The 70,664-nt window shown below is 54.2% G+C and overlaps 1 protein-coding gene across 1 annotated transcript; it reads right to left on the bottom strand.

Moving 5' to 3' along the window:
* Positions 1–44,927: 44,927 nt before the first annotated feature.
* Positions 44,928–65,526, bottom strand: LOC134509127 (uncharacterized). The gene is given in 8 exon segments (XM_063321607.1): positions 44,928–45,001; positions 52,363–52,525; positions 52,527–52,727; positions 53,929–53,976; positions 56,429–56,605; positions 61,706–61,758; positions 61,761–61,797; positions 65,521–65,526. Coding segments are annotated over 8 exon segments (759 nt in total).
* Positions 65,527–70,664: the final 5,138 nt, after the last annotated feature.

Below are 70,664 nucleotides of genomic sequence, written 5' to 3'. Positions count from 1 at the left end.
GATATTGGCAGCATATGAAGGGGTTCGAGCTGCTTCGGAAGTAGTTGGTACAGAAGCACAGCTCCTCTTAGCACCTCGACTGCCGGTGCTGGGTTGGATGTTCAAAGAAAGGGTCCCCACCACACATCATGCAACCGATGCTACATGGAGTAAGTGGATTGCACTGATCACGCAGCGAACTCGAATGGGAAACCCCAGTCGCCCAGGAATTCTGGAAGTGATCATGGACTGGCCAGAAGGCAAGGATTTCGGAATGTCACCAGAGGAGGAGGTGACGCGTGCAGAAGAGGCCATATAATAAACCATATAATAAACTGCCAGAAAATGAGAAGAAATATGCCCTCTTCACTGATAGGTCCTGCCGTATTGTGGGAAAGCATCGAAAGTGGAAGGCTGCTGTGTGGAGTCCTACACGACGTGTTGCAGAAGCCAGTGAGGGACAGGGTGAATCGAGCCAGTTTGCAGAGGTGAAGGCTATTCAGCTGGCTTTGGACATTGCTGAGCGAGAAAAATGGCCAGTACTTTATCTCTACACTGACTCATGGATGGTGGCAAATGCTCTGTGGGGGTGGTTACAGCAGTGGAAGCAGGGCAACTGGCAGCGCAGAGGCAAACCCATCTGGGCTGCTGAACTATGGAAAGATATTGCTGCCCGGATAGAGAATCTGGTTGTGAAAGTACGCCATGTAGATGCCCACGTACCGAAGAGTCGGGCCACGGAGGAACATCAGAACAACCAGCAGGTGGATCGGGCCGCTAGGATTGAAGTGGCTCAGGTGGATCTGGACTGGCAACATAAGGGTGAACTATTCATAGCTCGGTGGGCCCATGACTCCTCAGGCCATCAAGGAAGAGATGCGACATATAGATGGGCTCGTGACCGAGGGGTGGACTTGACCATGGACACTATTGCACAGGTCATCCATGAACGTGAGACATGCGCTGCGATCAAACAAGCCAAGCGTTTGAAGCCTCTTTGGTATGGAGGGCGATGGCTGAAATACAAATATGGGGAGGCCTGGCAGATTGATTATATCACACTGCCACAAACCCGTCAAGGCAAGCGCTATGTGCTCACAATGGTGGAAGCAACCACCGGATGGCTGGAAACATACCCTGTGCCCCATGCCACTGCCCGGAACACTATCCTGGGCCTTGAAAAGCAAGTCCTGTGGCGACATGGTACCCCAGAGAGAATTGAGTCGGACAACGGGACTCATTTCCGAAACAGCCTCATAGACACCTGGGCCAAAGAGCATGGTATCGAGTGGGTGTATCACATCCCCTATCACGCACCAGCCTCTGGGAAGATAGAACGATACAATGGACTGTTAAAAACTACACTGAGAGCAATGGGTGGTGGGACTTTAAAACACTGGGATACTCATTTAGCAAACGCTACCTGGCTAGTTAACACCAGGGGATCTAACAATCGGGCTGGCCCTGCCCAATCAAAACTTCCACGTACTGTAGAAGGGGATAAAGTCCCCGTAGTGCACATGAAGAATATGCTAGGGAAGACAGTCTGGGTTAGTCCTGCCTCAGGCAAAGGCAAACCCATCCGTGGGATTGCTTTTGCCCAAGGACCTGGGTGCACTTGGTGGGTGATGCGGCAGGATGGGGAAGTCCGATGTGTACCTCATGGGGATCTGATTTTGGGCGAGAATAGCCAATGAATCAGATTGTGTGCTGTTAATTGCTAAGTAACACTGTCACTGTATGTCCTCATTGCTATAATTGCTATCAGTTGTACTACAAGTAAGGCACAGGGATGATGGGATAAGAACTGATCTCAGCAGCTGGCGCCCAGCAGTTTCCTCAAGATCTACATCTTCAGCCCACGGACTGCATGCATGAGCCACACCAGGTGCACCAGTCACAAGCTCCGAAAAATACAGCATGCAACAGACCAGCACCACCCAGCATCTCACCTGCCCTGAGAGACTGTTCTAACAGATGGAGCCCAAAGCCGTGGATTAAAAGAACTCAACGGACACTTTGGAGGGATGGCCCATAAACTAAGGGCATTATATGTGTGTATATACATATATATATATATAACAGGGGAAAGTGGTGGCAATTCATTGGAACCTGCTGGGCATGGCATAGATGGTATGGAATAAGGGGTGGATAATGTCCTGGTTCCGGTGGGGATAGGGTTAATTTTTCCTGGTATTCCATGCCATGTGAGCCACGCCCACCCTGAGCTGCCGGGGGAGGGGGCAGGAAGTTGCTGCTTAAAAGCGGGCTGGGGCGTCCCGGGTCCGGCCGGCGAGCGGCAGGGAGCGGCGGTTCCGTAATCGCGTTTGTATATTCCCCTATCCGTGTTGTTGTTGTTGTTGTTGTTGTTGTTGTTGTTGTTTGCCTGTTCCCTTTGCTGTCCTGTTAAACTGCCTTTGTCTCAACCCAAGAGTCTTGCCTTTTCTTACGATTCTTCCTGTATTAGGAAGGCGCGAGCGAGCGGCACGTGGTTCTTTGTTGCCGTCTGAGGCTAAACCACGACACACGGTTTGAAGGAGACCACATTAGTGAGGACTCCCACTCTGACATTTCATCAGAGAAAGGTGATAGAAGTTTAGAAATTACTGCTAGAAAACATTGGGAAAACCCTTTCCTAGAAGGGGAAAAGGGTACTAGGCTAAGAGTTAACAAAGCTCATGGACAGAGCTCTAAGCCGAAAGTTAAGGGGGAAGGGGATAAAACCAGGCCCGCTGGTAATGAACCTGAGTGTCAAGGGCCAAAGATGGGGGTGAAATCAGTAGCCCAGGTTAAGTGCATCTACGCTAATGCACGTAGCATGGGCAACAAACAGGATGAGCTAGAAGCCATTGTGCGGCAGGACAACTACGACATAGTCGCCATCACGGAAACGTGGTGGGATGATGGTCATGACTGGAATGCTGCAATGAGTGGCTATAAGCTCTTCAGAAGGAATAGGCAAGGAAGGAAGGGGGGGGGGGTGCGGCTCTGTAGGTTAGGGAGCTGTTTGACTCTATAGAGATAGACTCCAGTGATGAAGAAGTTGAGTGTTTATGGGTAAGGGTGAAAGGGAAGGCTAACAGAGGTGATTTTGTGCTGGGAGTCTGCTATAGACCACCCAACCAGGATGAGCAGGTTGATGAGGTATTCTGTAAGCGGCTGGCTGCAGTCTCGCAAATGCCAGCCCTTGTTCTAGTTGGGGACTTCAACTTACCAGACATCTGCTGGAAATATAACACAGCAGAGAGCAGGCAGGCTAGGAGGTTCCTCGAGTGTATGGAGGATAACTTCCTGACACAAATGGTAGGTGAGCCTACCAGGGGAGGTGCCTTGCTAGACCTACTGTTCACAAACAAAGAAGGGCTAGTGGGGGACGTGGAGGTCGGAGGCCGTCTTGGGCTTAGTGACCATGAAATGGTTAAGTTTTCCATCCATAGTGAGGTAAGGAAGGGGGTTAACAAAACCTCCATCTTGGACTTCCGGTGCGCAGACTTTAGCCTGTTCAGAACCCTGGTTGGGAGAGTCCCGTGGGAGGTAGTCCTGAGAGACAAAGGAGCCCAGGAAGGCTGGACGCTCTTCAAGAGGGAAATCCTAAAGGCCCAGGAGCAGGCTGTCCCCATGAGGCGCAAAATCAAAGGGCGGGGAAAATGGCCGGCCTGGATGAACAAAGAGCTCTTGATGGGACTTAAGGAAAAAAGGAAGGTTTACCACCTTTGGAAGAGGGGACAGGCAACACAGGAGGAGTACAGAGATCGTGTTAGGTCATACAGAGAAAAAATCAGGAAGGCAAAAGCCCAGCTGGAACTCAACCTGGCAATTAACATAAGGGACAACAAAAAAATTTTCTATAAATACATCATCAAAAAGAGAGTGACAGAGAATGTCCATCCCTTACTGGATGCGGGGGGAAACCTTGCAACCAAGGACGAGGAGAAGGCTGAGATACTTAATGCCTTCTTTGCCTCTGTCTTTAATAGTCAGACCAGCTACCCCCAGGGTGTTCAGCTTCTTGGGCTGGAAGATAAGAATGGAGAACAGGACAACCCCCCTGTAATCCAGGAGGAAGTAGTTAATGATTTGCTTATGCACCTGGACACGCATAAGTCTATGGGGCCGGATGGGATTCACCCAAAGGTTCTCAGGGAGCTGGCAGGAGAGCTCACCAAGCCTCTCTCCATTATCTGTCAACAATCCTGGTCAACAGGAGAGGTGCCGGATGACTGGAGGGTGGCCAATGTGACGCCCATCTACAAGAAGGGCCGGAAGGAGGATCCCGGAAACTACAGGCCTGTCAGCCTGACCTCTGTACCGGGAAAGATCATGGAGAGGATCATCCTGAGTGAGCTCTCAAGGCAAGTGCAGGGCAGCCAAGGGATCAGGGCCAGCCAGCATGGGTTTAGGAAAGGGAGGTCCTGCCTGACCAACTTGATCTCTTTCTATGACCATGTGACCCGCTTTCTCGATGAGGGGAAGGCTGTGGATGTTGTCTACCTGGACTTTGGTAAGGCCTTCGACACCGTCCCCCACGGCATTCTCCTGGAGAAACTGGAGAATCATGGCATAGACAAGTGTACCCTCCGCTGGATAAAAAACTGGCTGGACGGCCGTGCCCAGCGAGTTGTGATTAATGGAGCAAAATCTGGTTGGCGGCCAGTCACCAGTGGTGTCCCCCAGGGATCAGTTTTGGGGCCAGTCTTGTTCAATATCTTTATTGATGATCTAGACAAAGGGGATTGAATGCACCCTCAGTAAGTTTGCGGATGACACCAAACTAGGTGGGAGTGTTGATCTGCTCGAGGGTAGGAAGGCTCTACAGAGGGACCTGGACAGGTTGGATCAATGGGCCAAGGCCAATGGGATGAGATTTAATAAGGCCAAGTGCCGGGTCCTTCATTTTGGTCACAACAACCCCGGGCAACGCTACAGGCTTGGGGAAGAGTGGCTCGAAAGCTGCCCGGCAGAAAAGGACCTGGGGGTGCTGGTGGACAGCCGGCTTAACATGAGCCAGCAGTGTGCCCAGGTGGCCAAGAGGGCCAATGGCATCCTGGCTTGTATCAGGAATAGCGTGGCCAGCAGGAGTAGGGAAGTCATTGTGCCTCTGTACTCGGCACTGGTGAGGCCTCACCTCGAGTACTGTGTTCAGTTTTGGGCCCCTCACTACAGGAAAGACATTGAAGTGCTGGAGCGTGTCCAGAGGAGAGCCACCAAGCTGGTGAGGGGTATGGAGAACAAGTCCTATGAGGAGAGGCTGAGGGAGCTGGGCATGTTTAGTTTGGAGAAGAGGAGGCTGAGGGGAGACCTCATTGCCCTCTACAACTCCCTGAAAGGAAACTGTAGAGAGGCAGGGGTTGGCCTCTTCTCCCAAGGGAATAACGACAGGACCAGAGGAAATGGTATGAAGCTGCGGCAAGGGAGATTTAGATTAGATATTAGGAAGAATTACTTTACTGAAAGAGTGGTCAGGCACTGGAACGGCCTGCCCAGGGAGGTGGTGGAGTCACCATCCCTGGAGGTATTTAAGAAACGTGTAGACATGGCTCTTCAGGGCATGCTCTAGTGCCCAAGATTATTGTTTGTGGTGGGGTGTTGTGTGTGGGGTTGTGGGTGTGGAGTTTAGTAGGTGGGTGTTGGTGTTTGGTTTTGGTTTTTTTTGTTTGTTTGGGTTTTTTTTGTGGTTGGACTCGATGATCTCAGAGGTCCCTTCCAACCACTAAGATTCTGTGATTCTGTGATTCTGTGAAATAAGCAAGAGGAGTTAGAGATGTGCGCGCGCCTTCAGGGCTACGATCTCGTTGGCATCACAGAGACGTGGTGGGATGGCTCTTACGATTGGAGCGTTGGAATGGATGGATACTGACTTGTGGGAATAGAGAGCAGCATAGGAGGTCTGTTCGACCTTGATGAGATAAAGCTGCGTCCTTGAGAGAGGGCTTGAGAGAACAGAAAAACAAGTATCGGGGAGTATCATCAAGGAACAGGACGTGAGAGTGAAGTTGCTGTGGGAGAGTGAAGTTGCTGCTCCTCGTGAACAGACAGCAGAAACCAATCGGAAGAAGTAGACAAGCGCCCGGCAGTCGACCCCCAACCTATCAGCAGGACACAACTTGGGCGTGGAGAGCGTGTATAGCTATAAAGCCTGTCAGATTGTTGCAATAAAGGTCTTTGGTCTGTACCCCGCCAGAGTCCGTGAATCCATGCTCCACAAATGGCGCCCGAACAGGGACAAAAATCGTAGGAACGTACGAGAACTTGAATCGTAGGAATGTACGACCGGTGGAGCAGCCCGGCTGAACGAAAAAAGGCAGCGGTATCGGAGAGCTGCAGTCCGGACAAATAGTCACCAGGAAAAGGCGAGCAGCCGGGGACGTGTGAGGATGGGATCGAAAGTGTCCTCAGAGGAAAAGGCGATTGTATGTATTTTAGAAAAGTTTTTAAGTAAAAGGGGTGTTAAATACGATGAAGGAACTCCTCAGCTTTTACTGGCATGGCTAAAAAGCAAAGGTCTTCCCGCTGATTCTACAACGGCTTTCCAATTATCAAGTTGGGAGCAAGCGGGCGAAACTTTACTTGAGGCTGCCACAAAAGGGGATGCGACTGCCACAAAGGTTTTGACAACTTGGAGGTTGATTAAAGGTACTTTACAGCAGGTAAAATCCAAACGAAATGCCACAGCAGCCGCCGTTGCAGCTATGGCACCGGACAGCCCGATTACCACTCAGACGGAGGGGGGGAAACCTGAACCCCCGAGCTGTCCGGCTGCGCCGTTAGCACCCCCGCTAGATGTGACGTTGATACCGCCGCGGTCTCCTGTGTTACCGGGTTGGGGCGATTCCTTGCCAAGTCCAGCTCCAAGTCCGGCAGTCACTGCAACTTATGATCCTGCTCAACACTGGCAGAACTTACGTAAACAGGCATTACAGGACGGCGATATGGAAGCCGCTACTGCCATCGCCTGTCCGGTACTGCTTAATCAAAACGGGACGAATACCTGGGAACCGATAAGGTGGGAGCTGGTTAGAGAAATGCGGAAAACGATTATGCGGCATGGACTAACCTCCCCTTATGCACAAGGACTATTAAATAACATTAGGAAAGGACACACACTAACTCCATTCGATATCAAGCAGCTGGCCAAAGTTATTTCTACCCCAACACAGCGAGTTCTTTTTATGGCTCACTGGAGAGATGCGTGCAGCGCCGCCGCAGTAGATAATTTGTCAAGAGGGGACGGCGATCCATTACGGGGAGCGGGCATCCCTCAGTTGTTAGGGGAAGCGCCTGTTGATACCCCACAGCTGCAGGCGAGATTAATTCCAGAGATACTAAGACAGTCAGCAGACTTTGCTTTACAAGCTATCGTAAAAGTTCCTGACATGGGAAAGGCAACTCAGTCTTTCACAACTGTCAAGCGGGGTCCTAATGAACCCTACGTGGCATTTATTGACCGCCTGCAGGAAGCTATTCATAAACAAGTGGAGAACGTAGAAGCCAAGGAAGCACTGATGTTAAAGCTTGCGGTGGAGAATGCTCATGTCGATTGTAGGCGTATCTTACAAGCCTTAGAGAATCCAGGCTTAATAGATATGATAGAAGCTTGCAACCGAGTGGGATCTATCTCTTATCAAACCGATTGGTGGCAAAATCCAGAGATAATACGGAAACAGGAGGGTATCAGACAAGCTGCGAGCAATAACGATGCTGCCCCGTCTGGGGCAACCGCCGCACCTCCTAATTTTAAAGCAGACGATTGCCCCCCGGTCTTGCCAAGATCAGAACATGCCGAAGGGAAAGGAGGCACTCCAGTTCACTCTACCCTATTCTGTAATAGCCCTGAGGATGATCCTGGGAACCCCCTTTGATCCTGGTCCAATACATCCAGAGACTGAACCTGATTTATGTCCACCTTTAACCCCAATTAAAGCTATGCCTGCATCTGCTCCAACTGTGGGGATTTTACAGCAACAGCAACGAAAGTTGTTATCGCGCTCCTCCATTTTTAACCCTTCTCCATTTGCGCCAGGTACTGCATCTCTTCCTCCTTATCAACCGTTTGTACGTGCGCAGCCGGAATCGGGGTATTGCGGTACATTGTCAGCATGTCAGCAGAGAAGGAGGGAGCCAGAGCTGTTTAGCTCCTGCCACCGCCCACCTCAGCCCCTCCCCTCCCCAGCCGTCTCCCTGAGATAGAAGTGCTGGTTTTGTATGTCTGCTGTGTAAGTGTGTGCGGGCGCCAGCTTCTGCCTGCTGATCAGCATCTGTGCTACTGTTTGTTTTTTGTTGTGTGCAGTGTCGTTCGGTGACTGCCCTGGAGCAGGTGTTCTGCCCGGTGTGGTCCTGTTCTCGTACGCGACTAGGGCCGACACTCCATCAAGTGAAGAAGTTTGTATATACACAACGTTTAGACGTAAGGCGAGCGCGCCCCAGGTAGACAGACCAGGATGGGCCGTAGAACCGATGGAAGTCCTGAAATCTTGGGGGAGTTTTCACCAGCCGACATGCTTACGCTCTCAGGAACGGCTCGCCCGTGCAGGGCGTATGGCTAGTTGTTTGTTGTTTGCCTATAAGATCGTGGTCGATCGGGAAAAGGAGTTGAGCCAAAATCTATAGGGTGCTCTGTAGGAAATGAGAAACTTAAGGAAAATGAGAAACTGAGCTCTGGTTGCAAAGGCAGACTTTTATGTCAGTCGTAAGTGATGGGGGAAAAAAAAAGAAAAAAAAAGAGGAAAAAAAGAGAGAGGAAAAAAAAAAGAAACCCAAACAAGAAGAATTAGATGGGAAATGTGCCACGTTAGCACCGAAGTATGCCACACGCGCTACGAGAAAGCGGCAGAAAAAGAGAAATAGGACACCCAATTCAAAGCAGTACCATAGAGATATGTTTTGGGTTTTTTCCTATATGTGTCTATGTTATTGCATGCCTTAGTAAATTACTCTGTGTTACACCCTGCGAGACTAAAATGAACCCCAGCAGAAGCGGTCTCTTAAGCAAGGGGGTAGAATATGGGAAAACAACGGAAGATCGGCGAGGAGGATTGTAAATACACTCAAGGGACTCGCACCCGGGTGCTGGAAAACACATATATCACACCGATTGTTATTCAGCCTCGGGTGCTGGCAAGAAAAACATTTGGATGACATAAGTCTGTAACGGACTCACAGACACCTTATCGAGCTGCTCAAGAATCTTGGCCTGTTGTTGAAGAAGATCAAAGCACAGTACCAGCAAGAACAGGGAGTCCGCATGCGCTCTTGCTAACAAGGACTCTCTTGCTGCCAAGGGTTCTTGCTAACAAGGACTCTCTTGCTGCCAAGGATAAGTTTAGTAATGCTACTAGTACAGCTATTTCTGAGTTATTGCTAGATGTAGGTAGTATTCGACATGCGATGCTGCAAAACAGAGCTGCTTTCAGACATGGTTGTCAAGACACGGTTTTGCTTTCCGCTCACAGACATGGCCGTCAAGATTTTAAAGGACTGTGTTCTATGAATCTAAGTGACCACTCCAAATCCATCCATGCCCAGGTGCAAGAACTGCGCCGACCGAACCAGCAACTTGTGGAGACCACTGGGTGAAAGCTCTTTGCTGGATGGACTTGGGGGTGGGGTTGGTTGGAGCAAATTATTGCCTGTGTGGAAGGAATTTGTCTGTTATGTTTAGTATGCTGTTTGCTGTGTTTAATAAGCATTATACCATCGGTTGTAGGTGCCGCTTTGCATCGTACCCGTGTACGAGTTGTAGAATATGTTGCTGCAAAAACTATGTGCATACCCATGAGAACCCGACCTTCACAGAAGAAGATAACAAGAAGGGATTGCAACAATGTAGTCACGTATCAGACAGCCGCTGTTGGCAAAGCTGGATCATGAGTCTGGTGAGACCCGCCCCATGTGCTGGCCACGCGTGCGGCGACTCTAGCCTGTACTTTTCTACTCAATCCAGTGCAGGATATAAGGGGGCTGTCTCGGGTCAGAGAGGGGGAGAGAGACATGGGCGTACTTTGAAGATACAGGGGACGCCCTGAAGCGCTGTGTCTGCCCCCCCCTCCCCCCTCCCCATTAGGTTCCACATTCATTAACCCCAACAGCTCAGAAGGCATTACAGCACGCACGTTGCAGATAAGATATAGTCTACTACTGCTGCAGGACGCATTGAACACCTTCCTACAGGAATTTCAACCTTACGCCCTGATAGGACAGTGGGATGATGCACTCGCAAAGAGCCTGACTGCATTAGAGTGGGTATTTTTGCCACATACCTTTTCAAAACCAGTAACTATGATGATTGAAATGTTACCACGATTGTTTTCCCAGGGTCGTTTGGGCTGTCAGCAGCTTTCTGGAATGGATCCAAGCCACATACACGTCCCCGTCAAAAAGGACGACCTTGACCCGTGGTTATCACAAAGTCTTAACCTGCAAATTGCCTTAGGACACTATATTGGGCAAATAAATTATTCTTTCCCCTGGCACAGACTATTACAGTCACTTTCACAAATTCCTTTACAGCCGTGCATCCTGCTAGCACCAAAGCCTCTTGCTGGCACCCGTACGGTGTTTGGAGATGGTTCAGGGACACAGTAAAGGCTTTTGACTTATATCAACAGGAACCGTTAAACGTAGTGGCAGACTCTCAATATGGTCCTGGTATTGTTCAAAGACTGGAAGGAGCATTTATAAAACAAGTAGAGAACCAATTGTTATTTAATCTTTTACTGCAATTAATGGTGCTTTTATGAAAAAGACAGTTTCCTTATTTTATTGTCCACATACGCTCTCATGTTTTAAATTTTCTAAACATGTCTTCTTTGTCATCCACAGCAGTAGAGCGACATTTCGTAAGAACTGTTGAATGGCCTGAACAACCGAAGGTGTATTATAAGCACCTTAAATCGGGGTGCATGCTAACCACAGATAATACTACAACAAATAGAAGTTGTGAGCAAGACAATTCTGTAATGATTTGTACTTCTCATCCGTATGTTTGCTTCGGCTCAAAATGCAAGTATACAAGAACGTAATCAATCTTATTGTGTAAATTTAACGCGAGTAGGGTATAAAACAGCAGTAATATGGATAGGGGATCAGCAAAATGCGTTAAAAACACGTCTTTCTCTGTATTGTGGTTGGGAGTACAACTCTCGAAGACTTTGTGTTACATCTCTCCCCTGGAATACGTTGCTACATGGCTGGGAAATGGTTAAACACCATCTCCAAGGTGCTTTTGACATGTCGTTGCAACAAAATATTCGTCCTTTCCATGATCAGCTAAAAGCTCAAATACTAAAGATTCAAGACTTAATGAACCGCAATGTATTTGAAATATTACAAAAGGATTTCTCGTGGGTAAATCCAACGAAATTGGCTTTCTGGGCTAAATTTAGGAATCTGGGTATTTATTGCCTTAGCAGGGTTCTTTTTGATTCTGTTTTTAATTGTGTTCAGTACATAACCTGCTAAGAGCGTCACGACGAGTAGAAGCACCAGTCATGGCGACCTTGTTAATAAATGGTCTGGTGTTAAACAAAAAAGGGGGAGATGGGGCAGATCTACGAGCAGAGGCCTGCGTGCGGCCAAAGACACAGTGAGCAGAGCACACAGTAACCACAGCGCCAAGAGAACAGTTCATACCTTTACTCCATCCTGTGACGACCGTATAACATTCCCGAAGCTCGGACAAAGAATAGGGCTAAGTATTCTCCCTTCGCTAGGAACAGCAACGGCACTAAATACGCTGAATAAAATAGGGTGTTGGCTGGCTAAACAGACCAATGCCACGTCGTGAGCGTTAAGTGGGTTATTAGCAGATGTAGATTCTATTCGGCATGCTACGCTGCAAAATAGAGCTGCCGTTGATTTTTTGCTTTTAGCGCAAGGCCACGGGTGTGAAGATTTTGAAGGTATGTGTTGTATGAATCTTTCTGACCACTCTGAGTCTATCCATAAAAGTATCCAGCACTTGAACAAAGGGTTTAATCAGCTATAGATCGATAATGAATGGGACTGGCTAAACAACCTGCTGCGCAGTTGGGGTATTTCTGGACACGTTTTTTCTTCCTCAAATGGTAGAGGAGCCAACAAGGAGAGGAACTACGCTGGACCTTGTCCTTACCAACAAGGAGGAGGTGGTGGCGAGTGTCAAGCTCAAGGGTAGCCTCGGCTGCAGTGATCATGAAATGGTAGAATTCAAGATCCTCGGGGCAGCGAGGAGAGCACGCAGCAAGCTCACTACCCTGGACTCCAAGAGAGCAGACTTTGGCCTCTTGAGGCACCTGCTTGGCAGGGTAGCATGGGAAAAGGTACTGGAGGGAAGAGGGGCCCAAGAGAGCTGGTTACTATTCAAGGATCACCTCCTCCAAGCTCAGCTCAGGAACGGTGCATCCCAAGAATGAGGAAGTCAGGCAAAAATGCCAGGAGGCCTGCGCGGATTAACAAAGAGCTCCTGGACAAGCTCAAAAGCAAAAAGGAGGCCTACAGAGGGTGGAAGTAAGGACGGGTTGACTGGGTGGAATACAGAGAAACTGTCCGAGTGACCGGGAACCAGATTAGGCAAGCTAAAGCCCAGAGAGAATTAAATCTGGCTAGGGGCACCAAGGACAGCAAGAAAAAACTTCTCTAAGTACGTCAGGGGTAAAGGCAAGACTAGGGAAGACGTGGGCCCTGTCAGGAAGGAGGCAGGAGACCTGGTCACGCAGGGTATGGAGAAGGCTGAGGTGCTGAATGACTTTTTCGCCTCGGTCTTCACCGGCAAGGGCTCCAACTACAGCACCCAAGTTGCAGAATGCAAAGGCAGGGTCCCAATTTCAAAAAGGGAAAAAAGGATGACCCAGCGAACGACAGACCGGTCAGTCTTACCTCTGTGCCCGGCAGGGTCATGGAGCAGATCCTCCTGGAATCTCTGCTAAGGCACATGGAAAATAAGAAGGTGATTGGTGATAGCCAACATGGCTTCACCAAAGGCAGATCGTGCCTGACAAATTTGGTGGCCTTCTATGATGTTGCCACCACATTGGTAGATACAGCATCTACCTGGACTTACGCAAAGCGTTTGACGCTGTCCCGCACGACGTCCTGGTCTCTAAATCGGAACAGCATGGATTTGATGGATGGACCACTCGGTGGATAAGGAACTGGCTAGATGGCCACACTCAAAGGCTTGCAGTCAATGGCTCAATGTCCACATGGAAACCAGTGACGAGTGCTGTTCCTCAGGGGTCAGTACGGGGACCAGTGCTGTTTAACGTCTTTGTCAGTGACATGGACAGTGGGATTGAGTGCACCCTCAGCAAGTTTGCTGACGACACCAGGCTGTGTGGCACGGTCGACACACTGGAGAGAAGGGACGCCATCCAGAGGGACCTGGACAGGCTCGAGAGGTGGGCCTGTGTGAACGTCATGAAGTTCAGCCAGGCCAAGTGCAAGAGCCTGCACCTGGGTCATGGCAATGCCAGGCACACCTACAGGTTGGGCGGAGAATGGCTTGAGAGCAGCCCTGAGGAGAGGGACTTGGGGGTGCTGGTGGACGAGAAGCTCAACATGAGCAGGCAATGCGCGCTTGCAACCCCGAAAGCCAACGCATCCTGGGCTGCATCGAAAGAAGCGTGGCCAGCAGGTCGAGGGAGGTGATTCTGCCCCTCTGCTCCGCTCTGGTGAGACCCCACCTGGAGTACTGCGTCCAGCTCTGGAGTCCTCAGCACAAGAAGGACGTGGACTTGTTGGAAGGGGTCCAGCGGAGGGCCACGAAGATGATCAGAGGGCTGGAGCGCCTATGCTATGAGGACAGGCTGGGAGAGTTGGGGATGTTCATCCTGGAGAAGAGAAGGCTCCGGGGCGACCTTAGAGCAGCCTTCCAGTCCCTAAAGGGGGCCTAGAGGAAGGATGGGGAGGGACTCTTTATCAGGGAGTGTAATGATAGGGCACGGGGTAACGGCTTCAAACTGAAAGAGGGCAGATTTAGATTGGATATCAGGAAGAATTTCTGTATTGTAAGGGTGGTGAGGCGCTGGAACAGGTTGCCCAGGGAAGCTGTCAATGCCTCATCCCTGGAGGTGTTCAAGGCCAGGCTGGATGAGGCTTTGAGCAGCCTGGTCTAGTGGGAGGTGTCCCTGCCGAGAGCCTGGGTGCTTTGGGCCAGGTTGCGCTGGATGACAGCCATAGCACTGACCACAGCCTTTGTCACCATGCACAGGGCCATGTCCTGCAGAGCCTCCTAGGCTGTGGTCCTGCAATTGTGTCACAACAACCCCATGCAGCACTACAGGCCTGGGGAAGAGTGGCTGGCGAGCTGCCTGGTGGAAAAGGACCTGGGGTTGTTGGTCAATAGCTGTCTTTCTCCTGCAACGGACCAGGTACAGACGAGCACTGGGGTAAAATCATCATCTTTTATTGACCTCAGAAAACAGCCACAGCCGAGCAGAGGCTGGCAGCACGCTGTCCTCAGGGCAGCTGAATGCCTGGGGTGCCGTCCATGCACCCATCCCTTGCTTGCCTGCCCGTGCCACTCCCTCTGGACGCTGCGCAGGCTCAAGGCCAGGCGCCATCTCCGGGGACCCGCCTGGCACTGGCAGCAGGGCACTACTGCTCCTTCTCTCCCGTGATGCAGGAGCAGCAGAAGGCCTTGCGCGGAGCCTTGAGCGCCCTCCTGAAGAGGGAGGGCTGTTGCCATCGAGCTGGGGCATGCTGGAGGGTGGCGATGCCTGTGGGGGAAGGAGAGCTGTAGGCGAGGGGCTGGGTGGGCAAGGGGCCAGCTCCTGCCAGCCCCTCGCCACCGAGGGCTGTTGGGGTGAGAGGGGCCGTGTTGCCCTCTCCCTGAGGCTCTCCAGCCAAGGCAGACTCGGTGTCCCAAGGTTCTGCAGGTGTTGCTGCTGCCACGGTGTCCATGCGTTGTGCCCGGTCGTGCTGGGTGACAAGCACAGCCTTGCCCACGACCTCCGTCACGATATACAGGGCTGTGTCGTGCAGAGCCTCGTCGGAGGCTGTGGGTCCGTGTGGGGCAGGTGCCTGGCTCTCGGTGTCCTGAGCTGCTGCTGGTGGTGTTGCTGCTGTTGCTGCAGCCTTGCGTTTTGCCAGTTTTTCCTGGCTCACAAGGACAGAATTTATCAGAGCCTCTCTCACCATGCTCAGGATTGTGTCCTGTAAAGCCTCGTCCTTATAGTCTGGGGGGGTGTATGGGGCAGGTGCCTGCCCCTCTGCCTCTGCTGCAGCCGAGGCAGACTCCCTGTCCTGTGGCGCTGCAAGTGGTGTTGCTGCTGTTGCCGCATCCACATTTTGTGCCTGCATGTGCTGGCTCACAAGCACAGAATTGATGAGAGCCTCTCTCACCATGCTCAGCGCTGTGTCCTCCAGAGCCTCGTACTCGTACTCTGGGGGGGTGTATGGGGCAGGTGCCTGCAAGCGCTGGCTCACAAGCAGAGAATTGATGAGAGCCTCTCTCACCATGCTCAGCGCTGTGTCCTGCAGAGCCTCGTACTCGTACTCTGGGGGGGTGTATGGGGCAGGTGCCTGCAAGCACTGGTTCACAAGCACAGAATTGATGAGAGCCTCTCTCACCATGCTCAGCGCTGTGTCCTGCAGAGCCTCGTACTCGTACTCTGGGGGGGTGTATGGGGCAGGTGCCCAGCTCTCTACTTCTGCTGCAGGGGCCTGCTCGCTGAGGATGGGAGAAGCGGTTGCCTTTGCGTCCTCTTCTGCCGTGGGAGCCAGAGGCGTGCGGTGCCCCTCTTGCTCAGGAGTTCCGGCCAGGGCACAAGCTGCCGGCTCAGCATCCGTGGGACCAGCCAGGGCAGGAGACGCGCTCTGCAGGTGTCCAGCTATGTCTCCTGCCACCCCTGTGCCCAGGCGGCTGGGCCGGCCGGACTCCTCCTGGGGACCAGCGTGGGTGTCCTGGAAGAGCTCCGGGACGGAGGCGTTGACCCAGATGGTGTGGATGCTGGTGTCTTCCCCTTGGGATAGCTCCTTGTCACTGCTGTCTTTGCACTTCTGCTCCTCGGCCAAGGCCCCTGGCTTTCCCTCCGGGCTGTCCTGCTGCCACTGCAGGGTGGCATTCCTGAGTTGGGCCAGGCTGCGCCTGGTGCGGGCCAGGCAGCTCCTCTCCAGCTCCTCCAGGGACTCTGTCTTGATGGACAGGATCTTGTCCTTGTCTGATGTTGGTGTCATGGCCTCAGCCCTTCCCCGTGGTGCTGCTGGCTGCTGGCTGGGTCCCCCGCTTCCAAGGAAAACCTTGGCCAGGACCTCACTCGTGAGGCACCGGGCCGTGTCCTTTATAGCTCCTCTGTAGGCTGGAGGGAGCTGCTGGGCAGGCCTGAACGTCCTCACCCTCGCAGGTCTGCCCCGCTCACCGTTGATGCCCCGAGCAGGTGGGACCGGCCGTAGGCAGCCGCTGGCTGCAGTGCTGCTGGCTGGTTCCCAGCCCGCGGCAGAAGGAGTCGAGGGTGCTGGTGGCAGAGGCGGCAGCTTGCAGCAGCTGCTGGCGCGTCTTGCTGGCCGAGCGGCGGTGGCGTGCCCGGCTGTCCCTGCCTGCCTGGGCTGCGTGTCTTCCTGCAGCACCACCCTGCTGCAGGGCAGTGCCTTGCTGCGCACCACGCTGTCCGACTGCAAGAGAAGCCGAGGAGAGAGGCTGTGTGACTCTGGCCCTGGTCCCCACGGCCCAGCTGGAAGAGCTCCTGCGGCCGGGCTGGGCTCCCCCGCCAGCCCCCCGGGCAGCGCTCGTCCCCGCAGGCGGCTGCTGCCAGTCCCAGAGACAGCTGGGAGAGGACTGGGCCCCTCGCAGCCCACGGTGACTCGCGGGAGCCCTGGCATGCCCGGGCATCCTGCTGGGCATGGCTCGGTGGACCCAGCTTGTGACGGGGGCCGAGCCCGCCTGTCCCCTCCTGCATGTCCCGCCTGCCCATCGGCAGCTCCCGGCGTTGGGAGGACGTTTGGCCCCGTCTCCCGCGGGCTCCCTACCTGTGCGCGGCGCCTCCCAGCGGCCTGCAAACTCTCTGGGCAGGGGAGCCGTGGCAGCCTGTCCCCATGGAGGGACGAGGCCGGGCTCTGCCTGCCCTGCGGCGCTACCTCTGGTTGCCTGTGGGCCACCTGTGGGCAGGAGGAGGAGAAGGCCTGGGGTGGAGGTGGCTGCCTTGGCACAGCGGCCCCCACAGAATCACAGAATGATAGGGGCTGGAAGGGACCTCTGGAGATCAGCTAGTCCAACCCCCTGCCAGAGCAGCGTCACCCAGAGCAGGTTGCACAGGAACGCGTCCAGGCGGGTTTCGAATGTCTCTAGAGACGGAGACTCCACCACCTCTCTGGGCAGCCCATTCCAGTGCTCTGTCACCCTCAAAGTCAAGAAGTTCCTCCTCATGTTTAGATGGAACTTCCTATCTTCAAGTTGCTGCCCGTTTGTGCCCAGCCTGAAAAGAGCCTGGCCCCGTCCTCCTGACACCTACCCTTTGAGTATTTCTAAGCATTGATAAGGTCCCCCCTCAGTCTTCTTTTTTCCAGACTGAAAAGACCCGAGTCCCTCAGCCTTTCTTCCTAAGAGAGCTGTTCCAGTCCCCTCATCATCTTGGTAGCCCTTTGCTGTACCCTCTCCAGCAGTTCCCTGTCCTTCTTGAACCGGGGAGCCCAGAACTGGACACAGTACTGCAGATGCGGCCTCAGCAGGGCAGAGTGGAGGGGGAGGAGGACCTCCCTCGACCTGCTTGCCACGCTCTTCTTGGTGCACCCCAGGATGCCGTTGACCTTCTTGGCCACAAAGGCACATTGGCCGGCCCACGGTCATCCTGTTGCCCACCAGGACTCCCAGGTCTCTCTCTGCAGAGCTGCTCTCCAGCAGGTCAGCCCCCAACCTGGACGGGTGCATGGGGTTACTCCTCCCCAGGTGCAGCACCCTACACTTCCCCTCATTGACTTTCATAAGGTTTCTCTCTGCCCAACTCTCCAGCCCGTCTAGGTCTCGCTGTGCGGCGGCACAGCCTTCCGGTGTGTCGGCCACCCCTCCCAGCTTTGTAGTGTCAGCAAACCTGCTGAGGGTGCAAGTCCCTTCATCCAGGTCATTGATGAATATATTGAACAGGACTGGACCCAGTACTGACCCCTGGGGAACACCACTCGTCACTGACCTCCAACTAGACTCTGTGCCCCTGATCACAGCCCTCTGAGCTCTACCTTTCAACCACTTTTCAAGCCCTCCCACTCTCCATTCCTCTAAGCCACACTTCCTAAGCTTCCCTGTGAGGATGCTGTGGGAGAGCGTATCGAAAGCCTTGCTGAAGCCAAGGTAGACAAAATCCACTGCCCTCCCCTCATCTCTCCATCCAGTCATGCCATCCTACAAGTCAGTCATGCCAGTCATGCCAGCAAGCCCGGCCCCGGCAGCAAGGCAGCTCCGAGCGGCCCCGTCCCACCACCGGCCTCTCCCTCCTGCCCCGTCCCTCACCTGGCGCCTCTTCTGCAGGCTCGGCAGCCCCTTGTCGGGCTGGGAGTGGGCGTTCGCCTCCTCTTCCATCGGCATCTTCGGCGTCCTCAGCCGTCGATCTGCCATGGTCACCCAGGGGAGATGCTCCCTCCCGAGGGAGCTGCTCTCCTGGGAGTGGGTACCCCCGGGCTCTCGCTCCTTAAATACCCCCGCGGTCACCGGCGTCACAATGGCCTCCGTATGATGCGGCGACCGCATCACAGAGCCCTGGTGGTGGCCATGGAGATGCCCACGCCTGGGACCGGCTGGGACCAGCTGTGCCGTGGCTCTGAACCAGCTGGGACCGGCCGGGACCGGCCGGGACCGGCGTGGGGCAGCCCCTGCTCTGCCCTGGCGGGGGCCCTGCCAGGCCCGAGCCAACAGCTCCCACCCAGCCCGGCGGCAGCGGCCTCTGCAGAGCTCCGTCCTGGGGGCGCTCAGCAGCTCGGGGTGCCCCCGCCCTGGGCCTTGTCCCCAGGCATTGCTCCTGTCTGGCTCCTCCGGGTGTGCCAGGGTTGCTGTGTGACACGCAGGTGTCCCCAGGTGCGCCCGTGGCCGCTCTCTCCCTGCCCTTCTCCAGGGGTGCTCCTCAAGGAGCCCAAGCGCAAGGCCTTCACCACGGCACCTGGTGCCAGCTCTCGTCGCACCCGTCTCGCCGTCCTCAGCAACGTCAGCCTGCGGGGACACCAGGCGGGGGGATCTCTCCTGCTGTTGGGGGCTGCTGGCTGAAGCAAAGAGGCCTTGGTGTCCTCTGCAGGCAGCTGCCTTCCCACACAGTGACGCTCCAGTGCCGGCATCAGTTCTGGCTCCGCTGCCTGCGGTTCTGCCTGCTCTGGGCTGGCCCCTCTGGGAAGGGGAAGCATCCGTGCCTTTAGGAATGGGGACGTTTTCAAGAAGCAGCCCTGTGGTTTTTGAAACCTTCTGAGAGCTGGGGGCTGCGCGGTGCTCGCATCTGGGTGGGAGCTGAGCAGCTGCTCTGACTGAGACTGCCCTCCCCGCAGGGCCTCTGCTCTCTGGCCGTCCCCATGGGCTCTTTGGTCCAGGGAGGAAAGGGGTGGTGTGGACGAGGGAAAGGCTGTGGATGTTGCCTACCTAGACTTTTTAGTAAAGCCTTTGGCACAGTTTCCCACAGCATTCTCCTGGAGAAACTGGCTGCCCGTGGCGTGGATGGGCGTACGTGGTGGTGAATGGAGGTCAGTCCAGCTGGCGGCCGGTCACAGTGGTGTTCCCCATGGCTCGGTGCTGGGGCCGGTTCTGTTTCATGTCTTTATCGACCACCCGGAGGAGGGGATCGAGTGCACCCTCAGTCAGCTTGCAGAGGACAGCGAGCTGGGCGGGAGTGTCGATCTGCTGGAGGGTCGGAAGGCTCTGCAGAGGGACCTGGACAGGCTGGATCGATGGGACAAGGCCAATGGCGTGAGGTTCGACAAGGCCAAATGCCGTGGGGATGTATGGGGCAGGGCTGGGAGGTGCTGCGAGGGAGGGTTTTGGGGCAGGCGTGGGGGAAAGTGTGGGGCAGGGCTGGGGGTAAAGCCCAGGGGAGATCTGTAGGGGCTGCGGGGGTTGATCTGAGGGGCCTGCGGCAGGTGGCGGTAGCTGCTGGTGGGGAGGTGCTGCTGGGCAGGAGGAGGATGGAGGTGCTCAGTGGTGGCCGACGAGGGCAGAGGTGACCCAAAGCTGACCACGGGGGTATTGCATCCCATGGGCATCGTGCTCAGCATAAACGCTGAGGGAGCAACGGGTCAGCCTCTTCCTTCAGTGGCCGGCGTCCGAGGAGGACTCTGATACTGGGTTTGCATATATTGTATTTTTCCCTTTTTTATTAGAATGGTCATCTTTTATCGTTACTGTTAAGATTTCATTAAAGTCGTTCAGCTTCTTTCCGACCCATAAGCCTCCGTCTGCCTTATTCTCTCTCCCTTCTCTTCTGGGAGGGGAGAGAGGTTAAAGAGAGCGCGTGTCGTTCGCGTAGTGGCCAGCCCAGCCCAGAGCACAGCAGGTTTTTACACCTCTGGGCCTCTCCCCGCCGCGGTGTTAATTGCGGGCGGGCGGCGCAGGTCGGGCAGAGGCGTCCCGGGGGGTTCCGGCGGCGGCAGGCGGGTCGCAGTGGCCGCAGGGGCGGGGAAGGGCCCCGGGTGCTGCCGCCGGGGCCGGGGGCACTCGGGATGGGGGGGACGCCGGGCGGCGCTGGGCTCGGAGGGGGGCGGCTGGGCCCGGCCCGCCCTGCCCTCGAAGTGCCGGACCCAGGGAGCGCTGCCGGGGGGTCTAGCTGTAGCATACAGTTTAGGAGGTGCCCTTAAGCAGTCGGGGGTTAGTTCTAAAGCTTTAAAAAGAGAGGCAGCCGAATGTAAGGCATTGTTGTGGGGTTTTTCCTGATATTTGGGCGGCGTGCTCTGAAGTACTTTCTTTCTGTCTGGCTTTCAGTGGCGCGTTTCCCCGGCAGCCCAGTAGCATCTCTCTCGGGCAGTGCAGCTGGCTGGATGTCCCTCCTCCTTGCGTGGCACGGAAAAAACCCTATAGTCCAATTATAACTCTGTATTTTGGAGAGAGCTACTGTAATGGTATCAACTCACAGCTGTGCGAGCTAAACTGGTGCCAGAGGAAAGTCGAATACTTTCAGAGTGTAAGTATTTTTAATGAGTGTATGTAAACGTGGGCACACCTTTTCGACGTGAAGCGAACAACCGAGCTTTGTTCTTTATTGTTCCTTTTTGCTATTCAGGGTTTGACCCGTCCCTCTTAGCTGCATCGACCCAGCGAGCGAGGTGGGCAGCGGCAGCAGCGTGAGGGCTGTAGCTGCGGCGGTGGCTCCGTCGGCATCGATTCTGGTTACGGCCCAGCCCGCTCCTGCCGCCCCGCACGCAAGGCGATGGATCTCCCTGCGGCCACGCTGGGAGGAAGGGGCCCGGCGTTTCCCAGCGCCAGCCGGAGGGTTCGCCGTTACGCTAAGGACGTGTTCAAAATGGCATCGGTTAGTCTTAATCCTGACTTTAAGAGTTGAGCTGGCGCTGGCTTTTGAAGGTTGTGCTGTATTTGGAGCTGAGATGTTTGCCTAGAATCCTCCTGTAGCTCAGCTGCTGTCCCATCCCTCGGTCTGACGGAGTTCCTCTACTCTCTTCTGTGCTATTTTTTTCGCACGCTGAACTCTAATTGGGGATTTTTGTTTTCCAGGTGCCTCATTGTATGTGTCTCGTGCTGCTCGAGAGATGCCCCAGCCCAGGTTTGCAGCCGGTGGCAGAGCCCCCCTGAGGGGAAGGGGCCAGCCCTGGGTCTGGTCGTTTTGTTCCTTTTTTTGGGGGAATAAGAAAAGGGTGTGTGTGTGTGCCTGCGGGGGTGGTGATGTCATTTGGGACACTGCGGTGTCACCGGGGCAGCGATGATGTGCCATGAAAAGTTATGGAGCGGATACTCTTGAGTGCCATCAGGCGGCATATACAGGACAACCAGGCCATCAGGCCCCATCAGCATAGGTTTATGAAGGGCAGGTCCTGCTTGACTGACCAGATCTTCTTCTATGACAAGGTGACCTGCGTAGTGGACGAGGGAAAGGCTGTGGCTGTTGCCTACCTAGACTTTAGTAAAGCCTTTGACACGGTTTCCCACAGCGTTCTCCTGGAGAAACTGGCTGCCCGTGGCTTGGATGGGCGTACGCTTCGCTGGGTGAAAAACCGTCTGAGTGTCCGGGCGCAAAGAGTGCTGTGGTGAATGGCGTTCAATCCAGTTGGCGGCCGGTCACAGTGATCTGCAGGGCTCGGTGCTGGGGCCAGTTCTGTTTAATGTCTTTATCGCCGATCTGGAGGAGGGGATCGAGTGCAGCCTCAGTCAGTTTGCAGAGAAGACCAAGTTGGATGGGAGCGTTGGTCTGCTGGTGGGTTGAAGGCTCTCCGGGGACCCGCCTGGCACTGGCAGCAGGGCGTTACTGCTGCTCCTGTCCTGTGATGCAGGAGCAGCGGAAGGCCCTGCGCAGAGGCTCGAGCGCCCTCCTGAAGAGGGAAGGCCATGGAGCCGGGGCGTGCTGGAGGGTGGCGATGCCTGTGGGGGGAGGAGAGCTGTAGGCGAGGGGCTGGGTGGGCAAGGGGCCAGCTCCTGCCAGCCCCTCGCCACTGAGGGCTTTCCCCAGGGAGGGGTGGCCAGGGCAGGGCCAGTCCCCGTGTCTGCAGTGCTGCCAGCCTGCCCTGGTTGCCGCTCGCCGGGACGGCCGGGCCAGGTCTGCCCTCAGCTTGGGGATCTACCTAGGACGTCCTCACCTGGTGCCGAGGGGCACGAGGGAAGCTGCTGCGTCTCCTTGGCTGTCCGCTGCTGCGGTGAGAGGGGCTGTGTTGGCATCCCCCTGAGGCTCCCCAGCCAAGGGAGACTCGATGTCCTGAGCTGCTGCTGCTGCTGGTGTTGCTGCTGTTGCCGCAGCCTTGCTTTTTGCAGGGTTGTGCCAGATCACAACCATAGCGCTGACCGGAGCCTCCGTCACCATGCACAGGGCCATGTCCTCCAGAGACCTGTAGGCTGTGGGGCTGCGCGGCGCAGGTTCCTGCCTCTCTGCCTGCGCTACTGGGGCAAACTGGGGAGTGCCAGCTTCTGCCGGAGAGATTTCAAGGACGGAAGCAGCCGCTTCATCCGTGTGCACTGCCAGCAAGACAGTGGCTGTGCTGGTCCCACCGTAGTGGTCTTCAGACAAGGCAGAAGCCATGTTTTCTCCAGTTTCACGTGCCGCTGGGACGAGAGGGGCTGTGCTGGCCTCTCCCCGAGGCTCCCCAGCTGAGGGAGACTCAGTGTCCTAAGCTGCTGCTGCTGGTGTTGCTGCTGTTGCCGCAGCCTTGCTTTTTGCCAGGTTGTGCCGGATCGCAACCATAGCGCTGACCATGCGCCAGGAACAATGCTGCAAATGAGGACCATCGCAACCATAGCTCCTTCACCATGCACAGGGCCATGTCCTCCAGAGACTTGTAGGACGGGGGGCTATATGGGGCAGGTTCCTGCCCCTCTCTCTGTGCTGCTGGGGCTTGCTCGCTGGAGACAGGAGAACCTGGTGCCTTTGCCTCCTCTTCAGCCGTGGGAGCCGGAGGCGTGTGGTGCCCCTCTTGCTCAGGAGCTCCATCCAGAGCACAAGCTGCCAGCTCAGCATCCGTGGGACCAGCCGAGGCAGGGGACACGCTCTGCAGGTCTCCAGCTATGTCTCCTGCTACCTCTGTGCCCAGGCGGCTGGGCCGGCCGGACTCCTCCTGGGGACCAGCGTGGGTGTCCTGGAAGAGCTCCGGGACGGAGGCGTTGACCCAGATGGTGTGGATGCTGATGTCTTCCCCTGGGACAGCTCTTTGTCGCTGTTGTCTTCCCACTCCTCCTCCTCGGCCAAGGCCCCTGGCTTTTCCTCAGCTGCACCTTGCTGGGGCCGGGCAGCCCCAAAATGTCTGAAAATTCGGGGGTTGGTGGTGTGGTGGTTAAAAACTGTTAAAACCTGTAAGTCTGGGTGTGAAGCATTGAAATAGGGGAACAGTCTTTCATTTTTAGATCTATTGAAAAATAATAAGCATTTACATAGATAAAAGGAGTTCCAAATAAAAACCTCTCTCTGTATGGATTCTGTGATTTTGTATGATATAAAGGAGCTTAGACTATGACAAGATTTTTAGCAGACCTATTTATAAAGAGATATTCAAGTGTCAAAATGTATGTCCAAACAGATAGCTAGTCTAATTAGATGTTCTGTATAAGAAGTGTTAATGTTTAAGTCTAAATAGATCTAACTCTTAGTAGATATTCCATAGAAGTGTAAATAGACAATTTGTATATATAGATGTGTAAATAGATGCAGAAGCGTGTCTATGCCATATGAGGTTTCTAAAATGCAAAGAAAGCCTGTTTGTAGAAAGGATTTGGAAGCTTGCCCTCCCCTCTGAGTCTCTCTCGAAGACGTCAAAGCGCTTTCCAAAGCCGCCCCTTCCCCCTTCTCCTTTTCCCCCTTTTCCCATCCCAATTTGGGGCCTATTCCCCCAAAGCGGGAACTCTGCCCCGTGGGGCCTGGTGCTGGTGTCACTAACACTGAGTGGAGCTCAGTAGATGTGGGAGACCTCTCTTGGTCCCTCGCCGAGACAAAGAGCTGCGGTGCCGGCATGTCGGCAGCGGAGCCGGGCGATGGCGGCGAAAAGGGGCTTTTCCCGCATTTTTCTGAGGCCGGGACAAGCCCGGGCAGCGGCAGGGACCCGCAGCTCGGCGAGAGCGGCGGACGAGGCCGGGGCGGAGCCTGCAGCGGCAGCAGCCAGCTCCCATCCCCTCAGAAGGCGGGCCTAGGAACGCGGCGCAGCAGTTTGCCCGGGAGCGCTCGGGAGGGAAGCTCAGCCATGGTCTCTACCCGAAGGATGCAGCCTCCTGAGTCTTCTGCACTTGCCAGAGCAGACGTGGCCGTACAAACTGAGCTCCCCTGGAAGCACGCAGCCACCCAGGCCGCTGGCTGCAGGGAGTGCCTTCACCTCTCAGGGCCAGGGGATGGTAGAAGCAGTGACAGCAGCGTGAGGTGTCACCAGGTAGATGATGTCCTCAGCCTGGTAGCAGAGCTAAAAGAGGAAGTAGAACGGCTGCGGAGCACCAGGGAGAGTGAGAAAGAAATTGATTGGTGGACTCAGACTCTGACCTCCCTGAGTGAAAAACGAGAAGAGCCACCAAAAAGACCCCGAGCTGAAGGAGATCTGGTACCTCCCCCCTGCCAGACTGAAGGCAGTGGCCAAAAGGAGGCTAGTGAATGGAGGCTAGTCCGTAATAGGGGAGGCAAGCGCACTCCCTCCTTGCCCACATCCCCTAACCAGGTGCCTCTGCACAACAGGTACGAGGCTCTTGGGGAGGTAGGCCAACCCATGGATGGCGTGGGAGATGGTTTGGCTACACCAGAAGAGATGCCGGGAGCAGTAAGGCCTACCCCCTTTTTAGTTTAAAAACTGCCTCTACAAGGAAGAGGAGGCGGGGTATAGTAGTAGGAGACTCCCTTCTGAGGGGAACAGAAGGCCCAATATGCTGGGCAGACCCTCTTGACAGGGAGGTATGCTGCCTCCCCGGGGCCTGGGTTAGGGACGTCACTCGAAAACTTCCCCGCCTGGTTCGGCCCTCGGACTACTACCCGCTGTTGCTCTTTCACATGGGTGGTGACGAGGTGGCGACACGTGGCCCAAGAGCAATCCAGAGAGACTTCAGGGCCTTGGGAAAGTTAATAAGGCGGTCTGGGGCGCAGGGTGTCTGTTCTTCTGCTCTCCCAGTTACAGGCAGGGACACTGTAAGGAACAGACGTGCGCAATCTATCAACACGTGGCTCCATGGCTGGTGTCACCGCCACAGTTTTGGGTTTTTTGACAATGGGATGGCCTACACGGCACCAGGCTCATTGGCATCGACGGGGCTCATCTCTCTGAAAGGGGGAAGCGGGTCTTTGCTTGTGAGCTAGCGGGGCTCGTTGACCGGGCTTTAAAGTAGGCTTGTTGGGAGAGGGGGATGCCACACGGCTTGCTCGTGACAAGCCGAGGGACGATGCTCCAAGGTCTGAGGGGTGGCTCACTAGTGAAGGCCCTCAACCTGTTGCTCCGAGATGTGCTGGGTATGCGGCAGCACACTGGAAGTCTTACGGGGAGGAGCCAGGGGCTCCTGAGGAGGGAGGAGCCGAGGAGTCACAGATAAAACACCCCAGAGGAAGACCACCTGAAGAGCAGCAGGAAGGAAAAGCAAACGCTCCAGCCAGGGAGACAGCTTCACTGGGCACCCAGCTGAAGTGCCTTTACGCGACTGCACGCAGCATGGGAAATGCTGAGCTGGTGTGTGTACCGGCCGGGCCCAGTGCTTCTACTGGCGTACATGGTAAGGTCAGTCGCTCCTGGGGACTCAGCTATGGTTGCTACCAGATCAAAGGCTATGTTTAGTGTTATAGATTGTGGCCCAATAATTGACAGGAACCAGTCCAATTAATCAAATTAGTTTATTAAGCAAGCGGCAGCAAGCAAAACAGCGCTGGGTGGCCGGGGAGTCTTTGCTCCGCCAACGGCGCACACCCACTTCCCGAAAGTAGTTGATTATATACTCTTCTGGTTCCCGTATATGTGTCAATCCTGGTATATTCTGTGTCTGAGCGACGTGTTGCTAGGGGGTCGGTCTTGTCCCGCCTCCTGATGGTTGTGGGGCTGAAGGCTCCTCATCTTTATCAGTGTCCTTGGGGAGACGCTTTTCAGCTTATCTCACAATTTAGCTCTTCCCTTTGAAGTGTTAAAACACACCAGATGCCTGTGATTTAGGCCTTGAGGTATCAAAGTGCACCAGATAGCACGCTGGATGCCTGCGACTTAAGTATGTGAAGAGTCGAAGAAACAGTGTAAGTTTTCACCAGCCTTTAAGAAAGCCTGATTTGATTAACAAACATGATTCTATTTATTACATTTAGTAAAGCTGTGGGCACCCAGACCAAGGCCCCACACAAACATATGGGCGTGCAGGCCTCTGGGTGCAGAGAGTGCCGGAGCCTGGCGCTGGCAATGGAGGGTAGCGGAGACAACACCTGTATAAGATGTGAACAGGTGAATGATCTGCTTAACCTGGTGGCCCAGCTGAAGGATGAAGTAGAGAGGCTGAGGAGCATCAGGGAGTGTGAAAGAGAGATTGACTGGTGGGCCCACTCCCTGAGAGTAGGGGAACAGGTTGAGGACCCGTGTAAATCGGAGGACCCTCTCCCCTCTTCTCACCAAGCAACAGGAGAGGATCGCAGAGAAGAGGGGGAATGGAAACAGGTCCCTGCTCGAGGAAGCAGGCGAGTCCCCTCCCAACCTCTCCCAGCTTCCCAGTTACCCCTGCAGAACAGGTATGGGGTCCTGCAAGAGGAACTGGCCGATGGAGAGGAGGATGGCCCACCAAGACTAGAGAAGACAGAAAGTACACGTCACAGCGGACCCAACTTCACTACTAGCTCCAAAAGGAAAAGGAGAAAGGTCATAGTTGTGGGTGACTCTCTGCTGAGGGGGGCAGAGGGACCAATATGCCGCCCTGACCCGCTACACAGGGAAGTCTGTTGCCTCCCTGGGGCACGGGTCAGGGATGTGACAAACAAACTCCCAGACCTAGTAAACCCCACTGATTATTACCCCCTGTTAGTATTTCAGGTGGGTAGTGATGAAATGGGTAGGAGGAGGCCGAAATCAATTAAAAGAGATTTTAGAGCCTTAGGGCAGCAGCTCAAGGGGTTAGGAACACAAGTTGTCTTCTCTTCTATCCCACCAGTGGCAACTGTGAATAAAGAAATTGATAGGAAGAGGCAACAGATCAACTTGTGGCTCCGGGACTGGTGTTACAGGCAGGGCTTTGGGTTTTTCGAACATAGGTGGCTATATGAGACACCTGGCATGCCATTGTCAGGTGGGACACAGCTGTCCCAGAGGGGGAAAAGAATTTTGGGGCAGGAGTTAGCAGGGCTCATTGACCGGTCTTTAAACTAGATATGAGGGGGGAAGGGGAGATAACTGGGCCTGTCGAGGTTAAACCCGAGGAAAGCATGCCACGGTGTCCTGGTTCCGGTGGGGATAGGGTTAATTTTTCCTGGTATTCCATGCCATGTGAGCCACGCCCACCCTGAGCTGCCGGGGGAGGGGGCAGGAAGTTGCTGCTTAAAAGCGGGCTGGGGCGTCCCGGGTCCGGCCGGCGAGCGGCGGGGAGCGGCGGTTCCGTAATCGCGTTTGTATATTCCCCTATCCGTGTTGTTGTTGTTGTTGTTTGCCTGTTCCCTTTGCTGTCCTGTTAAACTGCCTTTGTCTCAACCCAAGAGTCTTGCCTTTTCTTACGATTCTTCCTGTATTAGGAAGGCGCGAGCGAGCGGCACGTGGTTCTTTGTTGCCGTCTGAGGCTAAACCAGGACAGTCCTTTTTGGCGCCCAACGTGGGGCTCGACGGGTTGAGATAACGACAGAATCCAACTAGAACGTGGAAAAAAACGGTTTTGGTTTTTTTTTTTGGTATGCATTTATTTTATTAGGTAAACAGTCACTGGTCATCATGTTGCTTGGTTTGTTCTCATGGCTGTGTTACATAAATTCCTATATGGCTTATGTACTCCCTGCGATGCTGTTTACCATGTCTGGAAGAGGGATGAGGATTGTCATTCTGCTGTCCTGTGCGATATCTGTTTATGATATGATAACATCACTGTTCAGACGGCTATTTTGGGGTGTTTATGTGGTTTTGCTGTCCTGTCCGTACATTGGACACCGTCTCTCAGAATTTGTTAATAATTTCCCCAGCCCTTTTGCCTCCCTTTTCTCCTTCGGGTCAGGTATGACAGCTTTTGAGAATTTTGAATATCCTTGGGATACTGAAACCAGCGTGTTCCTAGTGCTATGTCTCCTGAATACGTTCCAGGTCTTGTTTAGGGTTAAGCGACTATTTAAGACTACCACCCGGAGATCTGCTCCGAGGCTGGATAGTCAGGGGTGGCATGGCATGTGGGAGAGCATGGGCAGGTACCTAGAGAACTACTCACCTCCAATGGTCTGGGACTTCACCCCTGAACAATTACAGGACCCTGATAAAGTGGTAGAATATTTGAAGGGAAAATGCTGTGGCTATTCTAGAGAGGCACAACTCACCGCGCTGTGCTGGGCCCTGGCCAGTATCTACCAGGCACTGCTCAGAATTATGCAGCACCCTCAAGGGGAAGAGATGGAAACCAGACCAGCAGCCACTACGGCTGCTGCAGCCCCTGCGGCAGCCCCTGCGGCTACTGCAACCCCTGCGGTGGACACTGCGGCTACTGCAACCCCTGCGGCAGCCACTGTAGCTACTGCAATCCTTGCGACAGACACTGCGGCTACTGCAACCCCTGTGGTAGACACTGCAGTTACTCCAACCCCCATAGCAGCCACTGCCACTGAACCAGGGAACCAACCCGTGCCGATATCAGTTGCCCCCATACAGAAGAAGAAGTACACAAAGAAATCAGTTCGCTTAGTAAGAGATGATGATGAACCAGGGTCATCACGAGAGCAGGAGGAAGAGGCAGAACCAGAGATAATTACTCGATCCCTATCCTTGTGTGAGCTGCGGGATATGCGAAAAGATTTCAGCCGACTTTCAGGCGAGCACATTGTCACCTGGCTGCTCCGGTGCTGGGATAATGGGGCCAGTAGCCTGGAATTAGAGGGTAGGGAGGCCAGGCAGCTGGGATCCCTGTCTAGGGAAGGCGGCATTGACAAGGCAATTGGGAAAAAGACCCAAGCCCTCAGCCTCTGGAAACGACTCCTGTCAGGCGTGAGGGAGAGGTACCCCTTCAGTGAGGATGTTGTATGTCAGCCAAGCAAGTGGACTACCATGGAAAGAGGTATCCAGTACCTGAGAGAATTAGCTGTGCGGGAGATGATTTATTATGACTTGGACAATGCAGACTTACCCACAGACCCTGATGAGGTGCGATGCACAAGGCCCATGTGGCGGAAGTTTGTACGGAGCGCACCATCGTCATATGCCAACTCCCTGGCAGTAATGGAATGGAAAGGTGAAGAGGGACCAACGGTGGATGAGGTAGCTGGCCGGCTCTGGCGATATGAAGAAAGTCTCTCTTCCCCCCTTGTCTCAGCTGTGGAGAAACTGTCGCGGAAGGTCCAGCAACTTGAAGAGAATATGTTCTACTCCCCACCTGCACGGGCCAGCATCTCAGCTATTAGAAGCAGGCATTTCCCCACTCAAGAGAGAGAGTACAGAGGGTACACACCACGAGGCACCCTGTGGTTCTACCTGCGGGACCACGGAGAGGACATGAGGAAGTGGGATGGACAACCTACTTCGATCCTGCGGACACGGGTACAGGAGTTGCAAGGAAGGACAACCACAAAAGGGGATCCCTCCAGGAAAAGTGCCGCCCCAGTTTCCAGTGGGCCGTTCCCCAGACAAAGCAGAAGGCCTGATCTTGCTTCTGATCCTCTTGAAGGAACTTCCAAGTCATTTATGCAAGAAGTGAGTAATGGATACTATGACCAGTATTAGGGGGGCCCTGCCTCCGGCCAGGTGGAGGAAAGGGACAACCGGGTTTATTGGACAGTGTGGATTCGATGGCCTGGCACATCAGACCCACAGGAGTATAAGGCTCTAGTGGACACGGGTGCGCAGTGTACTTTAATACCATCAAGCTATAGAGGGGCAGAACCCATTTGTATTTCTGGGGTGACAGGGGGATCCCAAGAGTTGACTGTACTGGAGGCAGAAGTGAGCCTAACTGGGAATGAGTGGCAAAAGCATCCCATTGTGACTGGCCCAGAGGCTCCATGCATCCTTGGTATAGATTACCTCAGGAGAGGGTATTTTAAGGACCCAAAAGGGTACCGCTGGGCCTTTGGCATAGCTGCTTTGGAGACAGAGGAAGTTAAACAGTTGTCTGCCTTGCCTGGTCTCTCGGAGGATTCTTCTGTTGTGGGGTTGTTGAGGGTCAAAGAACAACAGGTGCCGATTGCTACCACAACGGTGCATCGGCGGCAGTATCGCACTAACCGAGACTCTCTGATTCCCATCCATGAGCTGATTCGTCAACTAGAGGTTCAAGGAGTGATCAGCCAGACTCGCTCACCTTTTAACAGTCCCATATGGCCGGTGCGAAAATCTAATGGAGAGTGGAGGCTAACTGTAGACTATCGTGGTCTGAACGAAGTCACGCCACCGCTGAGTGCTGCCGTGCCGGACATGCTAGAACTCCAGTACGAACTGGAGTCCAAGGCAGCCAAGTGGTATGCCGCGATTGATATAGCGAATGCATTCTTCTCAATCCCTTTGGCAGCAGAGTGCAGGCCACAGTTTGCTTTCACTTGGAGGGGCGTCCAATACACCTGGAATCGACTGCCCCAGGGGTGGAAACACAGCCCCACCATTTGCCATGGACTGATCCAGACTGCACTGGAACAGGGTGAAGCTCCAGAACATCTGCAGTACATTGATGACATCATTGTATGGGGAAACACAGCAGAAGAAGTTTTTGAGAAAGGGAGTAAAATAGTCCAAATCCTTCTAAACGCTGGTTTTGCTATAAAGCGAAGTAAGGTCAAGGGACCTGCGCAGGAGATCCAGTTTTTAGGAATAAAATGGCAAGATGGACGCCGTCAGATCCCAATGGATGTGATCAACAAAATAGCAGCTATGTCTCCACCAACTAGTAAAAAGGAAACACAGGCTTTCTTAGGTATTGTGGGTTTTTGGAGAATGCATATCCCAGATTACAGTCAAATTGCAAGCCCTCTGTATCAAGTAACCCGGAAGAAGAATGATTTTAAATGGGGTCCTGAGCAACGACAAGCTTTTGAACAAATCAAACAGGAAATAGTCCGTGCAGTGGCCCTGGGGCCAGTCCGGGCAGGACAAGATGTTAAAAATGTGCTCTACACCGCAGCCGGGGAGAACGGCCCTACCTGGAGCCTCTGGCAGAAAGCACCAGGGGAGACTCGAGGTCGACCCCTAGGGTTTTGGAGTCGTGGATACAGAGGATCTGAAGCCCGCTACACTCCAACAGAAAAAGAGATATTGGCAGCATATGAAGGGGTTCGAGCTGCTTCGGAAGTAGTTGGTACAGAAGCACAGCTCCTCTTAGCACCTCGACTGCCGGTGCTGGGTTGGATGTTCAAAGAAAGGGTCCCCACCACACATCATGCAACCGATGCTACATGGAGTAAGTGGATTGCACTGATCACGCAGCGAACTCGAATGGGAAACCCCAGTCGCCCAGGAATTCTGGAAGTGATCATGGACTGGCCAGAAGGCAAGGATTTCGGAATGTCACCAGAGGAGGAGGTGACGCGTGCAGAAGAGGCCATATAATAAACCATATAATAAACTGCCAGAAAATGAGAAGAAATATGCCCTCTTCACTGATAGGTCCTGCCGTATTGTGGGAAAGCATCGAAAGTGGAAGGCTGCTGTGTGGAGTCCTACACGACGCGTTGCAGAAGCCAGTGAGGGACAGGGTGAATCGAGCCAGTTTGCAGAGGTGAAGGCTATTCAGCTGGCTTTGGACATTGCTGAGCGAGAAAAATGGCCAGTACTTTATCTCTACACTGACTCATGGATGGTGGCAAATGCTCTGTGGGGGTGGTTACAGCAGTGGAAGCAGGGCAACTGGCAGCGCAGAGGCAAACCCATCTGGGCTGCTGAACTATGGAAAGATATTGCTGCCCGGATAGAGAATCTGGTTGTGAAAGTACGCCATGTAGATGCCCACGTACCGAAGAGTCGGGCCACGGAGGAACATCAGAACAACCAGCAGGTGGATCGGGCCGCTAGGATTGAAGTGGCTCAGGTGGATCTGGACTGGCAACATAAGGGTGAACTATTCATAGCTCGGTGGGCCCATGACTCCTCAGGCCATCAAGGAAGAGATGCGACATATAGATGGGCTCGTGACCGAGGGGTGGACTTGACCATGGACACTATTGCACAGGTCATCCATGAACGTGAGACATGCGCTGCGATCAAACAAGCCAAGCGTTTGAAGCCTCTTTGGTATGGAGGGCGATGGCTGAAATACAAATATGGGGAGGCCTGGCAGATTGATTATATCACACTGCCACAAACCCGTCAAGGCAAGCGCTATGTGCTCACAATGGTGGAAGCAACCACCGGATGGCTGGAAACATACCCTGTGCCCCATGCCACTGCCCGGAACACTATCCTGGGCCTTGAAAAGCAAGTCCTGTGGCGACATGGTACCCCAGAGAGAATTGAGTCGGACAACGGGACTCATTTCCGAAACAGCCTCATAGACACCTGGGCCAAAGAGCATGGTATCGAGTGGGTGTATCACATCCCCTATCACGCACCAGCCTCTGGGAAGATAGAACGATACAATGGACTGTTAAAAACTACACTGAGAGCAATGGGTGGTGGGACTTTAAAACACTGGGATACTCATTTAGCAAACGCTACCTGGCTAGTTAACACCAGGGGATCTAACAATCGGGCTGGCCCTGCCCAATCAAAACTTCCACGTACTGTAGAAGGGGATAAAGTCCCCGTAGTGCACATGAAGAATATGCTAGGGAAGACAGTCTGGGTTAGTCCTGCCTCAGGCAAAGGCAAACCCATCCGTGGGATTGCTTTTGCCCAAGGACCTGGGTGCACTTGGTGGGTGATGCGGCAGGATGGGGAAGTCCGATGTGTACCTCATGGGGATCTGATTTTGGGCGAGAATAGCCAATGAATCAGATTGTGTGCTGTTAATTGCTAAGTAACACTGTCACTGTATGTCCTCATTGCTATAATTGCTATCAGTTGTACTACAAGTAAGGCACAGGGATGATGGGATAAGAACTGATCTCAGCAGCTGGTGCCCAGCAGTTTCCTCAAGATCTACATCTTCAGCCCACGGACTGCATGCATGAGCCACACCAGGTGCACCAGTCACAAGCTCCGAAAAATACAGCATGCAACAGACCAGCACCACCCAGCATCTCACCTGCCCTGAGAGACTGTTCTAACAGATGGAGCCCAAAGCCGTGGATTAAAAGAACTCAACGGACACTTTGGAGGGATGGCCCATAAACTAAGGGCATTATATGTGTGTATATACATATATATATATATAACAGGGGAAAGTGGTGGCAATTCATTGGAACCTGCTGGGCATGGCATAGATGGTATGGAATAAGGGGTGGATAATGTCCTGGTTCCGGTGGGGATAGGGTTAATTTTTCCTGGTATTCCATGCCATGTGAGCCACGCCCACCCTGAGCTGCCGGGGGAGGGGGCAGGAAGTTGCTGCTTAAAAGCGGGCTGGGGCGTCCCGGGTCCGGCCGGCGAGCGGCGGGGAGCGGCGGTTCCGTAATCGCGTTTGTATATTCCCCTATCCGTGTTGTTGTTGTTGTTGTTTGCCTGTTCCCTTTGCTGTCCTGTTAAACTGCCTTTGTCTCAACCCAAGAGTCTTGCCTTTTCTTACGATTCTTCCTGTATTAGGAAGGCGCGAGCGAGCGGCACGTGGTTCTTTGTTGCCGTCTGAGGCTAAACCAGGACAGTCCTTTTTGGCGCCCAACGTGGGGCTCGACGGGTTGAGATAACGACAGAATCCAACTAGAACGTGGAAAAAAACGGTTTTGGTTTTTTTTTTTGGTATGCATTTATTTTATTAGGTAAACAGTCACTGGTCATCATGTTGCTTGGTTTGTTCTCATGGCTGTGTTACATAAATTCCTATATGGCTTATGTACTCCCTGCGATGCTGTTTACCATGTCTGGAAGAGGGATGAGGATTGTCATTCTGCTGTCCTGTGCGATATCTGTTTATGATATGATAACATCACTGTTCAGACGGCTATTTTGGGGTGTTTATGTGGTTTTGCTGTCCTGTCCGTACATTGGACACCGTCTCTCAGAATTTGTTAATAATTTCCCCAGCCCTTTTGCCTCCCTTTTCTCCTTCGGGTCAGGTATGACAGCTTTTGAGAATTTTGAATATCCTTGGGATACTGAAACCAGCGTGTTCCTAGTGCTATGTCTCCTGAATACGTTCCAGGTCTTGTTTAGGGTTAAGCGACTATTTAAGACTACCACCCGGAGATCTGCTCCGAGGCTGGATAGTCAGGGGTGGCATGGCATGTGGGAGAGCATGGGCAGGTACCTAGAGAACTACTCACCTCCAATGGTCTGGGACTTCACCCCTGAACAATTACAGGACCCTGATAAAGTGGTAGAATATTTGAAGGGAAAATGCTGTGGCTATTCTAGAGAGGCACAACTCACCGCGCTGTGCTGGGCCCTGGCCAGTATCTACCAGGCACTGCTCAGAATTATGCAGCACCCTCAAGGGGAAGAGATGGAAACCAGACCAGCAGCCACTACGGCTGCTGCAGCCCCTGCGGCAGCCCCTGCGGCTACTGCAACCCCTGCGGTGGACACTGCGGCTACTGCAACCCCTGCGGCAGCCACTGTAGCTACTGCAATCCTTGCGACAGACACTGCGGCTACTGCAACCCCTGTGGTAGACACTGCAGTTACTCCAACCCCCATAGCAGCCACTGCCACTGAACCAGGGAACCAACCCGTGCCGATATCAGTTGCCCCCATACAGAAGAAGAAGTACACAAAGAAATCAGTTCGCTTAGTAAGAGATGATGATGAACCAGGGTCATCACGAGAGCAGGAGGAAGAGGCAGAACCAGAGATAATTACTCGATCCCTATCCTTGTGTGAGCTGCGGGATATGCGAAAAGATTTCAGCCGACTTTCAGGCGAGCACATTGTCACCTGGCTGCTCCGGTGCTGGGATAATGGGGCCAGTAGCCTGGAATTAGAGGGTAGGGAGGCCAGGCAGCTGGGATCCCTGTCTAGGGAAGGCGGCATTGACAAGGCAATTGGGAAAAAGACCCAAGCCCTCAGCCTCTGGAAACGACTCCTGTCAGGCGTGAGGGAGAGGTACCCCTTCAGTGAGGATGTTGTATGTCAGCCAAGCAAGTGGACTACCATGGAAAGAGGTATCCAGTACCTGAGAGAATTAGCTGTGCGGGAGATGATTTATTATGACTTGGACAATGCAGACTTACCCACAGACCCTGATGAGGTGCGATGCACAAGGCCCATGTGGCGGAAGTTTGTACGGAGCGCACCATCGTCATATGCCAACTCCCTGGCAGTAATGGAATGGAAAGGTGAAGAGGGACCAACGGTGGATGAGGTAGCTGGCCGGCTCTGGCGATATGAAGAAAGTCTCTCTTCCCCCCTTGTCTCAGCTGTGGAGAAACTGTCGCGGAAGGTCCAGCAACTTGAAGAGAATATGTTCTACTCCCCACCTGCACGGGCCAGCATCTCAGCTATTAGAAGCAGGCATTTCCCCACTCAAGAGAGAGAGTACAGAGGGTACACACCACGAGGCACCCTGTGGTTCTACCTGCGGGACCACGGAGAGGACATGAGGAAGTGGGATGGACAACCTACTTCGATCCTGCGGACACGGGTACAGGAGTTGCAAGGAAGGACAACCACAAAAGGGGATCCCTCCAGGAAAAGTGCCGCCCCAGTTTCCAGTGGGCCGTTCCCCAGACAAAGCAGAAGGCCTGATCTTGCTTCTGATCCTCTTGAAGGAACTTCCAAGTCATTTATGCAAGAAGTGAGTAATGGATACTATGACCAGTATTAGGGGGGCCCTGCCTCCGGCCAGGTGGAGGAAAGGGACAACCGGGTTTATTGGACAGTGTGGATTCGATGGCCTGGCACATCAGACCCACAGGAGTATAAGGCTCTAGTGGACACGGGTGCGCAGTGTACTTTAATACCATCAAGCTATAGAGGGGCAGAACCCATTTGTATTTCTGGGGTGACAGGGGGATCCCAAGAGTTGACTGTACTGGAGGCAGAAGTGAGCCTAACTGGGAATGAGTGGCAAAAGCATCCCATTGTGACTGGCCCAGAGGCTCCATGCATCCTTGGTATAGATTACCTCAGGAGAGGGTATTTTAAGGACCCAAAAGGGTACCGCTGGGCCTTTGGCATAGCTGCTTTGGAGACAGAGGAAGTTAAACAGTTGTCTGCCTTGCCTGGTCTCTCGGAGGATTCTTCTGTTGTGGGGTTGTTGAGGGTCAAAGAACAACAGGTGCCGATTGCTACCACAACGGTGCATCGGCGGCAGTATCGCACTAACCGAGACTCTCTGATTCCCATCCATGAGCTGATTCGTCAACTAGAGGTTCAAGGAGTGATCAGCCAGACTCGCTCACCTTTTAACAGTCCCATATGGCCGGTGCGAAAATCTAATGGAGAGTGGAGGCTAACTGTAGACTATCGTGGTCTGAACGAAGTCACGCCACCGCTGAGTGCTGCCGTGCCGGACATGCTAGAACTCCAGTACGAACTGGAGTCCAAGGCAGCCAAGTGGTATGCCGCGATTGATATAGCGAATGCATTCTTCTCAATCCCTTTGGCAGCAGAGTGCAGGCCACAGTTTGCTTTCACTTGGAGGGGCGTCCAATACACCTGGAATCGACTGCCCCAGGGGTGGAAACACAGCCCCACCATTTGCCATGGACTGATCCAGACTGCACTGGAACAGGGTGAAGCTCCAGAACATCTGCAGTACATTGATGACATCATTGTATGGGGAAACACAGCAGAAGAAGTTTTTGAGAAAGGGAGTAAAATAGTCCAAATCCTTCTAAACGCTGGTTTTGCTATAAAGCGAAGTAAGGTCAAGGGACCTGCGCAGGAGATCCAGTTTTTAGGAATAAAATGGCAAGATGGACGCCGTCAGATCCCAATGGATGTGATCAACAAAATAGCAGCTATGTCTCCACCAACTAGTAAAAAGGAAACACAGGCTTTCTTAGGTATTGTGGGTTTTTGGAGAATGCATATCCCAGATTACAGTCAAATTGCAAGCCCTCTGTATCAAGTAACCCGGAAGAAGAATGATTTTAAATGGGGTCCTGAGCAACGACAAGCTTTTGAACAAATCAAACAGGAAATAGTCCGTGCAGTGGCCCTGGGGCCAGTCCGGGCAGGACAAGATGTTAAAAATGTGCTCTACACCGCAGCCGGGGAGAACGGCCCTACCTGGAGCCTCTGGCAGAAAGCACCAGGGGAGACTCGAGGTCGACCCCTAGGGTTTTGGAGTCGTGGATACAGAGGATCTGAAGCCCGCTACACTCCAACAGAAAAAGAGATATTGGCAGCATATGAAGGGGTTCGAGCTGCTTCGGAAGTAGTTGGTACAGAAGCACAGCTCCTCTTAGCACCTCGACTGCCGGTGCTGGGTTGGATGTTCAAAGAAAGGGTCCCCACCACACATCATGCAACCGATGCTACATGGAGTAAGTGGATTGCACTGATCACGCAGCGAACTCGAATGGGAAACCCCAGTCGCCCAGGAATTCTGGAAGTGATCATGGACTGGCCAGAAGGCAAGGATTTCGGAATGTCACCAGAGGAGGAGGTGACGCGTGCAGAAGAGGCCATATAATAAACCATATAATAAACTGCCAGAAAATGAGAAGAAATATGCCCTCTTCACTGATAGGTCCTGCCGTATTGTGGGAAAGCATCGAAAGTGGAAGGCTGCTGTGTGGAGTCCTACACGACGCGTTGCAGAAGCCAGTGAGGGACAGGGTGAATCGAGCCAGTTTGCAGAGGTGAAGGCTATTCAGCTGGCTTTGGACATTGCTGAGCGAGAAAAATGGCCAGTACTTTATCTCTACACTGACTCATGGATGGTGGCAAATGCTCTGTGGGGGTGGTTACAGCAGTGGAAGCAGGGCAACTGGCAGCGCAGAGGCAAACCCATCTGGGCTGCTGAACTATGGAAAGATATTGCTGCCCGGATAGAGAATCTGGTTGTGAAAGTACGCCATGTAGATGCCCACGTACCGAAGAGTCGGGCCACGGAGGAACATCAGAACAACCAGCAGGTGGATCGGGCCGCTAGGATTGAAGTGGCTCAGGTGGATCTGGACTGGCAACATAAGGGTGAACTATTCATAGCTCGGTGGGCCCATGACTCCTCAGGCCATCAAGGAAGAGATGCGACATATAGATGGGCTCGTGACCGAGGGGTGGACTTGACCATGGACACTATTGCACAGGTCATCCATGAACGTGAGACATGCGCTGCGATCAAACAAGCCAAGCGTTTGAAGCCTCTTTGGTATGGAGGGCGATGGCTGAAATACAAATATGGGGAGGCCTGGCAGATTGATTATATCACACTGCCACAAACCCGTCAAGGCAAGCGCTATGTGCTCACAATGGTGGAAGCAACCACCGGATGGCTGGAAACATACCCTGTGCCCCATGCCACTGCCCGGAACACTATCCTGGGCCTTGAAAAGCAAGTCCTGTGGCGACATGGTACCCCAGAGAGAATTGAGTCGGACAACGGGACTCATTTCCGAAACAGCCTCATAGACACCTGGGCCAAAGAGCATGGTATCGAGTGGGTGTATCACATCCCCTATCACGCACCAGCCTCTGGGAAGATAGAACGATACAATGGACTGTTAAAAACTACACTGAGAGCAATGGGTGGTGGGACTTTAAAACACTGGGATACTCATTTAGCAAACGCTACCTGGCTAGTTAACACCAGGGGATCTAACAATCGGGCTGGCCCTGCCCAATCAAAACTTCCACGTACTGTAGAAGGGGATAAAGTCCCCGTAGTGCACATGAAGAATATGCTAGGGAAGACAGTCTGGGTTAGTCCTGCCTCAGGCAAAGGCAAACCCATCCGTGGGATTGCTTTTGCCCAAGGACCTGGGTGCACTTGGTGGGTGATGCGGCAGGATGGGGAAGTCCGATGTGTACCTCATGGGGATCTGATTTTGGGCGAGAATAGCCAATGAATCAGATTGTGTGCTGTTAATTGCTAAGTAACACTGTCACTGTATGTCCTCATTGCTATAATTGCTATCAGTTGTACTACAAGTAAGGCACAGGGATGATGGGATAAGAACTGATCTCAGCAGCTGGTGCCCAGCAGTTTCCTCAAGATCTACATCTTCAGCCCACGGACTGCATGCATGAGCCACACCAGGTGCACCAGTCACAAGCTCCGAAAAATACAGCATGCAACAGACCAGCACCACCCAGCATCTCACCTGCCCTGAGAGACTGTTCTAACAGATGGAGCCCAAAGCCGTGGATTAAAAGAACTCAACGGACACTTTGGAGGGATGGCCCATAAACTAAGGGCATTATATGTGTGTATATACATATATATATATATAACAGGGGAAAGTGGTGGCAATTCATTGGAACCTGCTGGGCATGGCATAGATGGTATGGAATAAGGGGTGGATAATGTCCTGGTTCCGGTGGGGATAGGGTTAATTTTTCCTGGTATTCCATGCCATGTGAGCCACGCCCACCCTGAGCTGCCGGGGGAGGGGGCAGGAAGTTGCTGCTTAAAAGCGGGCTGGGGCGTCCCGGGTCCGGCCGGCGAGCGGCAGGGAGCGGCGGTTCCGTAATCGCGTTTGTATATTCCCCTATCCGTGTTGTTGTTGTTGTTGTTGTTGTTGTTGTTGTTTGCCTGTTCCCTTTGCTGTCCTGTTAAACTGCCTTTGTCTCAACCCAAGAGTCTTGCCTTTTCTTACGATTCTTCCTGTATTAGGAAGGCGCGAGCGAGCGGCACGTGGTTCTTTGTTGCCGTCTGAGGCTAAACCACGACACACGGTTTGAAGGAGACCACATTAGTGAGGACTCCCACTCTGACATTTCATCAGAGAAAGGTGATAGAAGTTTAGAAATTACTGCTAGAAAACATTGGGAAAACCCTTTCCTAGAAGGGGAAAAGGGTACTAGGCTAAGAGTTAACAAAGCTCATGGACAGAGCTCTAAGCCGAAAGTTAAGGGGGAAGGGGATAAAACCAGGCCCGCTGGTAATGAACCTGAGTGTCAAGGGCCAAAGATGGGGGTGAAATCAGTAGCCCAGGTTAAGTGCATCTACGCTAATGCACGTAGCATGGGCAACAAACAGGATGAGCTAGAAGCCATTGTGCGGCAGGACAACTACGACATAGTCGCCATCACGGAAACGTGGTGGGATGATGGTCATGACTGGAATGCTGCAATGAGTGGCTATAAGCTCTTCAGAAGGAATAGGCAAGGAAGGAAGGGGGGGGGGGTGCGGCTCTGTAGGTTAGGGAGCTGTTTGACTCTATAGAGATAGACTCCAGTGATGAAGAAGTTGAGTGTTTATGGGTAAGGGTGAAAGGGAAGGCTAACAGAGGTGATTTTGTGCTGGGAGTCTGCTATAGACCACCCAACCAGGATGAGCAGGTTGATGAGGTATTCTGTAAGCGGCTGGCTGCAGTCTCGCAAATGCCAGCCCTTGTTCTAGTTGGGGACTTCAACTTACCAGACATCTGCTGGAAATATAACACAGCAGAGAGCAGGCAGGCTAGGAGGTTCCTCGAGTGTATGGAGGATAACTTCCTGACACAAATGGTAGGTGAGCCTACCAGGGGAGGTGCCTTGCTAGACCTACTGTTCACAAACAAAGAAGGGCTAGTGGGGGACGTGGAGGTCAGAGGCCGTCTTGGGCTTAGTGACCATGAAATGGTTAAGTTTTCCATCCATAGTGAGGTAAGGAAGGGGGTTAACAAAACCTCCATCTTGGACTTCCGGTGCGCAGACTTTAGCCTGTTCAGAACCCTGGTTGGGAGAGTCCCGTGGGAGGTAGTCCTGAGAGACAAAGGAGCCCAGGAAGGCTGGACGCTCTTCAAGAGGGAAATCCTAAAGGCCCAGGAGCAGGCTGTCCCCATGAGGCGCAAAATCAAAGGGCGGGGAAAATGGCCGGCCTGGATGAACAAAGAGCTCTTGATGGGACTTAAGGAAAAAAGGAAGGTTTACCACCTTTGGAAGAGGGGACAGGCAACACAGGAGGAGTACAGAGATCGTGTTAGGTCATACAGAGAAAAAATCAGGAAGGCAAAAGCCCAGCTGGAACTCAACCTGGCAATTAACATAAGGGACAACAAAAAAATTTTCTATAAATACATCATCAAAAAGAGAGTGACAGAGAATGTCCATCCCTTACTGGATGCGGGGGGAAACCTTGCAACCAAGGACGAGGAGAAGGCTGAGATACTTAATGCCTTCTTTGCCTCTGTCTTTAATAGTCAGACCAGCTACCCCCAGGGTGTTCAGCTTCTTGGGCTGGAAGATAAGAATGGAGAACAGGACAACCCCCCTGTAATCCAGGAGGAAGTAGTTAATGATTTGCTTATGCACCTGGACACGCATAAGTCTATGGGGCCGGATGGGATTCACCCAAAGGTTCTCAGGGAGCTGGCAGGAGAGCTCACCAAGCCTCTCTCCATTATCTGTCAACAATCCTGGTCAACAGGAGAGGTGCCAGATGACTGGAGGGTGGCCAATGTGACGCCCATCTACAAGAAGGGCCGGAAGGAGGATCCCGGAAACTACAGGCCTGTCAGCCTGACCTCTGTACCGGGAAAGATCATGGAGAGGATCATCCTGAGTGAGCTCTCAAGGCAAGTGCAGGGCAGCCAAGGGATCAGGGCCAGCCAGCATGGGTTTAGGAAAGGGAGGTCCTGCCTGACCAACTTGATCTCTTTCTATGACCATGTGACCCGCTTTCTCGATGAGGGGAAGGCTGTGGATGTTGTCTACCTGGACTTTGGTAAGGCCTTCGACACCGTCCCCCACGGCATTCTCCTGGAGAAACTGGAGAATCATGGCATAGACAAGTGTACCCTCCGCTGGATAAAAAACTGGCTGGACGGCCGTGCCCAGCGAGTTGTGATTAATGGAGCAAAATCTGGTTGGCGGCCAGTCACCAGTGGTGTCCCCCAGGGATCAGTTTTGGGGCCAGTCTTGTTCAATATCTTTATTGATGATCTAGACAAAGGGGATTGAATGCACCCTCAGTAAGTTTGCGGATGACACCAAACTAGGTGGGAGTGTTGATCTGCTCGAGGGTAGGAAGGCTCTACAGAGGGACCTGGACAGGTTGGATCAATGGGCCAAGGCCAATGGGATGAGATTTAATAAGGCCAAGTGCCGGGTCCTTCATTTTGGTCACAACAACCCCGGGCAACGCTACAGGCTTGGGGAAGAGTGGCTCGAAAGCTGCCCGGCAGAAAAGGACCTGGGGGTGCTGGTGGACAGCCGGCTTAACATGAGCCAGCAGTGTGCCCAGGTGGCCAAGAGGGCCAATGGCATCCTGGCTTGTATCAGGAATAGCGTGGCCAGCAGGAGTAGGGAAGTCATTGTGCCTCTGTACTCGGCACTGGTGAGGCCTCACCTCGAGTACTGTGTTCAGTTTTGGACCCCTCACTACAGGAAAGACATTGAAGTGCTGGAGCGTGTCCAGAGGAGAGCCACCAAGCTGGTGAGGGGTATGGAGAACAAGTCCTATGAGGAGAGGCTGAGGGAGCTGGGCATGTTTAGTTTGGAGAAGAGGAGGCTGAGGGGAGACCTCATTGCCCTCTACAACTCCCTGAAAGGAAACTGTAGAGAGGCAGGGGTTGGCCTCTTCTCCCAAGGGAATAACGACAGGACCAGAGGAAATGGTATGAAGCTGCGGCAAGGGAGATTTAGATTAGATATTAGGAAGAATTACTTTACTGAAAGAGTGGTCAGGCACTGGAACGGCCTGCCCAGGGAGGTGGTGGAGTCACCATCCCTGGAGGTATTTAAGAAACGTGTAGACATGGCTCTTCAGGGCATGCTCTAGTGCCCAAGATTATTGTTTGTGGTGGGGTGTTGTGTGTGGGGTTGTGGGTGTGGAGTTTAGTAGGTGGGTGTTGGTGTTTGGTTTTGGTTTTTTTTGTTTGTTTGGGTTTTTTTTGTGGTTGGACTCGATGATCTCAGAGGTCCCTTCCAACCACTAAGATTCTGTGATTCTGTGATTCTGTGAAATAAGCAAGAGGAGTTAGAGATGTGCGCGCGCCTTCAGGGCTACGATCTCGTTGGCATCACAGAGACGTGGTGGGATGGCTCTTACGATTGGAGCGTTGGAATGGATGGATACTGACTTGTGGGAATAGAGAGCAGCATAGGAGGTCTGTTCGACCTTGATGAGATAAAGCTGCGTCCTTGAGAGAGGGCTTGAGAGAACAGAAAAACAAGTATCGGGGAGTATCATCAAGGAACAGGACGTGAGAGTGAAGTTGCTGTGGGAGAGTGAAGTTGCTGCTCCTCGTGAACAGACAGCAGAAACCAATCGGAAGAAGTAGACAAGCGCCCGGCAGTCGACCCCCAACCTATCAGCAGGACACAACTTGGGCGTGGAGAGCGTGTATAGCTATAAAGCCTGTCAGATTGTTGCAATAAAGGTCTTTGGTCTGTACCCCGCCAGAGTCCGTGAATCCATGCTCCACAAATGGCGCCCGAACAGGGACAAAAATCGTAGGAACGTACGAGAACTTGAATCGTAGGAATGTACGACCGGTGGAGCAGCCCGGCTGAACGAAAAAAGGCAGCGGTATCGGAGAGCTGCAGTCCGGACAAATAGTCACCAGGAAAAGGCGAGCAGCCGGGGACGTGTGAGGATGGGATCGAAAGTGTCCTCAGAGGAAAAGGCGATTGTATGTATTTTAGAAAAGTTTTTAAGTAAAAGGGGTGTTAAATACGATGAAGGAACTCCTCAGCTTTTACTGGCATGGCTAAAAAGCAAAGGTCTTCCCGCTGATTCTACAACGGCTTTCCAATTATCAAGTTGGGAGCAAGCGGGCGAAACTTTACTTGAGGCTGCCACAAAAGGGGATGCGACTGCCACAAAGGTTTTGACAACTTGGAGGTTGATTAAAGGTACTTTACAGCAGGTAAAATCCAAACGAAATGCCACAGCAGCCGCCGTTGCAGCTATGGCACCGGACAGCCCGATTACCACTCAGACGGAGGGGGGGAAACCTGAACCCCCGAGCTGTCCGGCTGCGCCGTTAGCACCCCCGCTAGATGTGACGTTGATACCGCCGCGGTCTCCTGTGTTACCGGGTTGGGGCGATTCCTTGCCAAGTCCAGCTCCAAGTCCGGCAGTCACTGCAACTTATGATCCTGCTCAACACTGGCAGAACTTACGTAAACAGGCATTACAGGACGGCGATATGGAAGCCGCTACTGCCATCGCCTGTCCGGTACTGCTTAATCAAAACGGGACGAATACCTGGGAACCGATAAGGTGGGAGCTGGTTAGAGAAATGTGGAAAACGATTATGCGGCATGGACTAACCTCCCCTTATGCACAAGGACTATTAAATAACATTAGGAAAGGACACACACTAACTCCATTCGATATCAAGCAGCTGGCCAAAGTTATTTCTACCCCAACACAGCGAGTTCTTTTTATGGCTCACTGGAGAGATGCGTGCAGCGCCGCCGCAGTAGATAATTTGTCAAGAGGGGACGGCGATCCATTACGGGGAGCGGGCATCCCTCAGTTGTTAGGGGAAGCGCCTGTTGATACCCCACAGCTGCAGGCGAGATTAATTCCAGAGATACTAAGACAGTCAGCAGACTTTGCTTTACAAGCTATCGTAAAAGTTCCTGACATGGGAAAGGCAACTCAGTCTTTCACAACTGTCAAGCGGGGTCCTAATGAACCCTACGTGGCATTTATTGACCGCCTGCAGGAAGCTATTCATAAACAAGTGGAGAACGTAGAAGCCAAGGAAGCACTGATGTTAAAGCTTGCGGTGGAGAATGCTCATGTCGATTGTAGGCGTATCTTACAAGCCTTAGAGAATCCAGGCTTAATAGATATGATAGAAGCTTGCAACCGAGTGGGATCTATCTCTTATCAAACCGATTGGTGGCAAAATCCAGAGATAATACGGAAACAGGAGGGTATCAGACAAGCTGCGAGCAATAACGATGCTGCCCCGTCTGGGGCAACCGCCGCACCTCCTAATTTTAAAGCAGACGATTGCCCCCCGGTCTTGCCAAGATCAGAACATGCCGAAGGGAAAGGAGGCACTCCAGTTCACTCTACCCTATTCTGTAATAGCCCTGAGGATGATCCTGGGAACCCCCTTTGATCCTGGTCCAATACATCCAGAGACTGAACCTGATTTATGTCCACCTTTAACCCCAATTAAAGCTATGCCTGCATCTGCTCCAACTGTGGGGATTTTACAGCAACAGCAACGAAAGTTGTTATCGCGCTCCTCCATTTTTAACCCTTCTCCATTTGCGCCAGGTACTGCATCTCTTCCTCCTTATCAACCGTTTGTACGTGCGCAGCCGGAATCGGGGTATTGCGGTACATTGTCAGCATGTCAGCAGAGAAGGAGGGAGCCAGAGCTGTTTAGCTCCTGCCACCGCCCACCTCAGCCCCTCCCCTCCCCAGCCGTCTCCCTGAGATAGAAGTGCTGGTTTTGTATGTCTGCTGTGTAAGTGTGTGCGGGCGCCAGCTTCTGCCTGCTGATCAGCATCTGTGCTACTGTTTGTTTTTTGTTGTGTGCAGTGTCGTTCGGTGACTGCCCTGGAGCAGGTGTTCTGCCCGGTGTGGTCCTGTTCTCGTACGCGACTAGGGCCGACACTCCATCAAGTGAAGAAGTTTGTATATACACAACGTTTAGACGTAAGGCGAGCGCGCCCCAGGTAGACAGACCAGGATGGGCCGTAGAACCGATGGAAGTCCTGAAATCTTGGGGGAGTTTTCACCAGCCGACATGCTTACGCTCTCAGGAACGGCTCGCCCGTGCAGGGCGTATGGCTAGTTGTTTGTTGTTTGCCTATAAGATCGTGGTCGATCGGGAAAAGGAGTTGAGCCAAAATCTATAGGGTGCTCTGTAGGAAATGAGAAACTTAAGGAAAATGAGAAACTGAGCTCTGGTTGCAAAGGCAGACTTTTATGTCAGTCGTAAGTGATGGGGGAAAAAAAAAGAAAAAAAAAGAGGAAAAAAAGAGAGAGGAAAAAAAAAAGAAACCCAAACAAGAAGAATTAGATGGGAAATGTGCCACGTTAGCACCGAAGTATGCCACACGCGCTACGAGAAAGCGGCAGAAAAAGAGAAATAGGACACCCAATTCAAAGCAGTACCATAGAGATATGTTTTGGGTTTTTTCCTATATGTGTCTATGTTATTGCATGCCTTAGTAAATTACTCTGTGTTACACCCTGCGAGACTAAAATGAACCCCAGAAGAAGCGGTCTCTTAAGCAAGGGGGTAGAATATGGGAAAACAACGGAAGATCGGCGAGGAGGATTGTAAATACACTCAAGGGACTCGCACCCGGGTGCTGGAAAACACATATATCACACCGATTGTTATTCAGCCTCGGGTGCTGGCAAGAAAAACATTTGGATGACATAAGTCTGTAACGGACTCACAGACACCTTATCGAGCTGCTCAAGAATCTTGGCCTGTTGTTGAAGAAGATCAAAGCACAGTACCAGCAAGAACAGGGAGTCCGCATGCGCTCTTGCTAACAAGGACTCTCTTGCTGCCAAGGGTTCTTGCTAACAAGGACTCTCTTGCTGCCAAGGATAAGTTTAGTAATGCTACTAGTACAGCTATTTCTGAGTTATTGCTAGATGTAGGTAGTATTCGACATGCGATGCTGCAAAACAGAGCTGCTTTCAGACATGGTTGTCAAGACACGGTTTTGCTTTCCGCTCACAGACATGGCCGTCAAGATTTTAAAGGACTGTGTTCTATGAATCTAAGTGACCACTCCAAATCCATCCATGCCCAGGTGCAAGAACTGCGCCGACCGAACCAGCAACTTGTGGAGACCACTGGGTGAAAGCTCTTTGCTGGATGGACTTGGGGGTGGGGTTGGTTGGAGCAAATTATTGCCTGTGTGGAAGGAATTTGTCTGTTATGTTTAGTATGCTGTTTGCTGTGTTTAATAAGCATTATACCATCGGTTGTAGGTGCCGCTTTGCATCGTACCCGTGTACGAGTTGTAGAATATGTTGCTGCAAAAACTATGTGCATACCCATGAGAACCCGACCTTCACAGAAGAAGATAACAAGAAGGGATTGCAACAATGTAGTCACGTATCAGACAGCCGCTGTTGGCAAAGCTGGATCATGAGTCTGGTGAGACCCGCCCCATGTGCTGGCCACGCGTGCGGCGACTCTAGCCTGTACTTTTCTACTCAATCCAGTGCAGGATATAAGGGGGCTGTCTCGGGTCAGAGAGGGGGAGAGAGACATGGGCGTACTTTGAAGATACAGGGGACGCCCTGAAGCGCTGTGTCTGCCCCCCCCTCCCCCCTCCCCATTAGGTTCCACATTCATTAACCCCAACAGCTCAGAAGGCATTACAGCACGCACGTTGCAGATAAGATATAGTCTACTACTGCTGCAGGACGCATTGAACACCTTCCTACAGGAATTTCAACCTTACGCCCTGATAGGACAGTGGGATGATGCACTCGCAAAGAGCCTGACTGCATTAGAGTGGGTATTTTTGCCACATACCTTTTCAAAACCAGTAACTATGATGATTGAAATGTTACCACGATTGTTTTCCCAGGGTCGTTTGGGCTGTCAGCAGCTTTCTGGAATGGATCCAAGCCACATACACGTCCCCGTCAAAAAGGACGACCTTGACCCGTGGTTATCACAAAGTCTTAACCTGCAAATTGCCTTAGGACACTATATTGGGCAAATAAATTATTCTTTCCCCTGGCACAGACTATTACAGTCACTTTCACAAATTCCTTTACAGCCGTGCATCCTGCTAGCACCAAAGCCTCTTGCTGGCACCCGTACGGTGTTTGGAGATGGTTCAGGGACACAGTAAAGGCTTTTGACTTATATCAACAGGAACCGTTAAACGTAGTGGCAGACTCTCAATATGGTCCTGGTATTGTTCAAAGACTGGAAGGAGCATTTATAAAACAAGTAGAGAACCAATTGTTATTTAATCTTTTACTGCAATTAATGGTGCTTTTATGAAAAAGACAGTTTCCTTATTTTATTGTCCACATACGCTCTCATGTTTTAAATTTTCTAAACATGTCTTCTTTGTCATCCACAGCAGTAGAGCGACATTTCGTAAGAACTGTTGAATGGCCTGAACAACCGAAGGTGTATTATAAGCACCTTAAATCGGGGTGCATGCTAACCACAGATAATACTACAACAAATAGAAGTTGTGAGCAAGACAATTCTGTAATGATTTGTACTTCTCATCCGTATGTTTGCTTCGGCTCAAAATGCAAGTATACAAGAACGTAATCAATCTTATTGTGTAAATTTAACGCGAGTAGGGTATAAAACAGCAGTAATATGGATAGGGGATCAGCAAAATGCGTTAAAAACACGTCTTTCTCTGTATTGTGGTTGGGAGTACAACTCTCGAAGACTTTGTGTTACATCTCTCCCCTGGAATACGTTGCTACATGGCTGGGAAATGGTTAAACACCATCTCCAAGGTGCTTTTGACATGTCGTTGCAACAAAATATTCGTCCTTTCCATGATCAGCTAAAAGCTCAAATACTAAAGATTCAAGACTTAATGAACCGCAATGTATTTGAAATATTACAAAAGGATTTCTCGTGGGTAAATCCAACGAAATTGGCTTTCTGGGCTAAATTTAGGAATCTGGGTATTTATTGCCTTAGCAGGGTTCTTTTTGATTCTGTTTTTAATTGTGTTCAGTACATAACCTGCTAAGAGCGTCACGACGAGTAGAAGCACCAGTCATGGCGACCTTGTTAATAAATGGTCTGGTGTTAAACAAAAAAGGGGGAGATGGGGCAGATCTACGAGCAGAGGCCTGCGTGCGGCCAAAGACACAGTGAGCAGAGCACACAGTAACCACAGCGCCAAGAGAACAGTTCATACCTTTACTCCATCCTGTGACGACCGTATAACATTCCCGAAGCTCGGACAAAGAATAGGGCTAAGTATTCTCCCTTCGCTAGGAACAGCAACGGCACTAAATACGCTGAATAAAATAGGGTGTTGGCTGGCTAAACAGACCAATGCCACGTCGTGAGCGTTAAGTGGGTTATTAGCAGATGTAGATTCTATTCGGCATGCTACGCTGCAAAATAGAGCTGCCGTTGATTTTTTGCTTTTAGCGCAAGGCCACGGGTGTGAAGATTTTGAAGGTATGTGTTGTATGAATCTTTCTGACCACTCTGAGTCTATCCATAAAAGTATCCAGCACTTGAACAAAGGGTTTAATCAGCTATAGATCGATAATGAATGGGACTGGCTAAACAACCTGCTGCGCAGTTGGGGTATTTCTGGACACGTTTTTTCTTCCTCAAATGGTAGAGGAGCCAACAAGGAGAGGAACTACGCTGGACCTTGTCCTTACCAACAAGGAGGAGGTGGTGGCGAGTGTCAAGCTCAAGGGTAGCCTCGGCTGCAGTGATCATGAAATGGTAGAATTCAAGATCCTCGGGGCAGCGAGGAGAGCACGCAGCAAGCTCACTACCCTGGACTCCAAGAGAGCAGACTTTGGCCTCTTGAGGCACCTGCTTGGCAGGGTAGCATGGGAAAAGGTACTGGAGGGAAGAGGGGCCCAAGAGAGCTGGTTACTATTCAAGGATCACCTCCTCCAAGCTCAGCTCAGGAACGGTGCATCCCAAGAATGAGGAAGTCAGGCAAAAATGCCAGGAGGCCTGCGCGGATTAACAAAGAGCTCCTGGACAAGCTCAAAAGCAAAAAGGAGGCCTACAGAGGGTGGAAGTAAGGACGGGTTGACTGGGTGGAATACAGAGAAACTGTCCGAGTGACCGGGAACCAGATTAGGCAAGCTAAAGCCCAGAGAGAATTAAATCTGGCTAGGGGCACCAAGGACAGCAAGAAAAAACTTCTCTAAGTACGTCAGGGGTAAAGGCAAGACTAGGGAAGACGTGGGCCCTGTCAGGAAGGAGGCAGGAGACCTGGTCACGCAGGGTATGGAGAAGGCTGAGGTGCTGAATGACTTTTTCGCCTCGGTCTTCACCGGCAAGGGCTCCAACTACAGCACCCAAGTTGCAGAATGCAAAGGCAGGGTCCCAATTTCAAAAAGGGAAAAAAGGATGACCCAGCGAACGACAGACCGGTCAGTCTTACCTCTGTGCCCGGCAGGGTCATGGAGCAGATCCTCCTGGAATCTCTGCTAAGGCACATGGAAAATAAGAAGGTGATTGGTGATAGCCAACATGGCTTCACCAAAGGCAGATCGTGCCTGACAAATTTGGTGGCCTTCTATGATGTTGCCACCACATTGGTAGATACAGCATCTACCTGGACTTACGCAAAGCGTTTGACGCTGTCCCGCACGACGTCCTGGTCTCTAAATCGGAACAGCATGGATTTGATGGATGGACCACTCGGTGGATAAGGAACTGGCTAGATGGCCACACTCAAAGGCTTGCAGTCAATGGCTCAATGTCCACATGGAAACCAGTGACGAGTGCTGTTCCTCAGGGGTCAGTACGGGGACCAGTGCTGTTTAACGTCTTTGTCAGTGACATGGACAGTGGGATTGAGTGCACCCTCAGCAAGTTTGCTGACGACACCAGGCTGTGTGGCACGGTCGACACACTGGAGAGAAGGGACGCCATCCAGAGGGACCTGGACAGGCTCGAGAGGTGGGCCTGTGTGAACGTCATGAAGTTCAGCCAGGCCAAGTGCAAGAGCCTGCACCTGGGTCATGGCAATGCCAGGCACACCTACAGGTTGGGCGGAGAATGGCTTGAGAGCAGCCCTGAGGAGAGGGACTTGGGGGTGCTGGTGGACGAGAAGCTCAACATGAGCAGGCAATGCGCGCTTGCAACCCCGAAAGCCAACGCATCCTGGGCTGCATCGAAAGAAGCGTGGCCAGCAGGTCGAGGGAGGTGATTCTGCCCCTCTGCTCCGCTCTGGTGAGACCCCACCTGGAGTACTGCGTCCAGCTCTGGAGTCCTCAGCACAAGAAGGACGTGGACTTGTTGGAAGGGGTCCAGCGGAGGGCCACGAAGATGATCAGAGGGCTGGAGCGCCTATGCTATGAGGACAGGCTGGGAGAGTTGGGGATGTTCATCCTGGAGAAGAGAAGGCTCCGGGGCGACCTTAGAGCAGCCTTCCAGTCCCTAAAGGGGGCCTAGAGGAAGGATGGGGAGGGACTCTTTATCAGGGAGTGTAATGATAGGGCACGGGGTAACGGCTTCAAACTGAAAGAGGGCAGATTTAGATTGGATATCAGGAAGAATTTCTGTATTGTAAGGGTGGTGAGGCGCTGGAACAGGTTGCCCAGGGAAGCTGTCAATGCCTCATCCCTGGAGGTGTTCAAGGCCAGGCTGGATGAGGCTTTGAGCAGCCTGGTCTAGTGGGAGGTGTCCCTGCCGAGAGCCTGGGTGCTTTGGGCCAGGTTGCGCTGGATGACAGCCATAGCACTGACCACAGCCTTTGTCACCATGCACAGGGCCATGTCCTGCAGAGCCTCCTAGGCTGTGGTCCTGCAATTGTGTCACAACAACCCCATGCAGCACTACAGGCCTGGGGAAGAGTGGCTGGCGAGCTGCCTGGTGGAAAAGGACCTGGGGTTGTTGGTCAATAGCTGTCTTTCTCCTGCAACGGACCAGGTACAGACGAGCACTGGGGTAAAATCATCATCTTTTATTGACCTCAGAAAACAGCCACAGCCGAGCAGAGGCTGGCAGCACGCTGTCCTCAGGGCAGCTGAATGCCTGGGGTGCCGTCCATGCACCCATCCCTTGCTTGCCTGCCCGTGCCACTCCCTCTGGACGCTGCGCAGGCTCAGGGCCAGGCGCCATCTCCGGGGACCCGCCTGGCACTGGCAGCAGGGCACTACTGCTCCTTCTCTCCCGTGATGCAGGAGCAGCAGAAGGCCTTGCGCGGAGCCTTGAGCGCCCTCCTGAAGAGGGAGGGCTGTTGCCATCGAGCTGGGGCATGCTGGAGGGTGGCGATGCCTGTGGGGGAAGGAGAGCTGTAGGCGAGGGGCTGGGTGGGCAAGGGGCCAGCTCCTGCCAGCCCCTCGCCACCGAGGGCTGTTGGGGTGAGAGGGGCCGTGTTGCCCTCTCCCTGAGGCTCTCCAGCCAAGGCAGACTCGGTGTCCCAAGGTTCTGCAGGTGTTGCTGCTGCCACGGTGTCCATGCGTTGTGCCCGGTCGTGCTGGGTGACAAGCACAGCCTTGCCCACGACCTCCGTCACGATATACAGGGCTGTGTCGTGCAGAGCCTCGTCGGAGGCTGTGGGTCCGTGTGGGGCAGGTGCCTGGCTCTCGGTGTCCTGAGCTGCTGCTGGTGGTGTTGCTGCTGTTGCTGCAGCCTTGCGTTTTGCCAGTTTTTCCTGGCTCACAAGGACAGAATTTATCAGAGCCTCTCTCACCATGCTCAGGATTGTGTCCTGTAAAGCCTCGTCCTTATAGTCTGGGGGGGTGTATGGGGCAGGTGCCTGCCCCTCTGCCTCTGCTGCAGCCGAGGCAGACTCCCTGTCCTGTGGCGCTGCAAGTGGTGTTGCTGCTGTTGCCGCATCCACATTTTGTGCCTGCATGTGCTGGCTCACAAGCACAGAATTGATGAGAGCCTCTCTCACCATGCTCAGCGCTGTGTCCTCCAGAGCCTCGTACTCGTACTCTGGGGGGGTGTATGGGGCAGGTGCCTGCAAGCGCTGGCTCACAAGCAGAGAATTGATGAGAGCCTCTCTCACCATGCTCAGCGCTGTGTCCTGCAGAGCCTCGTACTCGTACTCTGGGGGGGTGTATGGGGCAGGTGCCTGCAAGCACTGGTTCACAAGCACAGAATTGATGAGAGCCTCTCTCACCATGCTCAGCGCTGTGTCCTGCAGAGCCTCGTACTCGTACTCTGGGGGGGTGTATGGGGCAGGTGCCCAGCTCTCTACTTCTGCTGCAGGGGCCTGCTCGCTGAGGATGGGAGAAGCGGTTGCCTTTGCGTCCTCTTCTGCCGTGGGAGCCAGAGGCGTGCGGTGCCCCTCTTGCTCAGGAGTTCCGGCCAGGGCACAAGCTGCCGGCTCAGCATCCGTGGGACCAGCCAGGGCAGGAGACGCGCTCTGCAGGTCTCCAGCTATGTCTCCTGCCACCCCTGTGCCCAGGCGGCTGGGCCGGCCGGACTCCTCCTGGGGACCAGCGTGGGTGTCCTGGAAGAGCTCCGGGACGGAGGCGTTGACCCAGATGGTGTGGATGCTGGTGTCTTCCCCTTGGGATAGCTCCTTGTCACTGCTGTCTTTGCACTTCTGCTCCTCGGCCAAGGCCCCTGGCTTTCCCTCCGGGCTGTCCTGCTGCCACTGCAGGGTGGCATTCCTGAGTTGGGCCAGGCTGCGCCTGGTGCGGGCCAGGCAGCTCCTCTCCAGCTCCTCCAGGGACTCTGTCTTGATGGACAGGATCTTGTCCTTGTCTGATGTTGGTGTCATGGCCTCAGCCCTTCCCCGTGGTGCTGCTGGCTGCTGGCTGGGTCCCCCGCTTCCAAGGAAAACCTTGGCCAGGACCTCACTCGTGAGGCACCGGGCCGTGTCCTTTATAGCTCCTCTGTAGGCTGGAGGGAGCTGCTGGGCAGGCCTGAACGTCCTCACCCTCGCAGGTCTGCCCCGCTCACCGTTGATGCCCCGAGCAGGTGGGACCGGCCGTAGGCAGCCGCTGGCTGCAGTGCTGCTGGCTGGTTCCCAGCCCGCGGCAGAAGGAGTCGAGGGTGCTGGTGGCAGAGGCGGCAGCTTGCAGCAGCTGCTGGCGCGTCTTGCTGGCCGAGCGGCGGTGGCGTGCCCGGCTGTCCCTGCCTGCCTGGGCTGCGTGTCTTCCTGCAGCACCACCCTGCTGCAGGGCAGTGCCTTGCTGCGCACCACGCTGTCCGACTGCAAGAGAAGCCGAGGAGAGAGGCTGTGTGACTCTGGCCCTGGTCCCCACGGCCCAGCTGGAAGAGCTCCTGCGGCCGGGCTGGGCTCCCCCGCCAGCCCCCCGGGCAGCGCTCGTCCCCGCAGGCGGCTGCTGCCAGTCCCAGAGACAGCTGGGAGAGGACTGGGCCCCTCGCAGCCCACGGTGACTCGCGGGAGCCCTGGCATGCCCGGGCATCCTGCTGGGCATGGCTCGGTGGACCCAGCTTGTGACGGGGGCCGAGCCCGCCTGTCCCCTCCTGCATGTCCCGCCTGCCCATCGGCAGCTCCCGGCGTTGGGAGGACGTTTGGCCCCGTCTCCCGCGGGCTCCCTACCTGTGCGCGGCGCCTCCCAGCGGCCTGCAAACTCTCTGGGCAGGGGAGCCGTGGCAGCCTGTCCCCATGGAGGGACGAGGCCGGGCTCTGCCTGCCCTGCGGCGCTACCTCTGGTTGCCTGTGGGCCACCTGTGGGCAGGAGGAGGAGAAGGCCTGGGGTGGAGGTGGCTGCCTTGGCACAGCGGCCCCCACAGAATCACAGAATGATAGGGGCTGGAAGGGACCTCTGGAGATCAGCTAGTCCAACCCCCTGCCAGAGCAGCGTCACCCAGAGCAGGTTGCACAGGAACGCGTCCAGGCGGGTTTCGAATGTCTCTAGAGACGGAGACTCCACCACCTCTCTGGGCAGCCCATTCCAGTGCTCTGTCACCCTCAAAGTCAAGAAGTTCCTCCTCATGTTTAGATGGAACTTCCTATCTTCAAGTTGCTGCCCGTTTGTGCCCAGCCTGAAAAGAGCCTGGCCCCGTCCTCCTGACACCTACCCTTTGAGTATTTCTAAGCATTGATAAGGTCCCCCCTCAGTCTTCTTTTTTCCAGACTGAAAAGACCCGAGTCCCTCAGCCTTTCTTCCTAAGAGAGCTGTTCCAGTCCCCTCATCATCTTGGTAGCCCTTTGCTGTACCCTCTCCAGCAGTTCCCTGTCCTTCTTGAACCGGGGAGCCCAGAACTGGACACAGTACTGCAGATGCGGCCTCAGCAGGGCAGAGTGGAGGGGGAGGAGGACCTCCCTCGACCTGCTTGCCACGCTCTTCTTGGTGCACCCCAGGATGCCGTTGACCTTCTTGGCCACAAAGGCACATTGGCCGGCCCACGGTCATCCTGTTGCCCACCAGGACTCCCAGGTCTCTCTCTGCAGAGCTGCTCTCCAGCAGGTCAGCCCCCAACCTGGACGGGTGCATGGGGTTACTCCTCCCCAGGTGCAGCACCCTACACTTCCCCTCATTGACTTTCATAAGGTTTCTCTCTGCCCAACTCTCCAGCCCGTCTAGGTCTCGCTGTGCGGCGGCACAGCCTTCCGGTGTGTCGGCCACCCCTCCCAGCTTTGTAGTGTCAGCAAACCTGCTGAGGGTGCAAGTCCCTTCATCCAGGTCATTGATGAATATATTGAACAGGACTGGACCCAGTACTGACCCCTGGGGAACACCACTCGTCACTGACCTCCAACTAGACTCTGTGCCCCTGATCACAGCCCTCTGAGCTCTACCTTTCAACCACTTTTCAAGCCCTCCCACTCTCCATTCCTCTAAGCCACACTTCCTAAGCTTCCCTGTGAGGATGCTGTGGGAGAGCGTATCGAAAGCCTTGCTGAAGCCAAGGTAGACAAAATCCACTGCCCTCCCCTCATCTCTCCATCCAGTCATGCCATCCTACAAGTCAGTCATGCCAGTCATGCCAGCAAGCCCGGCCCCGGCAGCAAGGCAGCTCCGAGCGGCCCCGTCCCACCACCGGCCTCTCCCTCCTGCCCCGTCCCTCACCTGGCGCCTCTTCTGCAGGCTCGGCAGCCCCTTGTCGGGCTGGGAGTGGGCGTTCGCCTCCTCTTCCATCGGCATCTTCGGCGTCCTCAGCCGTCGATCTGCCATGGTCACCCAGGGGAGATGCTCCCTCCCGAGGGAGCTGCTCTCCTGGGAGTGGGTACCCCCGGGCTCTCGCTCCTTAAATACCCCCGCGGTCACCGGCGTCACAATGGCCTCCGTATGATGCGGCGACCGCATCACAGAGCCCTGGTGGTGGCCATGGAGATGCCCACGCCTGGGACCGGCTGGGACCAGCTGTGCCGTGGCTCTGAACCAGCTGGGACCGGCCGGGACCGGCCGGGACCGGCGTGGGGCAGCCCCTGCTCTGCCCTGGCGGGGGCCCTGCCAGGCCCGAGCCAACAGCTCCCACCCAGCCCGGCGGCAGCGGCCTCTGCAGAGCTCCGTCCTGGGGGCGCTCAGCAGCTCGGGGTGCCCCCGCCCTGGGCCTTGTCCCCAGGCATTGCTCCTGTCTGGCTCCTCCGGGTGTGCCAGGGTTGCTGTGTGACACGCAGGTGTCCCCAGGTGCGCCCGTGGCCGCTCTCTCCCTGCCCTTCTCCAGGGGTGCTCCTCAAGGAGCCCAAGCGCAAGGCCTTCACCACGGCACCTGGTGCCAGCTCTCGTCGCACCCGTCTCGCCGTCCTCAGCAACGTCAGCCTGCGGGGACACCAGGCGGGGGGATCTCTCCTGCTGTTGGGGGCTGCTGGCTGAAGCAAAGAGGCCTTGGTGTCCTCTGCAGGCAGCTGCCTTCCCACACAGTGACGCTCCAGTGCCGGCATCAGTTCTGGCTCCGCTGCCTGCGGTTCTGCCTGCTCTGGGCTGGCCCCTCTGGGAAGGGGAAGCATCCGTGCCTTTAGGAATGGGGACGTTTTCAAGAAGCAGCCCTGTGGTTTTTGAAACCTTCTGAGAGCTGGGGGCTGCGCGGTGCTCGCATCTGGGTGGGAGCTGAGCAGCTGCTCTGACTGAGACTGCCCTCCCCGCAGGGCCTCTGCTCTCTGGCCGTCCCCATGGGCTCTTTGGTCCAGGGAGGAAAGGGGTGGTGTGGACGAGGGAAAGGCTGTGGATGTTGCCTACCTAGACTTTTTAGTAAAGCCTTTGGCACAGTTTCCCACAGCATTCTCCTGGAGAAACTGGCTGCCCGTGGCGTGGATGGGCGTACGTGGTGGTGAATGGAGGTCAGTCCAGCTGGCGGCCGGTCACAGTGGTGTTCCCCATGGCTCGGTGCTGGGGCCGGTTCTGTTTCATGTCTTTATCGACCACCCGGAGGAGGGGATCGAGTGCACCCTCAGTCAGCTTGCAGAGGACAGCGAGCTGGGCGGGAGTGTCGATCTGCTGGAGGGTCGGAAGGCTCTGCAGAGGGACCTGGACAGGCTGGATCGATGGGACAAGGCCAATGGCGTGAGGTTCGACAAGGCCAAATGCCGTGGGGATGTATGGGGCAGGGCTGGGAGGTGCTGCGAGGGAGGGTTTTGGGGCAGGCGTGGGGGAAAGTGTGGGGCAGGGCTGGGGGTAAAGCCCAGGGGAGATCTGTAGGGGCTGCGGGGGTTGATCTGAGGGGCCTGCGGCAGGTGGCGGTAGCTGCTGGTGGGGAGGTGCTGCTGGGCAGGAGGAGGATGGAGGTGCTCAGTGGTGGCCGACGAGGGCAGAGGTGACCCAAAGCTGACCACGGGGGTATTGCATCCCATGGGCATCGTGCTCAGCATAAACGCTGAGGGAGCAACGGGTCAGCCTCTTCCTTCAGTGGCCGGCGTCCGAGGAGGACTCTGATACTGGGTTTGCATATATTGTATTTTTCCCTTTTTTATTAGTATGGTCATCTTTTATCGTTACTGTTAAGATTTCATTAAAGTCGTTCAGCTTCTTTCCGACCCATAAGCCTCCGTCTGCCTTATTCTCTCTCCCTTCTCTTCTGGGAGGGGAGAGAGGTTAAAGAGAGCGCGTGTCGTTCGCGTAGTGGCCAGCCCAGCCCAGAGCACAGCAGGTTTTTACACCTCTGGGCCTCTCCCCGCCGCGGTGTTAATTGCGGGCGGACGGCGCGGGTCGGGCAGAGGCGTCCCGGGGGGTTCCGGCGGCGGCGGGCGGGTCGCAGTGGCCGCAGGGGCGGGGAAGGGCCCCGGGTGCTGCCGCCGGGGCCGGGGGCACTCGGGATGGGGGGGACGCCGGGCGGCGCTGGGCTCGGAGGGGGGCGGCTGGGCCCGGCCCGCCCTGCCCTCGAAGTGCTGGACCCAGGGAGCGCTGCCGGGGGGTCTAGCTGTAGCATACAGTTTAGGAGGTGCCCTTAAGCAGTCGGGGGTTGGTTCTAAAGCTTTAAAAAGAGAGGCAGCCGAATGTAAGGCATTGTTGTGGGGTTTTTCCTGATATTTGGGCGGCGTGCTCTGAAGTACTTTCTTTCTGTCTGGCTTTCAGTGGCGCGTTTCCCCGGCAGCCCAGTAGCATCTCTCTCGGGCAGTGCAGCTGGCTGGATGTCCCTCCTCCTTGCGTGGCACGGAAAAAACCCTGTAGTCCAATTATAACTCTGTATTTTGGAGAGAGCTACTGTAATGGTATCAACTCACAGCTGTGCGAGCTAAACTGGTGCCAGAGGAAAGTCGAATACTTTCAGAGTGTAAGTATTTTTAATGAGTGTATGTAAACGTGGGCACACCTTTTCGACGTGAAGCGAACAACCGAGCTTTGTTCTTTATTGTTCCTTTTTGCTATTCAGGGTTTGACCCGTCCCTCTTAGCTGCATCGACCCAGCGAGCGAGGTGGGCAGCGGCAGCAGCGTGAGGGCTGTAGCTGCGGCGGTGGCTCCGTCGGCATCGATTCTGGTTACGGCCCAGCCCGCTCCTGCCGCCCCGCACGCAAGGCGATGGATCTCCCTGCGGCCACGCTGGGAGGAAGGGGCCCGGCGTTTCCCAGCGCCAGCCGGAGGGTTCGCCGTTACGCTAAGGACGTGTTCAAAATGGCATCGGTTAGTCTTAATCCTGACTTTAAGAGTTGAGCTGGCGCTGGCTTTTGAAGGTTGTGCTGTATTTGGAGCTGAGATGTTTGCCTAGAATCCTCCTGTAGCTCAGCTGCTGTCCCATCCCTCGGTCTGACGGAGTTCCTCTACTCTCTTCTGTGCTATTTTTTTCGCACGCTGAACTCTAATTGGGGATTTTTGTTTTCCAGGTGCCTCATTGTATGTGTCTCGTGCTGCTCGAGAGATGCCCCAGCCCAGGTTTGCAGCCGGTGGCAGAGCCCCCCTGAGGGGAAGGGGCCAGCCCTGGGTCTGGTCGTTTTGTTCCTTTTTTTGGGGGAATAAGAAAAGGGTGTGTGTGTGTGTGTGTGTGTGTGTGTGCCTGCGGGGGTGGTGATGTCATTTGGGACACTGCGGTGTCACCGGGGCAGCGATGATGTGCCATGAAAAGTTATGGAGCGGATACTCTTGAGTGCCATCAGGCGGCATATACAGGACAACCAGGCCATCAGGCCCCATCAGCATAGGTTTATGAAGGGCAGGTCCTGCTTGACTGACCAGATCTTCTTCTATGACAAGGTGACCTGCGTAGTGGACGAGGGAAAGGCTGTGGCTGTTGCCTACCTAGACTTTAGTAAAGCCTTTGACACGGTTTCCCACAGCGTTCTCCTGGAGAAACTGGCTGCCCGTGGCTTGGATGGGCGTACGCTTCGCTGGGTGAAAAACCGTCTGAGTGTCCGGGCGCAAAGAGTGCTGTGGTGAATGGCATTCAATCCAGTTGGCGGCCGGTCACAGTGATCTGCAGGGCTCGGTGCTGGGGCCAGTTCTGTTTAATGTCTTTATCGACGATCTGGAGGAGGGGATCGAGTGGAGCCTCAGTCAGTTTGCAGAGAAGACCAAGTTGGATGGGAGCGTTGGTCTGCTGGTGGGTTGAAGGCTCTCCGGGGACCCGCCTGGCACTGGCAGCAGGGCGTTACTGCTGCTCCTGTCCTGTGATGCAGGAGCAGCGGAAGGCCCTGCGCAGAGGCTCGAGCGCCCTCCTGAAGAGGGAAGGCCATGGAGCCGGGGCGTGCTGGAGGGTGGCGATGCCTGTGGGGGGAGGAGAGCTGTAGGCGAGGGGCTGGGTGGGCAAGGGGCCAGCTCCTGCCAGCCCCTCGCCACTGAGGGCTTTCCCCAGGGAGGGGTGGCCAGGGCAGGGCCAGTCCCCGTGTCTGCAGTGCTGCCAGCCTGCCCTGGTTGCCGCTCGCCGGGACGGCCGGGCCAGGTCTGCCCTCGGCTTGGGGATCTACCTAGGACGTCCTCACCTGGTGCCGAGGGGCACGAGGGAAGCTGCTGCGTCTCCTTGGCTGTCCGCTGCTGCGGTGAGAGGGGCTGTGTTGGCATCCCCCTGAGGCTCCCCAGCCAAGGGAGACTCGATGTCCTGAGCTGCTGCTGCTGCTGGTGTTGCTGCTGTTGCCGCAGCCTTGCTTTTTGCAGGGTTGTGCCAGATCACAACCATAGCGCTGACCGGAGCCTCCGTCACCATGCACAGGGCCATGTCCTCCAGAGACCTGTAGGCTGTGGGGCTGCGCGGCGCAGGTTCCTGCCTCTCTGCCTGCGCTACTGGGGCAAACTGGGGAGTGCCAGCTTCTGCCGGAGAGATTTCAAGGACGGAAGCAGCCGCTTCATCCGTGTGCACTGCCAGCAAGACAGTGGCTGTGCTGGTCCCACCGTAGTGGTCTTCAGACAAGGCAGAAGCCATGTTTTCTCCAGTTTCACGTGCCGCTGGGACGAGAGGGGCTGTGCTGGCCTCTCCCCGAGGCTCCCCAGCTGAGGGAGACTCAGTGTCCTAAGCTGCTGCTGCTGGTGTTGCTGCTGTTGCCGCAGCCTTGCTTTTTGCCAGGTTGTGCCGGATCGCAACCATAGCGCTGACCATGCGCCAGGAACAATGCTGCAAATGAGGACCATCGCAACCATAGCTCCTTCACCATGCACAGGGCCATGTCCTCCAGAGACTTGTAGGACGGGGGGCTATATGGGGCAGGTTCCTGCCTCTCTCTCTCTGCTGCTGGGGCTTGCTCGCTGGAGACAGGAGAACCTGGTGCCTTTGCCTCCTCTTCAGCCGTGGGAGCCAGAGGCGTGCGGTGCCCCTCTTGCTCAGGAGCTCCATCCAGAGCACAAGCTGCCAGCTCAGCATCCGTGGGACCAGCCGAGGCAGGGGACACGCTCTGCAGGTCTCCAGCTATGTCTCCTGCCACCTCTGTGCCCAGGCGGCTGGGCCGGCCGGACTCCTCCTGGGGACCAGCGTGGGTGTCCTGGAAGAGCTCCGGGACGGAGGCGTTGACCCAGATGGTGTGGATGCTGATGTCTTCCCCTGGGACAGCTCTTTGTCGCTGTTGTCTTCCCACTCCTCCTCCTCGGCCAAGGCCCCTGGCTTTTCCTCAGCTGCACCTTGCTGGGGCCGGGCAGCCCCAAAATGTCTGAAAATTCGGGGGTTGGTGGTGTGGTGGTTAAAAACTGTTAAAACCTGTAAGTCTGGGTGTGAAGCATTGAAATAGGGGAACAGTCTTTCATTTTTAGATCTATTGAAAAATAATAAGCATTTACATAGATAAAAGGAGTTCCAAATAAAAACCTCTCTCTGTATGGATTCTGTGATTTTGTATGATATAAAGGAGCTTAGACTATGACAAGATTTTTAGCAGACTTATTTATAAAGAGATATTCAAGTGTCAAAATGTATGTCCAAACAGATAGCTAGTCTAATTAGATGTTCTGTATAAGAAGTGTTAATGCTTAAGTCTAAATAGATCTAACTCTTAGTAGATATTCCATGGAAGTGTAAATAGACAATTTGTATATATAGATGTGTAAATAGATGCAGAAGCGTGTCTATGCCATATGAGGTTTCTAAAATGCAAAGAAAGCCTGTTTGTAGAAAGGATTTGGAAGCTTGCCCTCCCCTCTGAGTCTCTCTCGAAGACGTCAAAGCGCTTTCCAAAGCCGCCCCTTCCCCCTTCTCCTTTTCCCCCTTTTCCCATCCCGATTTGGGGCCTATTCCCCCAAAGCGGGGACTCTCCCCCGTGGGTCGCACACACCAAGGGGAGCTGCCGCCACGGCACAATAAATAGATGGAACCCCCTGATTGTGGGTCTGCACTGGGGGAACCCCCCCTACTTCTTGGGGGAAAACATCCCAATCTGGGGCTCCTGGAAAAGCTAAATCAACCTGGATTTGTGGAGATGGAACAGAGAAAAGAGCCCCATTTTCATGCAGGAGAGTAAAAATCACCACTTTTACTGTTGTGGATAAGGCGCCCCATGTGGTCTGCAGGGCTTGGTGCTGGGGCCGGTTCTGTTTAATGTCTTTATCGACGATCTGGAGGAGGGGATCAAGGGGATTTAATGGAATCCGTATTGTTGTTGAAATACACAAGTCTCACTGTGAGTATTCTTGATGCGGAAGCAGACAGGAGGGTTTTGGATTTACTCGCTTGCTGGTGTGGAGTAGATGTAACTTAGTGTTTCCTCTGCATAGATTAAAGCCATTTTATTTGCAGCAGCTTTTGGGCTTGGGTTTTTTCCTAGGCATGAGAACTTCCGGAGACGTCTGACAAAGAACCCTCTCTTCTGGAAAACGTGAGCTGAAATTATGTCATTTGAAGCGCTTTCTAAACAGTGTTTTATCCCGTGTTTCGTCATTGAAGGAATGGAAACACAGTCATCATGACTACTGAAAACTGGCTTCCAGAAGAGCCAGGAAGATGTGGAACGATTTGTTAAAAAAAAAAATTGAGGCTGCGTCCTTGGGTGCAAGAGGTTAGGGACGTATTATTAAGGTGTTGATCCATAGGATCCCCCTGAAGAATGCTTAGGCCCTTGGTCCCATTTTTACTTGGCACTTAGTTCTCAGCAGACAAATGATGTCCGAGAAGAGCTTGCCATCCCCACTGTGATGGTAGCAAACTGAGCAAGAAGGCGAAGAACAGACTGAGCCGCTTCCTCGCTTTTTTGGTTAAAAAGTGAACTCTCACCTCTTAATTATGGGAGCGTTTGCCGTTGCTGAAGCCTGTTGCAAACAGCTCCTAGCATAAGGAAGCTGTGTTGCTGTCTCCTTTGGGTGGAATTCATCAGATCTGAATTTAGCCATGGGCAGGTTAGGGATTTAATGTAAGCTGATCATCTAGGCTCCATCTACAATCAACAGAGAGGGAGAGAGAGAGATCTTCTGTCATAAAGCCAGAGGGAATGGATCACCTCTGGAAATTCCTGTCTTCCTCCAGTGATTAGAGAAGGAGGCCTGAGGGCTGACTCAGTTGGGTCCCCGACTCTTAAGATCAGGCTTGCCATACAGGAAAGCCAATCAGTAGCACTGTTGGTCTGGTTTTAGTCCCATGAGCTCTCTCTGTCTCTGAACTGGCATAGTGAAGCTCATGCATAGTCTAGTCATGCACTGGAGTCCCTTCTCGGTAAGGAGCTGAGCAAATCCCAAAATACCAGGGGAGTTCCTGCCTCGAAAAAATAGAAAAAAGGTGTCCAGGGCAGCAGGGAGCTGCGAGGGGAACCACAGCAAGCGGTGGCCTGACCCAGGTGCTTTGCCCCGTGCAGGTGGGGAGAGTGGAGTTTCTCCTGCTGTGCCCATGATGGTGGCCCGGTGCTGGAGAGCGGCACCTACAACAGGTTCAGGACAGTTGAGTAGGGCAAGGAGAGCCAGGAGCCACATCCTGCTTAGGCCATCTCTGTGGAGGCACCAGGGTCCTGATGGATGGGTTGGTGATGGGTGCCCATGCTATGGTGAAGGATGGCTGCATCTTGGGTTGTCTCAGTCTCAGGTGGCAGTGATTTATCCTCTCTGTGCAGCACTGGTGAGGCCGTATCTAGGCACTGGGTCCAGTTCCCCCTCCCCAGCACCAAGCAGATTGTGACAAACGGGAGTGGGGTCAATGGGGCCGCTGAGCTGGAGGACGAGACGTTTGAAATCTGGATTTGCTCAGTGAAAGAGAAGGTCAAGGGGCGTCTTATCGCTGTCTGCAGCCATCTAACGGGAGAGTGTAGAGAAGACAGAGTCAGATGTCTCTCGGATGTGCAGTAGCCACAGCACAAGCTGCAACCTTGGAAACTTTGGGTAGCCATAATGAGAGAAAAAGAAATCTTCCCCATGAGGGTGGTCAGATACGGGAAGAGGGGCCCGGGTGGGGAATATCTGCCCTCAGAGATGTTCGAAGCCCTGAGCATCCCGATCTAATTAGCCCTGCTTTGAGCAGAGGTTGGGGCAGAGACCTCCAGACGTTCCCTCCACCACGCGTTACTCTGTGATGCTGTGAAAAGAGAGCCCGGAGGTGCTGAGGAGTCTTGGGTCTGCAAGGCAGGGTGGGATCGGCTGGGGACCATGCTCCCATGCACCACGTTTCTGCCCCCACGGAGCTCTGTCATCCAGACCAAATGACGCAACCTGGGCTGCCCGCGTTTTCAGCCAGCTTCTGTTTGCTCATGATGGCTGGCAAAAGAACTGCAGGTATTTCGGTAGCTCACTGTGTGTCTTCTTTTCCAGAGCTCAGCGACATGCCTGCCATCATGGCCTGACACAGGCAGGGGTGGGATGTGGACCTGCCATCTCAAGGAGGACTGGAGAGCAGAACCTCCCCTGCTGCCCCTTCCTGCAAGGCAAACCCCAGCCTGCCGAGGGGGCCAGCTGGGAGGGCTCAGATCCGCCTGGTGAGGAGGAGCCATTTGCCTCCATGACCCCGCCGGAGATGAGCACCAAGCTTCCTCTCCTACAGTTTTCCTTGCAATCCCGTGCCTGGCAGGGATCCCTGGGGTGTAGGGCAGCACAGATGGAGTTGCAGCCATGAAGCAGCTGTGCACCGTGATGAGATGCAGCAACCACACAGGAGCCGCCATTTTCCTCCGAGACTACTATCATCCCACAGGGCAGTCACCCTGGGATCCCTCCTGCCGTGTGTAAGCCCTCTGTTCCCACAGCTGTGTTTTACACATGCTGCAAACATCTGAGCATCCTCCAGTCCTCCTTGTTCTCAGCTGCCCACGTTTCTCCCGTCAGACCAGCCTCTTCTCCACACACTCCCTCCCTCCCTTCTCGCAGGTCTTCTCCATCCCTGAGAGTGCACCAGCCGCACCGCCATGGTTGAGTGCTGCTGGCTGGGTCGCTAGGGTCTGTACCTTCTTATAACGCAGGCAGGGGCAGCTTAGGTTTTCCTTCTCCCCACTCTCGCCCTGCCATAGGCCCTACTAGGACAGGCTCTTCCCCTTGGCTGTGGGTATGGGCATCTCTTCTCACGTGTGCTGAAGGACTTTCTGGTGCCTTGGCCGTGCAGCTACTGGAACTCTGAGTAGGAACACAACACTTTTTCAGAAAGATTGAGCTGCATGTGAATTGGTCCCACCAAGTGTCCTGTTTGCTTTTCTCTTGGAAAGGTCCTTATACGTGCTCTGCACCCTGGGATTTATTCTGGTTTTAATTTCTCCCAGTGGCTGCTGGCGTACAGGGAGAAGGGGGTCTATGCCCTGCTCTGCAAAGGAGATGTGAACATCTCCCCGGTTTAAGCCCTAGTCCCAGCTGGACCTGAACCACTGACAGTGAGGGCAGGCCCTTGATTTCGGTGGGCTTTTCTCCATCTTTGGTTGGCTGTATTCATCTGCTGGCTGGTTGTTCCGTCTTCCACGTGACGCCACGCAGTGTGGACCAGCCAGCTTTGAGCAGAGATGGGACCTGCCAGCACAGAGGAGGCTGGAGCCATGTTGTGTTTGGGGGGCAAGGAGGGGAAGGAGCCTGGGGTGCCTTTCTAAAATCCAGGCTTCTAAGGAGGACATTGCCTGGGTGTGTGGTGGCACGAGGGGTGAGGATTGTCCACCAAGACCTGGTGCTGGTGTCACTAACACTGAGTGGAGCTCAGTAGATGTGGGAGACCCCTCTTGGTCCCTCGCCGAGACAAAGAGCTGCGGTGCCGGCATGTCGGCAGCGGAGCTGGGCGATGGTGACGAAAAGGGGCTTTTCCCGCATTTTTCTGAGGCCGGGACAAGCCCGGGCAGCGGCAGGGACCCACAGCTCAGCGAGAGCGGCGGACGAGGCTGGGGCGGAGCCTGCAGCAGCAACAGCCAGCTCCCATCCCCTCAGAAGGCGGGCCTAGGAACGCGGCGCAGCAGTTTGCCCGGGAGGGCTCGGGAGGGAAGCTCAGCCATGGTCTCTACCCGAAGGATGCAGCCTCCTGAGTCTTCTGCACTTGCCAGAGCAGACGTGGCCGTACAAACTGAGCTCCCCTGGAAGCACGCAGCCACCCAGGCCGCTGGCTGCAGGGAGTGCCTTCACCTCTCAGGGCCAGGGGATGGTAGAAGCAGTGGCAGCAGCGTGAGGTGTCACCAGGTAGATGATGTCCTCAGCCTGGTAGCAGAGCTAAAAGAGGAAGTAGAACGGCTGCGGAGCACCAGGGAGAGTGAGAAAGAAATTGATTGGTGGACTCAGACTCTGACCTCCCTGAGTGAAAAACGAGAAGAGCCACCAAAAAGACCCCGAGCTGAAGGAGATCTGGTACCTCCCCCCTGCCAGACTGAAGGCAGTGGCCAAAAGGAGGCTAGTGAATGGAGGCTAGTCCGTAATAGGGGAGGCAAGCGCACTCCCTCCTTGCCCACATCCCCTAACCAGGTGCCTCTGCACAACAGGTACGAGGCTCTTGGGGAGGTAGGCCAACCCATGGATGGCGTGGGAGATGGTTTGGCTACACCAGAAGAGATGCCGGGAGCAGTAAGGCCTACCCCCTTTTTAGTTTAAAAACTGCCTCTACAAGGAAGAGGAGGCGGGGTATAGTAGTAGGAGACTCCCTTCTGAGGGGAACAGAAGGCCCAATATGCTGGGCAGACCCTCTTGACAGGGAGGTATGCTGCCTCCCCGGGGCCTGGGTTAGGGACGTCACTCGAAAACTTCCCCGCCTGGTTCGGCCCTCGGACTACTACCCGCTGTTGCTCTTTCACATGGGTGGTGACGAGGTGGCGACACGTGGCCCAAGAGCAATCCAGAGAGACTTCAGGGCCTTGGGAAAGTTAATAAGGCGGTCTGGGGCGCAGGGTGTCTGTTCTTCTGCTCTCCCAGTTACAGGCAGGGACACTGTAAGGAACAGATGTGCGCAATCTATCAACACGTGGCTCCATGGCTGGTGTCACCGCCACAGTTTTGGGTTTTTTGACAATGGGATGGCCTACACGGCACCAGGCTCATTGGCATCGACGGGGCTCATCTCTCTGAAAGGGGGAAGCGGGTCTTTGCTTGTGAGCTAGCGGGGCTCGTTGACCGGGCTTTAAAGTAGGCTTGTTGGGAGAGGGGGATGCCACACGGCTTGCTCGTGACAAGCCGAGGGACAATGCTCCAAGGTCTGAGGGGTGGCTCACTAGTGAAGGCCCTCAACCTGTTGCTCCGAGATGTGCTGGGTATGCGGCAGCACACTGGAAGTCTTACGGGGAGGAGCCAGGGGCTCCTGAGGAGGGAGGAGCCGAGGAGTCACAGATAAAACACCCCAGAGGAAGACCACCTGAAGAGCAGCAGGAAGGAAAAGCAAACGCTCCAGCCAGGGAGACAACTTTACTGGGCGCCCAGCTGAAGTGCCTTTACGCGACTGCACGCAGCATGGGAAATAAGCAAGAGGAGTTAGAGATGTGCGCGCGCCTTCAGGGCTACGGTCTTGTTGGCATCACAGAGACGTGGTGGGATGGCTCTTACGATTGGAGCGTTACAATGGATGGATACTGACTCTTTGGGAAGGACAGGCTGGGATGAGGAGGAGGGGATGTTGCCCTCTGTATCAATGAACAGTGGGAGTGCATGGAGCTCCACCTGGGCGTGGATGAAGACCCAACACAGAGCTTATGGGTCAAGATTAAAGGGAACGCAGGGGCAGTGGACATTACGGTAGGGGTCTGCTACAGGCCGTGTGACCAGGATGACAGAGCGAATGAGGCCCTGCATAGACAGATAGGAGCGGCATCGCGTTCACAGAGCCTGGTCATCATGGGGTACTTCAGCCACCCCAATATCTGTTGGAAGGACAACACAGCAGGGCACAAGAAACCCAGGAAGTTCTTGGAATGTGTCAATGACCCATTTTTTCTTCCTCAAATGTTAGAGGAGCCAACAAGGAGAGGAACTACGCTGGACCTTGTCCTTACCAACAAGGAGGGGCTGGTGGCGAGTGTCAAGCTCAAGGGTAGCCTCGGCTGCAGTGGTCGTGAAATGGTAGAATTCAAGATCCTCGGGGCAGCGAGGAGAGCACGCAGCAAGCTCACTACCCTGGACTCCAAGAGAGCAGACTTTGGCCTCTTGAGGGACCTGCTTGGCAGGGTAGCATGGGAAAAGGTGCTGGAGGGAAGAGGGGCCCAAGAGAGCTTCAAGGATCACCTCCTCCAAGCTCAGCTCAGGAACGGTGCATCCCAAGAATGAGGAAGTCAGGCAAAAATGCCAGGAGGCCTGCGCGGATTAACAAAGAGCTCCTGGACAAGCTCAAAAGCAAAAAGGAGGCCTACAGAGGGTGGAAGCAAGGATGGGTTGACTGGGTGGAATACAGAGAAACTGTCCGAATGACCGGGAACCAGATTAGGCAAGCTAAAGCCCAGAGAGAATTAAATCTGGCTAGGGGCACCAAGGATAACAAGAAAAACTTCCTAAGTATGTTCGCTTCCCAGGGAGCGCTGTGGGGGGGCTGGGCCGGGCCTGAGTGGGGCTGGGGGAGCAGGTGTCCCGAGGTGGAGCATTGTCGGGCCAGGGAGGGGTGTGTGGTGCCGGCTCCCCGCGGGATCCCTTCAGCCTGTGGGGTTTGGGGTGCGGTGCCGGCGATGCCCAAGAAATAAAGGCCACAAGGGCAGTAAGAAAGCGGTGGGCGGGCAGTGGTGGTGGCGCCCCGCAGAGTCGTGGGGCCGGGCCGTCGGCAGTTCGCCAGCGGTCGCCGAAAGTGGCCGTGGGGCCCTGGTGGGTCCGGGCTGTGGGTCGTCTGCGCTCCGTCAGCGTCGCCCAGGGGGGCTGCAGATGGGGTGAGGAAGCAGAGAGGGGGAGGCGGTTTGGGGGCCCGCCAGGGAGCCCAGGTGTCCTGCTCCCGGGGCTGGCAACCGGTGTCATGTGTCTGGTTTTGGGGCTGAGAAACAGAGGGAGTTGTGTGGCTTTGGGCTCAGGAAGAGGGCTGGAGATGAAATCCACACAAGGCCCCCTGTCTCTGCACGGAGTGTCCGTCCCAGCCCCGCTCGCGAGGACAGCAGTGGGTTGCGGGTCCCCCGGCTGGTCCCCGTTGTCTGGGTGTGACGAACAGGCTCATTTCTCTCCCCTTCTTTTCCCAGGGTTGCCTTCTGCGTCACGGCAACAAAATCCCGCCCGGCTGATTGCGTTTGCTGCTCAGGTAACGGGACGCATGGGTCTGGGGGAGCGGGGAGACACATTTGCGAGTTTGGGGATGCTACAGATACTCCCCGTCAAAGCCGCAGGGAAAAGGCAAATTTGCTGCCAGTGCAGAAAAAGCCGATGACGAGTTGCGGTTGACAGAGCGTGCCTCCTGCCTGAGCAGGTCCCTTGGTAGTTAGGAATGGCTTCCTTTGGGGTGAAAGCCTGAGCTTTCATCTAGGATGAATTAAGAGCTGCCTCTTACCTTCGTTAGGGTGAAGCGTTTGTCTTCTGTTTGTTCGTACCGGTTGCAGGGGCAAGTGGGAAATAGCCTTTTCTTTTCCTGTGCATAACTCAATTTGGTCTAGTCTGTGGTGTCAGTCTAGCTAATGTTTGAGGACCTAGTTGCCAGCAGAAATGTAATGAATGAGACGTGATGGAAACCGATGTGTCACTTGATTTTTATTCTTTTTTATTATTATTCCTTGACTGTGGCGGGCATGTATTTCTGTGGCTCAGTCTACCTCATTCCATGGAGCCTTCAGTCTGGGACTTCTAAGCATAGAAAGTTTTTGTCGTTCCAGAAAAGGACTGGTCCTTCCTAGGACTGAGGTGTAGACTCGGAGGGTCTCTTAAGCACGCGGTCAGAATTAAAGCCAAACTTCCCTGGATGTTGCTGCTCTTAGTCTTCGCTTTTGTTAATGTCCCTGCAGCTTCCTCCCTGGCGGAAGCTCTGAATCCTAACTCTTGGGGGTTTTTTTGCCGTCTCTGACATGTTTTTCTCCCCCCTAGTAGAGGCTACGTTTAAAACTGAATTAGTTTCCTCCCAAACGTGCCAGTCCATAAAATTGAGATGTGATTCTCAAAACCAGAAAAGTGAGACCGCTCTTAGAGATCTGGGCTATTTGT

The sequence above is a fragment of the Chroicocephalus ridibundus genome, unplaced genomic scaffold (assembly GCF_963924245.1).
Source record: "Chroicocephalus ridibundus unplaced genomic scaffold, bChrRid1.1 SCAFFOLD_177, whole genome shotgun sequence".
Lineage (NCBI taxonomy): Eukaryota > Metazoa > Chordata > Aves > Charadriiformes > Laridae > Chroicocephalus > Chroicocephalus ridibundus.
The sequence above is the reverse complement of the archived record's forward strand: the minus strand, read 5'-3'. Positions and strand labels throughout refer to the sequence as shown.